Source organism: Ornithodoros turicata, chromosome 1, assembly GCF_037126465.1.
Source record: "Ornithodoros turicata isolate Travis chromosome 1, ASM3712646v1, whole genome shotgun sequence".
Classification (NCBI taxonomy): Eukaryota; Metazoa; Arthropoda; class Arachnida; order Ixodida; family Argasidae; genus Ornithodoros; species Ornithodoros turicata.
The window spans coordinates 231717097-231789185 of NC_088201.1; the positions used below are offsets into that span (position 1 = coordinate 231717097).

Consider the following 72089-nt stretch of genomic DNA (forward strand, 5'->3'; position numbering starts at 1 on the left):
ATTACCCATGCTTTTTGTTAATTATGTGGGATTCTGCACTGTGATGGGATACTGTGGGACTATTCCCATGTGTGCGGGTATTACTCATGCTTTTTGTGAAATATGTGGGATTCTGCACTGTGATGGGACACTGTGGGACTATTCCCATGTGTGCGGGTATTACCCATGGTTTTTGTGAAATATGTGGGATTCTGCACTGTGATGGGATACTGTGGGACTATTCCCATGTGTGCGGGTATTACCCACGCTTTTCGTTAAATATGTGAGACTCTGCACTGTCACGGGATACTGTGGGACTATTCCCAAGTACCGGGTATTACCCATGCTTTTTGTTAAATATGTGGGTTTCTGCACTGTCATGGGATACCGTGGGACTATTCCCAAGTACCGGGTATTACCCATGCTTTTTGTTAATTATGTGGGATTCTGCACTGTGATGGAATACTGTGGGACTATTCCCATGTGTGCGGGTATTACCCATGCTTTTTGTGAAATATGTGGGATTCTGCACTGTGATGGGACACTGTGGGACTATTCCCATGTGTGCGGGTATTACCCATGGTTTTTGTGAAATATGTGGGATTCTGCACTGTGATGGGATACTGTGGGACTATTCCCATGTGTGCGGGTATTACCCATGCTTTTTGTGAAATATGTGGGATTCTGCACTGTGATGGGATACTGTGGGACTATTCCCATGTGTGCGGGTATTACCCATGCTTTTTGTGAAATATGTGGGATTCTGCACTGTAACGGGATAATGTGGGACTATTCCCATGTGTCTGGGTATTACACATGCTTTTTGTTAAATATGTGGGATTCTGCACTGTGATGGGATACTGTGGGACTATTCCCATGTGTGCGGGTATTACCCATGCTTTTTGTCAAATATGTGGGATTCTGCACTGTAATTGGATACTGTGGAACTATTCCCATGTGTGCGGGTATTACCAATGCTTTTTGTTAAATATGCGGGATTCTGCACTGCAATGGGACACTGTGAGACTATTTCCATGTGTGCGGGTATTACCCATGCTTTTCGTTAAATATGTGGGATTCTGCACAGTAATCGGATACTGTGGGACTGGCAATCTTGATTACGATATCCTGGGACTGTAAGTGTGTCTATGGGTATTCCCCTGCTTTTCATTAAGAACGCGTGTTTTTGCACTAACGGGATACTGCGGGCTGTCAATCTTGATCACGGTATTTTGAAACAACTCCCATCTCTACGGGTATTGCACATGCTTTTCATTAATAATGTGGGTTTCCTCACCATAATGAGATACTGTGGGACGATCAACCTAGATTGCGGTATTGTGGGACTATTCCCATGTCTACGTTTACGATTAAAAATACGGGTTTCTGTACCGTAATAGGTTAGTGGGACCGTCAACCTTGCTTACGATATTGTGGGACTATTCACATGTGTGCGGGTATTACCCATGGTTTTTATTAGATATGCGGGTTTCTGCACCTTAATGGGATACTGTGGGACTGTCGATCTTCATTACGATATGCTGGGACTATGTGCATGTCTATGGGTATTCCACCAGCTTTCAGTTAAAAACGTGGTTATTTGCACTGTAATGGGATACTGTGGGTCAGTCAATCTGGAACATGATTTCGTTGGACTATTTCAGCGTCTATGGGTATTACCCACGCTTTTCATTCAAAATGCCGGTTTCTGCAGTATAAAGGGATACTGTGGGACTGTCTATCTGGTTTAGGATATTGTGAGATTACTCCCATGTGTGAGGGTACTACCCATGCTTTCCATTAATTATGCCAATTTCTGCACTGTAATGGGATACTGTGGTCCAGATAGACAGTCCCATAGTATCCCATTACAGTGCAGAAAACCCTCATTTTGAGTTAAAAGCGTGAGTGATACCCGTAGACATGGAAATAGTCCACAATATTGTGATCCCAATTGACAGACCCACAGAGTCCTATCACAGCGCAAAAACCCGCGTTTGTAATTAAAAGCACGGGGAATACCCGTAGACGTGGGAATAGCCCCACAGTATCGTAATCAGGATTGACAGTCCCAGATTATCACATTACAGTGCAGAAACCCACATTTTTAATTCGTAGACATGGGAATGGTCCCACAATACCGCTACCTATATTGACAGTCCCACAGTATCCCATAAGTGCAAAAACCTGCGTTTTTAATGAAAAGCAAGGGGAATACCCATAGACATGCTTATAGTCCCAGGATATCGTAATCAATATTGCCAGTCCCACAGTATCCCATTACGGTGTAGAAACGCACATATTTGATGAAAAGCATGGGTAACACCCACGCACATGGGAACAGTCCCACAATATCCCATTACAATGCAGAATCCCACATATTTAACAAAAAGCATGGGTAATACACGCATACATGGGAATAGTCCCACAGTATACCATGCAGAATCCCACGTATTAACAAAAAGCATGGGTAATACCCGCACACATGGGAATAGTCCCACGGTATCCCATTACAGTGCAGAATCCCACATATTTAACAAAAAGCATGGGTAATACCCGCACACATGGGAATAGTCCCACAGTCCCCCATTGCAGTGCAGAATCCCACATATTTAACAAAAAGCATGGGTAATACCCACACACATGGAAATAGTCCCACAGTATCCAATCACAGTGCAGGAATCCCACATATTTAATAAAAAGCATGAGTAATACCCACACACATGAGAATAGTCCCACAGTGTCCCATTACAGTGCAGAATCCCACATATTTAACAGAAAGCATGGGTAATACCCGCACGCATGGGAATTGTCCCACAGTATCCCATTACAGTGCAGAATCTCACATATTTAACAAAAAGCATGGGCAATCCCCGCACACATGGGAATAGTCCCACAGTATCCCATTACAGTGCAGAATCCCACATATTTAACAGAAAGCATGGGTAATACCCGCACACATGGGAATAGTCCCACAGTATCCCATCACAGAGCAGAATCCCACATATTTAACAGAAATCATGGGTAATACCCGCACACATGGGAATGGTCCCACAGTATCCCAATACAGTGCAGAATCCCACATATTTAACAAAAAGCATGGGTAATACCCGCACACATTGGAATAGTCCCACAGTATCCCACGACAGTGCAGAAACCCACATATTTACCGAAAGCGTGGGTAATAACCACACATATGCGAATAGTTCCACAATATCCTAACCAGAAAGACATTCCCACACTGTCCCGTTATACTCCAGGAACCTGCATTTGAATGAAAAGCATGGGTAATACCCATAGACATGGAAATTGTCCCACAATATCGTAATTAAGATTGACGGTCAAACAGTATCCCATTACAGTGCAAAAACGCGTTTCTATGGAACGCACTGGGAATAACCGTAGACTTGCTTATAGTCCCAGGATATTGTAATGACGATCGACAGTCTCACATTTTCCCATTACAGTGCAGAAACCGAATATCTAATCGAAAGCATGCGTAATTTCGTACCCATGGAAATAGTCCCACAATATCGTAATCCATATACAGTCCCAGAGTATCCCCATTACAATGCACAAAATTCACGTTTTTAATGAAAACGATGGGTAATACTCGTAGACATGGTTATAGTCCACAAACACCGTAATCCAGATTGACAGTCCCGCAGTATGCCATTATGGTGCAGAAACCCACAATATTAGTGAAAACCATGTGCAATCTGCGTACACATAGGAATTGTCCCAAAAGAGACACAAAAAAAGTCATGTAGCTTACACATAGTCACTTGGATTAAATTGCATGAAATACGGATTAAATTATGTGAAATGAGGATTAAAAATAATGAAAGGAGGATTAATTCGATGGCAGACAGGATTAAATGCCATGGCATAAGGATTAGAGATGACGAACAAGAGCATTAATAACGCCGGTAAAAGCTGTAGTTCCTCATACTGCGGACGATCCGATGGACCCCCCTGCGTAAACAATGGGACCGTCGGTCCGACGGACCCGATTGTTATACAGCGGAATCCGTCGGGCACTCCGCTTTCTTCACGTTATCTCGTGTTAGATCAAGTTGTTTTAAGAGTTAGTTAGTTTATTCTAGTCAGGTTAGTGCAAGCTAGCTTTGGACAACTCTAGGATAAGTTGGTTAGGTTAGGAAACAGGGGTCTAGTTCCTCATACCTGGACCATCCGACGGACCCCGCTGCATAAAGAATCGGGTTCCGTCCGACGGACCTCTAGACACAGCCAAAGCCAAAAGTATACAAACCCACTTCAATTTAATCGCCGGCCAAAATGTCTCCCTGAAGTCAATTCCTTCACCCTATGAGTAGCCTACAAGCAACCAACCTAGCTTTATACCTCTCTAGATCACTGTTTTTGTCGTACTTCTTCCGGAAGACCCATTTGCTTTTGATGACATGTCGATCGCTTGGCCGAGGAACTTACCTCCCATGTTTTGTTGTTCTTCAAATTCGTTAGTTCCTCTTGTATGGCTTTTCTCCACTCGGTTCCGTCAGACGCTGACAGTGCTTCTTCCACAGTTCTTGGATCAGGCACGAAATCACTTCTTTTTACTGCGAAGCACGAATAACCTGGCTTCGGCTTGGCAGCTAACCGCTCGGGACGCCTGGGCAGCGGCATCATAGTCGTCGATTCAGAACTTGGAGCAGTGGCGACGTCAACAGATAGGGAACGCACATTTGCATTCGCTGGCGGAGTATCCAAGGGGTCCACTGGCGCTTTCGTTGGGTTTTCGCGTCAAAGCTTTCAGAACCCAGTCGAAAATCATAGAACCATCGCTGAATCCGGGTTCACAAGGTGGGGTCAGTGTGTCGTTTATGCTCTTGCACGGAAAGCTACCTTCGTCAAAGGAAACGTCGCGGCTGACAAAGAAACTGTCGGTTTCTCTGTCCCACAACTTGTATCGTGTTACGCCTTCGGGGTACCCGACCAATGTACATTCTACTGCCTTGGGGGCAGTTTCGACCGTCGACGATGTTTCTTTATGGCCGAGGCTCTGCATCCATATACCCTTTTGTGGCCGATACGGACTTATATCCCAAACCACAGCGCCACTGGCACCTGCCCGCCCACCGAGCTTGAGGAACACTTATTTCGTAGGTAACCGGCAGTTACAAGTACGTCGGCCTTGGGGATACGAGACTCTAGCAGGAGACACCTTGTCATATCTAACAGAGTCTGATTCATCCTCTCGGCCACGCCAGTTTTCTGCCATTTCATCAGCGGTCCATACTTCGAAGCCTTGTGACTCCTCTGGCTACCCGCGAAGGGACCGCTGACATACTACCCCCCCACGCTCACCAACGCTCTGCCCTCAAGGCTTTGTTCACCTTGTAACGGGCCCCATTACTTCATTCCCCGCTTCAGCTCCCGCAGTGGGGTAGAGTATCCCCCCGGCGGTGAAAATCCCCACCCATCCTCCTGAAATAAAGTTGTTGTTGTTTCTGCCATTTGCTTGTACTGACGAAATTTTTCCAGCACTTCACCCTTCGTCTTCAATGGATAGACTACAACATAGCGTGCGTAGTCGTCAGTGAAAGTCACGAAATAATTTGATCCCACCTTTGACTGTTGGGTGTCACTTCCGACGTCTGAGTGCACCAGTTCCAATGGTGAAGTGGCCCGCGACGAACTCTGGCTATACGGAAAACATTTTCGTTTCAACTTCCCTAGAAAACAGATGGCACAGTTTCCTTCTTCCTTTGACTCGTTTCCTCCAAGGAAACGATGCACAGCTCCCGTGTGAAGGTGTCCTAGACGTCTGTGGAGCAAGGATGCGTCCAAGGTCTTCGATAGTTTCAATGATGGACGCAACTCTTCGACCGTGTACAACCGCCCAACTCGAGTAGCTGACAAAATTAAAGGTCCGTTCTTGTCTCGCACTTCTGCTCTCCCACCTCCAAAAACGACTCGGAGCCCTAGCTCTTCAATTATTCCGACAGATAGGAAAGTTTCCATCGAATTCTGGTACGTACAGGACCTCCTTCAAAATGAGTGTCGTCCCGCCGTCCTTCTCTGCGAGCTGGAATTCAACGTGACCTTTCCCAAGTATCTTCACGTCTTCTTTATGTGAAACGTGTCATACACGGCCAGCGACTTGAATCCAAAAGGCAACTTTATTGTCGTCATCCACGGCTTAAGTACTGCCGGCATCGTCGTCGTCGTTATCACACTATTACTCTGCTGACATCCCCCTTTTCTTCAAACAAGAAACCAAGTGAGAATAAACGTATAAAATGACACTAATAGAAATCAGTCCGGGTAGCGTTTCGGTTGTTTCTTCGCCCTTGTGCTTCTGCGTGGGGGTGCTGGCACTTCTCCAGCCGATGAGTCTTCCGCCTCCACATGATCCATGGGTGCTTGCATTCTGAGATGCTCCCTGGTCCTCGTCCTGGTAACTCCATCTTGGGTGGAAACGTCATATGATCTTGGGCTGGTTGCATGTCCTACGACGATGGCTGGAGACCACGTTTTCTTATTCGTGTCGTAGATGGTCACTCTAGACCCCTTTTCCACTTCAGGGAGCGGCCGTGTTCCTCGGTCGTAGAATTTCTTTTGCTGTTGACGTATCTCGCTGAGTCTTTCTCTCACGGTGTCCGGTGGAACCACAACAGGCTTGTAGTGCTCCGTAGCGCAGGGTACCAAGGTTCGGGTTTGGCGACTCATCAGCCGTTGTGCCGGAGACTTCAAGACACTGTCGCGTGGACTGTTACGCCACTCCAAGAGTGCGTAATAAAACTCCTCAGCCCTCGATGTCCTACGAAGAAGCTTCTTGGCCTCTTGCACGGCACGCTCCGCCATGCCGTTACTTCTCGGATGGTAGGGGCTAGCTGTAATATGACGAATCTGGAGGTGTTCCAAGAACTGCTTGAACTCATAGCTGCTGAACGGAGGACCATTGTCGCTCACCAAAGTTACCGGCAGCCCATGGGTGGCGAATACTTTCATGCAGAAGTTGTTGATTTGGCGGGCGTTTGTAGTTTGTAGTTCCTGAACCTCGAAGTAGAATGAATAAAAATCAACCATGACTATGTACATCTTGTGGCCGTGTGCGAACAGGTCCAGCCCAACACGCTCCCATGGCAACCTCGGGATCTCATGAGACAACATTGGCATTTTCTTGTTCCTCGGCTTGTTTGCTTGACACTCGGCGCAGTTGTCGCAGACCTTGTCGATGGCATCGTTCAACTTTGGCCAAAACACGGTGCATCTTGCTCTTCTTTTCATCTTTTCCTTACCGACGTGCGCGGCGTGCAGGTGCTTGAGAACAGACTTCCTCATCGAAAACGGAATGACGACCCTGTCCGAGCGCAGAACAATGCCTATCTTCCATGTGGATATCTTCTCTGTGAGGCCAAAATTCCACTGCCAGGCTGGGAACCTGCCCTCGATGTACAGGCCAACCAGAGTCTGCGTACTTGGAAAGAAGCTGCAGCTGTTCATCTGTTTTGTAGCTTCCCTTATGAGTTGCAGTCTCCTTTCTGCAATGGGAAGTTCCTGTAGGGTGTTTACTTGAAGCATCTCGTCCGTTTCGTCCATGACTTCTGTTGTTGGAAATCTTGACAGGCCGTCTGGCAGAAGCTGTTCTTTGCCAGGTCTGTACCTTACGTCCAATGAGTAGGCTTGCAAACAAAGTCTCATGCGCTGTAGGCGTTGAGGACACTCATGCAGAGATTTTGCGAAGATGGCCTGCAGCGGCTTATGATCAGTTTCTACCACGACTGTGTGTTGTCCGAATATGTAGTGGTGAAATTTCTTGCAGCCATGTACAATCGCAAGCATTTCTTTTCGATTTGTGCATATTTTTCTTGTGCCCCTGTGAAGGATCTTGATGAATAGGCTACGGTTTTCCTTCTTGCATCACAACGGCCCCCATGCCGTACTGGCTGGCGTCTACAGATAGAGTGATTTGCTTTCCAGGCTGGTAGTAAGCCAGAACTGGCGTCTTGGTGAGAGCTTCCTTTAAATGCTTGAAGGCAGTTTGGTGCACTTCAGTCCATACCCATGCATTGCCTTTTTTAAGGAGCTCTCGGAGCTCTGATGTGTGGTGAGAAAGTCTCGGAATGAAGCTTGAAACGTAGGTAATCATTCCTAAAAACGTTCGGAGCTCATGTACGTTCTTTGGCGGTGCGATGGCGCTGATGTCTTCAACCCGGTTTGGGTCGACTTTCAACCCTTCCGTCGTGAGTATGTGTCCGAGGTATTTAACTTCAGTTCTTGAAAACTGACATTTCTTCAGATTTAACTTCAGGTTGACTTCTCTGCATCTTTGGAGCAGACGTTGCAAGTTTTGGTCGTGGTCTTCCTTGTCGGTACCCCACACCAGGATATCATCCATCACGACTTGAACATGAGGGAGGCCTTCCAGTACATCATTCATGGCCTTCTGGAAGACTTCAGGCGCGGTACAAATCCCGAAAGGCATTCGTGTGAAACGGTACCGCCCATATGGTGTGCTCATGGTGCATATTCTCGAGCTGTCCTCATCGAGAGGAATCTGCCAGAATCCCGACGATGCGTCCAGCGTGGAGAAAATTTTTGCTCCCGCCAGCTTGGATGCCACCTCCTCCAGAGTTTTCATGGGATAGTGCTCCCGCCGTAGGGCTTTGTTAAGGTCGACCGGATCCATGCAGATCCTCAGCTTTCCTGGTTTGGAGACGACCACCATGTAGCTGGACCAGTCGGTGGGCTCGTTGACCCTCTCAATGACTCCATCAGCCTCCATCCTTTGGAGTTCAGCTTTCACTTTATCCTGAGTGCTAGCGGAACCTTTCTTGCCGGCCGTACTATGCCTTGTGATCCGGGTCGCAACTTCATCCGATACCTGACTCCCCTGAGTTTCCCCAGACCAATAAAGACATCTTCAAACCTTTTGGCCGGGTCAAACTGAGCAGCGTTATTCTGTGTCTGTGCGCCGAGGGATCCGACTCGGTTGAGAAGACCAAGCCTTTCGCAAAGGCTTCCACTAAGCGTTGTCTGTACGTCTTCATCCACAACGAAGAAATCTTCGAGAACCCTTTTGCGCGGTGTCGACACTTCAAGGACAACCTTTCCAACAGCTCGCTTACTGAACCCGAAGAAAGTCTTCAGTGCTGCACGGCTCTTCATGACGTGCTTCGTCGTGATCATCTTCACCAGCCTCAAAGGGATCACTGAGCAATTTGCTCCTGTGTCCATCTTGCAGCGTAACTTGTCCTGCTCGATGCTTATCTCCGTCGTCCAACGGTCATCTGCTTGGACACTGCCAACCGACACGTGACAGAGCAGGTAGTCTTCGTCGCTCTCACTCTGAGATGTCTCTACGCCACCACCGCTGCCACCATGTGAAACGTGTCATACACGGCCAGCGACTTGAATCCAAAAGGGAACTTTATTGTCGTCATCCACGGCTTCAATACTGCCGGCATCGTCGTCGTCGTTATCACACTATTACTCTGAGATGTCTCTACGCGAACCTCGTTCAGCTTCTTCCCTTTCCTGGGATTCCTCTTCTGTGGCCTCCGGGTCCTCCGTGGCGTTCCGCGGCAGACCTTGGCGAAGTGGTTTCGAAGTCCGGCACTTGCTGCATTGTTTTCCGAGTGCTGGGGCAGTTCCCTGAGCGATGCTCCTTGTAGCCACAATTCCCGCAGGATGTGCAAGTTGCTAAACCGTTTACTTCTGCCCCGTCAGGCACCTTCTCTTTGCGTATTTCCATAAAGCGCTCTTTTGACATCTCCTGGGTTCGACAGCACTCGAGGACCTTCGTGAAGCTTGGATTATCGCTTAGAGTTTTCTTTGTAGTTGTTGGTCTTTGACTCCCAGTATTATACGGCTTTTCAGCATCCTTTGTTCGAAGTCGCCGAACTCACAGTTCCGAGCCAGCGTCCTGAGTTCTGTGAGCCAGTCGTCGAACCTCTCGCCTTCCTTCTGGTCCCGTTTTCCAAAGACAAATTCATGGTAGGTCAGGTTGACTGTTGGCTTCATGTAGGCCTCAAACTTCGTTCGAACGACCTCAACGTTCTGCTTGTCGGCCTCATTTTCGAATACGAACGTATCAAAGATGCGCCGCCCTACGTCACCGATGCATACCAAAAATGTTGCTGCCTGTACCTTGCTAGGTTGTTGGGTGAGGTGGGTTGCAACGGCGAAGAGATCATACTCTGCTCTCCAAGTCTTCCATGCTTGCCACATGTCACCGGAAATATCCAACGGCTTGGGCGGTGAAGTAGACTCGTCATGACAGGAGCCACCGGCGCGGTGGACGTAGGAGTGGAGCTCGGTTCTTCAACCCGCGATGAACCTGATGCGTTCTCCATGACGTGTATGTTCGAAAGGCGCTGCCACCATGTGAAACGTGTCATACACGGCCCAGCGACTTGAATCCAAAAGGCAACTTTATTGTCGTCATCCACGGCTTAAGTACTGCCGGCATCGTCGTCGTCGTTATCACACTATTACTCTGCTGACAATAACGAAAGCACACATAAAAAAAATCAAATCGGCTAGGTAAAAAGGGATAAAAACCGGGCTGTTTGGTGGTACATTTAAAAGCGATAAAACCCCAGTGCAGGGGACACAAAGCGACAACACAGACGAAGCACTGACTGACAAACAACTTTAATGCAGGGACCCTACCTCTTAACCTCTAGCAGGGACCCTGCTCACTTAAGGAAATTTGTGTATCCCTGTCCTGTGACACAAATGCGTGTAATTTTTCGCGGTTCTTTTCTTCTGTCACTGCTTTTACTCAGAATGTAGGTGAGGGGGGAAAAAGTCAGCATCCAGGTAGAGCAGGAGAAAGCCGCTCGGCAGAGGAGAGTTCATGAGAATGGAATTTGTTTGTTTTTTGTTATATATCGTTGAGTGTCAGTATTCACTAGAGGTGTGCGAATATTCGAAATTTCGAATATTGTTGATATTCGAACCCTATTCGTATTCGAAAATTTGATAATCGAGAAATTCGAATATTCGAAAATTTCGAATAATGGAGCACAAGCGCCAGCATTCCCGCTAAAATGAACAGAATTCCAGGTATTGGGATTAATCTTGCGAAAATTCCACGTTTGGCACGTCCTTATGCGCGATTTCCAATTGGAATCGGACTTCATGTGCATCCAGCAAAACCGCAAGTTGGCTTCACAGCATGCTTCCGCGCGTTGCGTGCAGCCAACTTTAAGGCACAACGTCTGGTAGGCTACCTAGCCGATTTGATTTTTTTATGTGTGCTTTCGTTATTTTTTAAAAGATAATACAGACACGAAGAAGTGTTTGTTTGTTAGTATGTGTCTGTCACCTTCGTAGCGCTGTTCAGGCTTTATTTTCTTTGCAAAAATTCAGACTTCATGGTATTAAGCTGTTCGAGTAGAAGTGACTTTCCGTGCTCGCTTAAGATAGATTGTGTATCCCTGTCCTGTGCTTTCTTCACGCAGGGCCAATGCAAATGAGTATTTAGCATTATGCAATAATTATCTGATAGCAGAAAAGGGTGTCTTTGTCACAGTTTATTAGCGTGTGCGTCGTTCTTTTATTTATTTTTTTCTCTTATAGCTATGCGAGCAAAAGTGCGTGTAATATTTCGCTGCTCTTTTCTTATTTTCTCTACTTTTTATGTAGAAGAAAGCCTCCTGCGTAAAAGCTGAATAGTGTCCTACCAGTGGAAGTGGGGTTGTTTGTTTGATTTTGTTGGGTGTTCGATATCTTGACGAAGTAAGCAGAGCTTAATTTTGAAGGTTTTTGAGCAGAAATGCTGGTATCTGAGCACGGAGTACACATTTATATATTTCTCTGCTCCCTAAGAAAATTTGTACGTCGTTTTCCAAGTAGACCGCGTTTAGTTTACGCAAAATAGAAAAATGAGGTTGTGTATGCTCTATGATGATCCGCCGCAGGCTTAGGCCTTTTCCCCCGATCACCAGTGTTTTCGCATTCGATGTCGCATGTCTAGACTTGTTCAGTAGTGTTGCAATTTTTACCCTTCGCTAATATCTTGTTGCTGCCGTCTTGTGTTAGACGTTGAGCTTCGTAGCGATGTGCGGTAACGCTACGATTATTCCTGAGCGCTCCGTGTGTTTAATGCGTTGTCCTCTGTGCGTGCATGCGTGTGCTTTTCCCCTGATTTGTGACGTCATCGTGGCATGTCTGGACTTGTTTAGCAGTGTTGCAGTTCTTCCCGCCGCTAGTATGTTGTTGGTGTCATGTTGTGCTAGCCGCGTGGCGATGTGTGGTGACCTGAGGTCTTAAGCCTTTTCCCTGCTCACCTAAGGATATTTGTGTATCCCTGTCCTGTGCTTTCTTTACGCAAGGGCAATGCGTCTGTGTATGTGGCACTGTCAGATACCAGACATGAGTGTCTTTTTCTTGGTTTATTGGCATATGCTTCAGGTTTTTTAAGTCAAGCACAAGTGCGCGCAATTTTTTCGCTGCTCTCTTCCTCAGATCACCGATTTTACGAAGAAGACAGTCGCATGGTACAGCTGAGAAGAGGGTTTCTCTGATTGTTTGTTTGATTTTGTTGGGTGTTCGATATGTTGAGGAAGTCAGCTGTTAAAGGTATCCGTGAAGAAATGCTTGCATCTGAGCGCAGGATAGGAATTCCTGAAGCACGGCACCCTCAGTGTAATTAATTATTTTGGATGTGAGTCTGCTTCCCTGCATGACAAGGCTGAAATGGGAAGAGAGAAAAAATTGTAGCGCTTCATTAATAGCGATCCAAGTAATAGGGCAATTATAGTTTCCATAGAAAGTAGAATTTTAATGGACTCCTAAAATTATAGTTAGTTGTAGTTTTTCTAAACTGCAATGCAATAATCATTAATATACTATAGGAATGCCATCGTGTTCCCGTAAAGGCGTTCTGTCTTGTGCTTTCGCGCCTTTTTGCTCGCAGGTGTAGCCTCAGACAACGAATGTATGAGCATAGAAAGGGTCATGTATTACATAAGCCTGGAGGTGATGTTGAGTGGTCTCACTTATTATTTTAAAAGAGCAGTGGCAGTTTACTGTAATTCTAATGACCATGATGAGCCTTTGGGGTGACAATCGTTAATATGCGGGGTGCTTTTTCGTTGAATTTTAATGAGAGAATCAATGTCATTAAGAGTAGGACAAAGGGAATAATCTTGCGATTCAATAAATAATAGGAGTCTTTGCCGGTGTCTTCTTCAGACAGGATGTGATGACGTCACGCAGTCTGTAGCAATGCATTGACCGTTACTGGAAAAAAGTGTGGCAATAGAAAAATAGTGTGTATTGTCCTGGGCAGATTTATGATGAGCACTGTTTTTGAATAAGAGGAGTGCGTGTGCTTAGAAATAGTTTGATGCTGGTTTCCTTCTTTGTTTCTTTTCGCTTTTCCCCCCTTGTCTGACAAACATGTGCTGACATGCCTGGGCTTGTTCTGACATGCTTTCCTTCTACATGTAGTTTTTTTCTTTTTGTACAAGGAATATTCTTGACGATAGTGCTGCCTTGAATGGGAGTAGAGCTATTCTTAATAATTTTGCGATTCATTTAGTTCAGAGAGTAACCGCGAGGGGGACAGGTGTGTGGCTTTATGTCTTGCTGAACCATTTTTTTTTCCTGTACAGTAAGACTTTGGGAATGAAATGCTACAATCTCCTCTTGTCTAGGGTTTTTTTCTGCAATAGTTCCCTATGCAATCATTATAGTAGAATAAAGGAAATAATCTAGGGATAGTGATTCAATAAATAACAGGTGCCCTGTCTAGAGCGTACGCGTCCTTGAGCCACGCACCTGCATGATGACGTCATACCGAGAGACTATTGTTTCAGGTTGACCTTGTCTAGAGGAGCATTAGTGGAAAAAAACTGTGTAGCCCTGAGACAATAGGATGACGTCACGACCAATGAGAACGGCCTGCAGGGGGCGCAAGGATTCACTTCTCTCTTGGACACTGACGGGTCTCGACACGCAAATTCTGCTCCTGGTAATTGCGTTGGCCGTCAGTGGAAGAGCGTAGCTTCGGTGGGGTTCTGTCTGTCTGCCTCTGATGGGGTGCGGATGTGTGGTTCGTCACTGGTGAATGGTGTTCGACGATGCAGGTGGATTTTGTGACGAGCGGATTTACAATGAGGGAATGCTGTGAACGGGAAAAATGATGGTGAGTGCCTTTTTCACTCTGTTCAAGTGTTTGTTTTCCTCTGTTGCCCAGCAGTCGTACGATTTGTCCTGACATGCCCCGATATGCACGCTTTCCTTTGTTGACGCTTAGTATTTTTTTCTCTTTTGACGAGGAACATTGTTGTCTTGACGATAGTGCTGATCTAAGTTCTGTGCTCCTGGTTACCCGTACTCTGTGTTGATTTGTTGAGTGCCTAGTCCTCTTATTTGTCGTTGATGGAGTTACGTGTTAGATATTTTGTTCTTTTGCAAGTCTCATTTAGTAAGACTTTGGAATTCCTACGATCAGCTTTCATGCATGGTGCTCTTCTGCAATAGTTTGCTATTCAATCGTTATAGAAGAATAAAGGAAATAATCATGGGATAGTGATTCAATAAATAATAGGTCCCCTGTCTAGAGCGTACGCGTCCTTGAGCCACGCAGGTGCATGATGACGTCATACCGCAACAGTATTGTTTCAGGTTGACCTAGTCTAGAGGAGCATTAGTGGAAAAAAACAGGGTAGCCCTGAGACAATAGGATGACGTCACGACCAATGAGAACGGCCAGCAGGGGGCGAAGGATTGCTCTTCTCTCTTAGCCTCACGACCAATGAGAACGGCCAGCAGGGGGCACAGGAATGCTCTTCACTCTTAGCCTCTCGGAGGTGGTCGCCCCAGAGGGCGCTAGGAGCGCGTAGCAGCCGCGGAGCGGCGCCCCAGTCAGTTTCTCTCCGGCTGTCGCGGAAAGCAGACGAGCGCTCCCCGCGCTCGCTCAGTTTCTGGCTGGCTGTCATGGAGAGCAGTTGCATCGATCTGCGCTCCTGCTGTGGTGAGGTGATTTGTTGTGTAACTAATGCTTTCGCGAACTTTCTTCCCGCTTTGTTTGCGATTTTCGTGCCAGTGCACGTCGGGTGCTGGTTGCTGTTGTCCGGGCATCCCCGCCATTTTCTATCTTCTTCTGCCTTGGGAACGGCAGTAGCGCTGGCGTGATTCTTAATAATTTTGTTGTGAGATTAGTTGAGAAAGTAACCGCTGGGGGGTGCAGCTGCGGGGCTTTATACAGGACAAAAAAGCATTACGAGTCAGTTTCTGCCTGCCTCTCGGATGGAGCAGTCGCATGGTTCTGCGTTCCTGTTCTGGTGGGCTCATTTGTTGTGTAACTAATTCTTTTTGTTGTTAGCTATTGATGGTTTGCATACTCTTGCTTTCCCAGCCTCTGTATTACGAGTGAGAGCGTACGCGTCCTTGAGCCACGCAGGTGCATGATGACGTCATACTGTGGCTTCATTGTAGATTGACCAAAGGAGCATTAGTGGAAAAAAACAGGGTAGCCCTGAGACAATAGGATGACGTCACGACCAATGAGAACGGCCAGCAGGGGGCGCAGGAATGCTCTTCACTCTTAGCCTCTCGGAGGTGGTCGCCCCAGAGGGCGCTAGGAGCGCGTATGCGTAGCGGCCGCGGAGCGGCGCCCCAGTCAGTTTCTCTCCGGCTGTCGCGGAAAGCAGACGTGCGCTCCCCGCGCTCGCTCAGTTTCTGGCTGGTTTTCACGGAGAGCAGTCGCATCGGTCTGCGCTCCTGCTGTGGTGAGGTGATTTGTTGTGTAACTTATGCTTTCGCCAACTTTGTTCCCGCTTTGTTTGCGATTTTCGTGCCTGTGCACGTCGGGTGCTGGTTGCTGTTGTCCGGGAATTCCCGCCATTTTCTATCATCTTCTGCCTTGGGACCGGGAGTAGCGCTGGCATGATTCTTAATAATTTTGTGGTGAGATTAGTTGAGAAGGTAACCGCTAGGGGGTGCAGCTGTGGGGCTATATACAGGAGAAAAAAACCATTACGAGTCAGTTCTCTGCCTGCCTCTCGGATGGAGCAGTCGCATCGTTCTGCGCTCCTGTTCTGGTGGGCTCATTTGTTGTGTAACTAATTGTTTTTTCTTGTTAGCTATTGATGGCTTGCATACTCTTGCTTTCCCAGCCTCTGTATTACGAGTGTTTTTCTCCTTGCATGTCCAGAGCTGTCCTAACTTGCCCAGACATGCTATGATGACGTCACAGCTGACGTCACAGGATGTCCGGAACTGGTGGTCATAGCTGCGACCTGCGATAGTTTGCAACCTGTCTCCGTGCTCCGTCGCCCAGCGACAGTCAGCGGCCGTTCCGGACGGCTTCCTTCAGCTTCCCCCAAGATGGCGTCGCTGATCTTCAACGAAACTCCTTCTCTCCACTCTATCTCTACCTATTTTTTTATTTTTATCAGCTCAACTAGCCCACAACTCACACAGTGGTCTGGACACGTCCTAGATGCTCCCCAATTAGTGTAATGACTCCCTGAATTATCATGATTAATGTGGGGGTCCCAATTAGCTCTAATTGCTAATTAATGGCGTCCAGGCCACTGTGTGAGTTGTGGGCCAGTTGAGCTGATCATATACTACTCAGTGATGTATTCGTTGTTGGATATACAGAACGTAAAGAGTACGTAACAGGACGTCTCGAAGGGCATACGCTACGAGGCTTGTGGGATAAGCCTGCGCTGAGCAGCACTCTGACTGCATGGATGACCCTCGAAAGCTTGATGGAACGTCTACGCGTCAGACTGAAGGGGCTTAGATCAAAAGGGAATTTGCAGACCATCTCAATGTCGGTGAACTGGAGGCCGAATATCAAATGACTGTCAAATATACAGATTACTGCATAAAGGGAATGTCAGTTTTAGATTCTTCGCAAGATCTATGCTTGATGGCAACGGCTACCACTCAAGTGCCAGCTTCAAGGAAGCGTGTACTAGACGGGCGTGTGTCTGCGGTTTAAGCGTCGTCAACTCATAGTAGTCCCGCTGGGATGCGGCTGCACAAGCTTCAATATATGCGTTGCCAAGGCGACAGACATATCAGTATACTTTTGGAAAGGAGCCATACATTACACAATGGGATAAGTTAATCTACTTGAGATCGTTACTGGACGAAACAGCTACAGAAGCCATATCAGTTTTATCAGCTTCGGAAGCGTGCTGGATGCACTCCATTGAAGTCATGTTGGAAAGAGTTGGAGACGAGCGTCCATTGAACGACAGTACCTGACAAGCTGATGACACTGCCTCGAGGGGAAAATGCCAAGGAGGTTCGGGGGCTGAGGAGCAAAATCAAATGTTTCAGGTGTCAAAGCATTGTCTATGGAAACGGACTCCATTGCTGTAATGCTTACAGCTACCATCCTTTCCACGTTGCCCACTGAGGTGGCCGTGAATTATTACCATCAGAAGTCAACCGCTTGGCTCAGTCAGTTTGAAGGGCAACGGAGACCGGACAAGTGTAGAGTTGAGACCACTGGGTGAGAGTTGGTTGGAGGTTTGGAATTAGACGGGGGAATTCGAAAGTTTATCCTACTTGAAGTCGATACATTGGAACGCCTCAGGTTCACTGAATGAACCCATGAGGACAACGAGACGGGAGGGGTCAAAGGCAGGGCGCTCGAGCGTCGAAGAGTTGAACTGAGAGAGAAGAGTCGAACAGTGGATTCAAGGCACTACGGGCAGAGTCCCTTCTCTGCACCGGTGCTCATGAAATGGCGAATGAACGCTCATTCTGCTACGCATCACAAACTCATCACGGGTCTATGCGACGCGGTGATCCTTCTGGCAGAAAAGAAAACCATTCTAGCGGCTCAAGAGCAATATTTCTGCTGTAGGAAAGGGGGTCATCGTGCAAGAATGTGCGGGGAGAAAATTTCCTGGTGTGCATGCAGGGAAGGTGTGCAAAGGTATATTCTTTTTTTATTCTGTGTTAGTGCCGCGAAGCAACTGTGGCTATGAGCGGCGTAGAGACGTGGACAGATGGAGAGAGGGCAGCAGGAAGGAGTGAGGGGACAGGGGGGTTGGTATGCGTCCTTTCTGAAACTGTGCCGACACTCGTTTGGAAGGTTTTCGGAAAACCCCGGAAAACCTCAGACAGCGCAGCCGGCGACAGGGTTCGAACCCGTGTCACCTCCCAGTCTCGGCGTGGAAAGCGATCACCTAACCACTAGGCCACTGCAGCTGGTAAAGCTCTGTGCGTGAACCTTTGTGGAAACGAAATCGAAAGAAAAAAGACGGAAGAAGTCTACAGTACTAGTACGCACATGAGTGGGAGTAACTAAGACATCAAGGTAGATCCTGTCTTATTGCTTCAGACGTTCACAGCAGTGATGGCCACCGTCTATACTTCAGGGAACCATTGACGGAGGAAGGCAAAGAAGCCACAAAAGTGAACCTTGCTTCCGCAGGGGCAACAAATGTCACGACAAATACGTCGGCGCTTTGTTCAACTGCGCACCGGAAAGGAAGAAAACGTTTTGGAATCAACTGAGACACCGTTCATTTGTGAGGATCTTGTGACATGACCACTGGGTAACAACTACATGCGACAACTACTACTATTCTTCTAAGGGAAGATAATCTAGCTAAGGAATATCGCTTCCCAGGTGCAGAGAGTGAAGGTGGAATGGGCGTGCTTTTAGTCGCTGACCAAATGTGGAAGATCATGCCAAGTAAGTACGACAAAATAATGCTCAAAATAATCTAGTTGACATCAACACTTCCCTGGAGAGAAAACACACGACTCTACTCTTTGTGCCTAGCAGTGTTGTCACGCAAAAGGCATCATTCAGAAGCAATGCGCAATGATGAAGATGAAGGTAAAGTTATTTTTCAATACGTCGAAAAGGGGAAAAAATGTGAAACACTGTCAAGGAGCCCGCGAAGAGGGAATCACACACGTAACATGAAAAACGGTTAGGAGCAACTAAGATTTATTTGAACAAGAACTTTCGTGCAAGAGACTGCACTTCTTCAGGTTACACAACTAAGTACGACACAAGTATATCATATTCGATACATATACTTGTGTCGTACTTAGTTGTGTAACCTGAAGAAGTGCAGTCTCTTGCACGAAAGTTCTTGTTCAAATAAATCTTAGTTGCTCCTAACCGTTTTTCATGTTACGTGTGTTATTTTTCAATGTAAGAAAACTGCCACAATATAATGCCGTCATATTCATAGGTAGGGTATTCATTCAATGTCAATAGACAGAATACACTCTGGCCTCTCCGATTCCTCTACGTTTTGGAGGGAGGCACAGGTGAGCTTCATGGACCGTAAGCGAACGTAGTAGCATACGAACCAATTTTTTTTAATGAAATTTAACTAGAGCCTGTGTAAACATATTTCTGTGAACTTAACTGTGCCGGTAAATATTTAGCTACACCTGCACCTAGCTGCAGGAGTATGTAGCTGTACAAACCACAAGCGTCCAATGGGCGTCTCAAAATGGACGTCCCCGTCCGTCACTGACGCCTTCAAGACATCAGTATGTTGTCTCCGAAAAGAAGTCTTAGTGGTGACGTCTATCCGACATTCCCGTGTCATTGGACAAAAGATGTCCTTGCGCTGACGTCCATCCAATATGCCTTCAAGTGCAAGTTTGGATGTATGTCATATGGTAATTATGTCATTAAAAGCAATATGAATTTATTACAAGCGTCATACTAACATCTACTGTGCTCTTCCAAACCGCATTCAATACACAATATCTTTTAATTGTGCTAATTGTGGTGCCATCGTTTTAATAAAAAATCATGTATCCGAATATATACAGGTTGTATTTTTTCTTCGATACAGGTTTTTCATAAAAAAACTATAATGGCTATGGACATCCTGTCTTTCTGCATCATCTCTAGACTGCCGGATGTTCTTGGCCATCTGCTGCTCAGCCGTCGAATGACAAATTACCTAAAAATAGTTAACTTTTCAATGATAAAACTTACGAAGTTGTCCGAATGAGAACATCTGTTCCTTTCGGTCATGTGATACCGTAGCCGTTTTCAGAACAAAAATGCGTCCGATAGATCGTACGCAAAAAAAATTGTGAAGTAACAAATTTTTTCTTTATTTCATTCATTGCGCATCTTCAGAGAGGCGTCTTTCCATTACCCCCCCCCCCCCCCCAATGTGAGAGGGTCAACCTCTCCACCTCCATAGCTCACCTCCACCTCTGTAGCTAACCTCAATAGGTCAGCGATGAGCTTCACGAATTTTTTGCGGACGGTCTATCGAACGCGTTTTGGTTCTGAAAATGGCTACGATATCGGGTGACCGAAAGGAACAGATGTTCTCACTGGGGCAACTTCATAGCTTTTACAATTAAAAAGTTAATGATTTTTAGGTAATTAGTTATTGAACAGCTGAGCAACAGACGGCCAAGAACGTCCGCTGCTACAGAGATGATGAAAGTGACAACGGGATGTCAATAACCCTTAGTTTTTTTTTTAATGGAAAAACTGTATCGAAGGAAAAAGCACATCCTGTATGTGGACGTGCTGTACGTGGAGTAACGTGCGCTCTGAATATGACACTTTTTTCCTTTAAATAAGACAGCTCCTTTTCGTGCAATTACAGCTTTTGTAGAAACTCGCCATACTTACACGATTTTAATAACCTCACGCAAGTAGCAAACACGTTCCAGTACACATCCAGTCACATTCCAGTAGCAAAGAAGCTCGCGTTAGCAAGTCAGCCGCACCGGCATCGACACCTTTCACCTTTCATGGTCATGAATTGCCGCCTCGCGTTTTTCTTTTTTTTCGGTGCTTTTCTGGTTTCTCCGAGCTACAGCTGCGTGCATTTGAGGAATGTAAGTATCATTTTGCGTGTGTTTGTTTTTGGGATAGCACGATAGAATATATCTGCGTTTCGATACTTACTTGCTGCGCTTCTGGCTGCACGATCGGTGGTTGGCGTCTCGCTCCAGTGTATCTGATCTATAATGTGTGTACTGCGGGTTCGTACGTTCCTTCCCGCGAGAAGACTGGAAATTTCAAAAGTAAGGGACAAGCGCCGCATTATTACAACAGCACACCAACGCAGCGAGCATTGGCTCATATTTTTGAGAAGCATATCTACGGAACTGCATCTACGAGCGGAGCTCGTGTTGACACTCCAGCTGGAACAGAGGACAGCAGTGTTTCAGTTTCTGAAGAGCAGTACTCTGTCTTCGAGCGGTACTGATTCTTCAGTGCCATCTCCGCTCCAGGTGGTGGCCGCGCACAGCGAACCTACTTCAGAGGGATGCGTGTACGATAGGTCAGCTACATTTGAGCAACCTGAAAGTCGGCTGCAGCTGAACCCCACTAGCACTACCGATATAGCTTTTTAAACCCAGCTAAGCTACTCTCTGTGATGCTAGTATAGCACCAAGAGGTTCAAGAAGAACATTAAAACTGTCTATTTGAGCAGAAGAACTGATGCGAACTGAATCACTGTACATGAGTGGTATTCAGCTATTCTTCAAAGCAGCTATCAAAATCATTTCGATTTTTTGTGAGTTTAATGTAGGGAGCATTATCTTTGGTGTACCTGTACAACTTGTATGATTGGTATGCCACTCCTTGGCTGTTATTCAGGCAGATTATTTTTGGAAGCTCAGTATTATGGCTGTTGTCCTACTCGAATGCAGATTGAGGAACTCTGTCGTCTGGGTGGGATTGATTTTGGCCAGGTAACACGCAACACCCTCTACTACATCTTGACAGACGGAATACGGAAAATAAAGTTTGCTCTGATGAAGTTTCTCAGCATGATTTTCAGTAACAAAGACGGTTAAGAGCATCAACTATTTACTATATACATTAAAAAATTGATTCTGGATCGCCGGAAACTTGTACATTGTTTTTCTTCACGCTCGATGATTTTCAGTACACGTTTTTCCATTGTTTTGTTCGTTTATATTATGAGGAAGCCATCATAACTTACTACAGTACCTTTGTCATACTCTCACACATCCGTGGAAGAGACATAGTTTGATACTGTTCAGCATGACTCAAGAGAATATGATTCTGGGGAAATACTGTTCTGTAGAATGTAGCGTGCATACTGCTACGTATGACTAAGTCAGTTCAAGGGGCTGTACTATGATACTGTAATATACATGTGTTATCCATTGCTTCATCCACCAAATAACTCCTGCAGGTATTAGTGAGTCTCGTAGAAAACTTTTCTAGAAGAAGTTTTCTAGAAAAAAAAAATATTTAAGTTAAGGAATTGGATTATTGATAATGACTTTTCTGAACTTTATTTACTTTATTTTATTTTTGTTCAGGTGCCCAAAAACAACCACTAGGGTCTTCTTATTGGTGCACGACAAAGGTTATGTAGGAAAAACAAAGACATTCAAATATACAATAAGGCAACAAGGTTAACAGAGAAACACGAAGTTAAACAGAAACAATGGCACTAATACTTGTAAGAAAGAAACTCATGAGAATGATCGAAAATGTCAGGAGTGATAATGTTGTGACGCGGAGTTCAGGATTAGTTGTAAACGTTTGCTTGGATGAAGCTTTGCAAAAGAGTGAGGATAAAAAACAAGATGAGACCTCAGAGAACGTGAGGGCACTCGGAAGTTGATGCTCTGTAGTAATTTGGGGCAATCAATGACAGAATGTAGGACCTTATATAAGAAATGACAGTCACGAACCGTTCTGCGATGAGACAATGTGGGGATAGCAAGTTTGTTCAGAATATGGTAGTAGTTGTAGTATGTGCTGCAACCAAGATGACGAAGATGAAAAACAGAGATGAAGCGTCGCTGAGATGAGTTATATTTAGGCAGTTCCAGGCGACTGATGCAAATTCAAGAAGAGGGAGTACAGTCGAGAAGAATAAGCGAAAGAAACAAGATGGACCTCGAAAGTTTTTAGTGATCCGCGAGATAAAGCCAAGTTTACGCATCGCAGAGAACGGAAAGAACAGAATTACCAGAATTGTAAATAATACCTCCCCTTGTTATTTTACCAACCACCAACCAACCAACCAACTTCTCAAACTTGTTCCAAAGCACAAATCACCAAGCAAGAAAATGCTTTAAATTAACAACGCCCCAGATTCTACGAAAATGATGCTGAAACTACGTCTGAAATAGCTCCGACGAAGTTCAGGTATGTCACGTATAATCTGTTGCATTCAACTGATGCTGCAATACTGCGATTAGCCTGGTCTGTGTACCTGCCGTGTGGACCTGCATTGCTTCAGATCTTGTTCATCTATGGCTTTGGTCCAATTTGCAGGAAATTTGGCAGAATTATTTCATGGCACATGCGTCGTTCGAAAGCTATCGTTAACGAAATGGCTATATAAAAAGTTCTTAATTAGTTCTCCTTGTTCAGTTTTGCAGCAAAACCCTAATTTATATTCACTTGAGTTCAAATGAGTAATAATAATAATTCAATTCAATTCAATTCAATTCAATGTTTATTTACACTTGTGGCAAGTTACAGGGAATAATAACAGTCCTGCCTAAGCCCGAGGGAGCTTGTGAGCAGGGACTGGAGTCAGCAGCGGTACGCGTCAATACCCACAAGATAACGGGAAAAGGTGCTAAACGGAAGTCATGGAGAAGAAAAATACAGAGGGAAAAGGCACAGTAAATTACAACTGGTAATAGACGCTTTAACAGACGCTTTAGCTGTGATTTTGTACTTACTGTTACAATCTCTGGAGGTAGGTGATTAAAAATATAGGGGACGTAATAGCATCGACAAAATGTTCCATAACGAGTGAAGCTCGACGGTACTATGTATGGACTCTTTAGATGCCTAAGTTCGCGCCGTGCAATATTGGCCTGCTTATACACATTAGACCAGAAATATTTCAACACTACCGTGTACATGAAGATATTGTCGAAACGAGGAAGTTTAGTGGTACGAAAAAGGTCTATCAGTGGAAATTGCTGAGCTATAGTTTACGCTCTTTAAACAGCTATTCAGAATGGAGTTAATGGAGTTAATTCACTGCAATGACTGAAGGCAGTAATACCGTATCGTAGTACACTGTAGCCCAAGCTTTCGAGGATAGTTCTCTTGACCTTCACTGGGACAATACAGCGTAGGCGAAACAAAATACAAGATACTTTTCTGACCCTTGCGCAAATGTAAGACAGGTGATCGTTCCAGGACATATCATTAGTGAATATGATTCCCAGGTATTTAACAGAGGTACTGTACTCAATGGGATTACAAACACAGTTGTTACATGTGGATGAATGCAGAACTACTGGGAGACAGGAGGTCACACGTTTAAGTGGATTATGAAAAGAGATCAGTTGTGTCTTTCTTTGATTAATGTAAATTTGATTTTCGTGAAACCAATCATAAACGGAAAAGGCATCCGTCTGCAAGATTCTGATGGATTCCGCGTCATTAACATGAACAGAGGCAATGAGAGTATCATCTGCGTATTGAAATAATTGGCAGTTAGAAATCACACCGTTGAGGTCATTAATATATAAATTAAATAGCAAAGGAGCCAAGACAGAACCCTGAGGCACCCCAGATTGAATCTCAACAGACGGGCTATGTTGACCACACACAGACACATGCTGGGTCCTCCTATGAAGGAAGTTGCACAACCATTTATAAATTGGACCGCGAAAACCGTATGCATATAATTTCTGAAGTAGTATTGAGTGGGAAACAGTGTCAAATGCCTTGGATAGATCAAGAAATAAGCAGGTAACAAATATGTTTGTGTCGAACGAGTGGTAGATCAAGTCTACAAAGTCCTCAAGAAGCTGCTGAGTCCCTCTGCCTTGTGTGAAGCCGTATTGTGTTAACCTTATGATGTTGTTTTTTTCCAAGAAATGAGACATGACTGTGTGAACATATTTTTCCATAATGACGGTCAGAATTGAGAGCAACGATATTGTTCGGTAGTTCTCAACCTTGTTTTTCTGCCCATTCTTAAAGATTGGCCTCACTGTAGCCATTTTGAGTGCGTCAGGTATAACACCGGATGCAAATATTCCGTTAAGAATACGTAGTAAGCTGTTACATATGAGACAATAGTTGCGCTTGATATCGCCCGCCTGTATTTGATCATCAATAATAATAATAATAATAATAATAATAATAATAATAATAATAATAATAATAATAATAATGATAATAATGTTTTATTGGTGCCCAAGAACGAAATATCCGAACCAATTTGTTTGCCAGGAGGTAACTCGTGTTTAAAAAGTACGCGTTGGTTACCATTACAATGAATGAACACTGACACTGACATGTGCTCCAAAATGCGTACTAGTGATACCTATTGAACAATAAATGAGTCTGACAGAGAACCCTGTCATTAATGCATAAGACCTGTTGGGTAGTTGGTACAAACCCATAATGAAGGTAGGAGAAATACAAATAACCAAACTACTTACCACAGACATCCGCAGCTTTCACCCCTTTTACTGGGACATCACATGAAGCGATGCAGCTTTGAGTGTATCCAGTCACGTGATGTCCTAGTAAAGGGGTTGAAAGTTGCTGCTGTCTGCGGTGTGTTCTTTGTTTTTGTTTCCGTCGCCTTCATTACGAGATTCCTGTCATAATTCCTGCCGTTATTGAGGCCCTATACCACCACAGCTAAAACGTCCAGTGACTTTCCAAAGAAGACGTCCATGAAGATATCTTGTGGACGCGGCATGAAAACATCGAGTAACACATTCCCTACGACAACACGTGGATCATAATGGACGTCCAAAGGATGACATCAATGTCCCAGCAACGATGTCTTTAAAACACCCTGAGGAGATCTATGGTTTACGTGGTTGTAGCTCCCGAACCTCACTCACAATGTACTGACAACGCGGTACGGTGCCATATGTACGAAATACCAAAAGTAATTATGTTCGCAATATGTGTTATTACAGTTCCCAATATTTTTTTTACAAAGAGTGTTAGTATGTTCTGATTTGTTAGTACGTATACAGCTTTCGCCTGAATATTGCGTGCAATGTGTATCTTCTGGGAACCGCGGCCCACAAACCCTGGGTGGTTCCGTATTCAACACGCCGTAACACCGAAGAACACGAACAGAGCAATTGAACAGAAGATGAGTTATTTCCTTACATTTTCCAAAGCAGTGCAGCAACGTTCCGCCTCTCGACCCAGAGAAGGAAAAAATGCCCCCAACTGCCTTCTGCCGTTGCTTAAATAACGTATCGGAAATAGGAGAGTCTCCTCCTATCACACAAACCTTGCACATGCGTCCGTTAATCCGAGGCGGATGCCCACAATCTAAACAGGTAGCGTAAATCCCATGGGCCCCTGAGTCTCCAGTATGATGCTTCGATAGAGACCGTCAGCGCCATCCATCCGTTGCGCGCACTACTTGGATTGTAAATAAATGACGTCAGAGGTGAATCTTTGGTGGGGGACTTCCATAACGGAATATTTGGCTGTCTTAGATGTTGTCATTTCGTCAGCATTTGTGAGGGTCTGGTATTCCAAGGAAAGAGGAAATAGAGGGGCGAAATCATTCCCGTGCTCGTTATTTGCACAGAACACCACCCCCGCATTATAGTTCGAGCAGTAGTCGATCAGGAAGGATCTTGCTCAGCATCATTGCATATGCCCCCTCCAGTTCGTCGTCCTTGAGAGGAATTCAGAATGTATCCCTCTGACGCTCTCGATGCTAACGCGTAGACGCTCCAACAGGCCTCTGAAGGTCGAACGGGTCACACGAGCGCTGCTCAGTGGTGTCCCATAGTCTCCTACAAGCATCGCGGCTTGTCTACAAAGAGATAAGCCGCGATGCTTGTATCTCGTTGTTCGCAGGGTTGTTCATTGTTCACACTTACAGGGTGCTCACAGGGTGTATAGTCATGAGTATATCACTGTATGCAAAGAATCCTTTAATCTATTACCTTTCCCGCCCTGCCTTTGCCGCAGCGATGTGTTTCCCAGATCTTGGAGCCACGTCGTTAGACCACGTGCGTTTCCCGAACGTCAGTCATGTATATTTTCGATAACAATGATCGTTAGACATTGCACATCCCCCTCCCCTAAAAAAAAAAAAGAAGATAAATAATGGGAAGAAGTTCCCAACACCCCATGAGTGAGAAGGAAGGCATTGCCGCATAGCACCTATTTATTGCCTGTCGTTGTGCCTCGATGCTTAACTATTGAAAATATCAAGAAAATAAAACTGATAATGATCATTTATAATGGTAAGTTAACCCTGCAGATATCATAACCGGCCGTAAAAGCCGCTTGTTCCCACCGACATCACAAAGATGAATGTTGACGAAGTCCATATGGGATGTATTATATGGCCAGTGCTCTTGCTCTTGTAGAAATCACAGTGCCCCATCGACGTTCCACACATTACCGCCATCAGCTTCTTCCTCTGTGCAATGAAAGACGCAGCAATCTCATCACTGCATCCTTTCCTTTTTAGCACTTCGGGAACACAGTGCTTGCTGTATTCCATGGAACTGGAAAAGATGACATTCAAATGCATGCAGACTCTGACATAGCCTTTGATCCGATGTAACGGGAAAATCAGCGTCAGTTGTGCGTGTGGCGAAATGAGGCCGGATTAAGGTGTGTAGAAAAATGTGGGACCAGTTTGCAGTTACATCATTGGCCCAATATTTGCAAGATTGGTTTCCACTACTGGTGTGATGTTTGAGAGCATAGATTGAGAAGTTACCCGTCAAAAAAAAAAAGAAGGCTCGTTCCAAGTTAAGTCAATAACGAAGTTCTTCAGCCGGAAGCGTAACTAGCGTAACCGTAAGCTACTGAGCTACGTAAAAAAAATAACGAGTTACTTCGCATTACGCACGTGCAGCGCGCATGAGCAGCTGAGTTAAACCGCGAGTTGCTTGCGGAGGAGTGCAACCCGTGGAACCCAACCCTCTCCTTCCGATTTGTTTCGGTTCTAGTTTGTCCACCAATATCATGATGACGTTTCTCTGGACATTTTGCATCTTACTCCCTGTAACCGCAGAATGGTCCAGCTTCATTTCAATGGCAGCCGTTATTACTTCCTGAACAGAATACTATCATTGATTGAATGTCACGTTTCATGGCAAACAATGCCATGAAGGAACCGGAGAGGAAGCAAAAAAAGTATCTGGACGTGAGTGAAAAGCGAGTTAAAAGTAACTTGGAACTTAACTTAGCCTACTGTGGCAAGGTTACCTGAAAAAGCAACGAGTTCCTCTGAAAGTTACCACTGCGCAAAAGTACCGAGTTCAATTACAAGTTACCAAAAAAAAAGGAACTTAGTTACAGTAAATGTATGCCAAGATGCCATTAGATGCATTCCATTCCTCAAATCAAAGGAGTTACTTGTAACTCGTTACCTGGAACTCTGAGAGTAATTGGTCCACTTCCTTTATCATGACTGCCGGACTGCACAAGTAGAAAACCACATACCAGCACTGTTGCTTGCGCATCTCGTTGCTCTTGTCTTCATTGGGTTTTAGAGTACTAGCGTCGTGCTCCTGCGTGTATTTTGTGCCGCACTCAGTGTCGGCGTCGGTCACTGTTTTCTCGTTGCACTTCGGTGCAGTCCCACCTGAAACAGAACATACGAATATATGTATAGTATGTATAGTATGTATGTATGTATAGTATGTATGTATGTATGTATATAGTTTAGAGGAGAATTTAGCATGACAATATGCTGTGGGGCATTAACGACATGTCTGCTAAGTGTCTCATACGATGTTGTGCTTTTCGTTTTAAATTCTGATCGGGGCGGCAGCACTAATCGCGGCGCCCATTCCTTAAATCGCGTTTTTGTGAATATATGGTGGGAATGTGGGGAAGGAAGTGTGTCCAGCTACAGTACCAGTCAAAGCTGCGATCGTTGAACGATCTTAAAAAACTTGCAGACACAAAGGGCGCACTTTGTTTGTCTTGTTTTCCAGCGACGAATACGAGAAGAGCCGCGTCATGTTGCACTACATTGTGAGCAGCGCGAAACCTGTTTATCGCCTCACGTGAGCCAGCGGCACTCTTTGTGACACCGATACGTACATACGATAAGATAAGCAAGGGCTATGAGACACGATCGCATTCTCGTTATGATGATTATGAGCGTCTTGCTTTATATCCTTTGTTTGCACCTTTGTTTCATGCCTCAAGCCAACAGAACACAATGAATAGCTGTCAAAGAGGAGCATCCCTCGAATTTTTCGTAACGAATGAGAGCACTTTTAACGTTCGACGTCACAGTCAATGAGGTGTGCCTCGTGAGACGAGCGCGCTAAGCCTCCGCCACGGGAGCGATTCTATCAATTGAATTGTGCTGTAACAATATATTGTTCGGCAAGAATATTTTTCGAGAATGATTTTTACATATGTGCTTGACAAATTAAAACCAACTTTTTCATATAGTGAAATTTCTTTTCCATGCTCCTTTAACACTGGTGTTACCAACCGGGCTGTGGCCAATGAAGCAATGAAGTGCGCATTATGCCACGATATTCTTCTCACTGTTGTACTTACAGTTCCACTTGGAAGTTCCACATTCATCGCGTACTTGCTCGAGGAAGATCTCAATAAAATCTGGATCGCTGCATCCGTCAAGTTTGAGAATTCGTGGAACACAAACCTTGTTGTATTCCATTTGACTGAAAAAAAGGTTGAAAATGAGGTAGACAACGTAAATAGACTGGCAAATAGGAGGTAAATTAGAAACGCTTGACATACTGAGGTTTAATAAATTGTCACGTGGTCGTTCTTAGAATAGAGCCCGTGGCAATTCAGGGAGAGTGCGCGTACCGTGGCAGTATTCGACTCGTGTGATTTCAGTGGAACAATGTTCTGTGTGTATGACACTGGAGTAGGCATCTCTCAAAGATTATCGTGCCAGAAAGGAGTCGAAGGGCGGTGTCTAGCTGCTGCATGATTGCGAGAGGGCAATACCGCAGACAGGTAGTGGACATAGTCTTTTCTGAAACGCAGCAAAGTTGAATAGACGGCCAACTCATATCTATTCAAATACCTCCGAAGCGGCTGAAGATGAATAAGAGAAGGATTGCATTACCGCGTGAACAGTTTACTTGAGGGGTCCCCGCAAGTGGCCCTTTCTTTGCACGAAATAAGAGTTCACGAATATGTGTGTATAATGCCTCACTATCTTACAGCTGTGTTCATTACTTTGGTTCACGTCAGTCAAACCGGCGTATGAGAAAGCTTTCAGGAGGTTATAGCAAGCACTCTGTGGTCAAAACATTTGCATATAATAATGGATGCGATGTCGTAAACACCGTAGCAAAGCTGCCCGTTAATCTCGGTCTAAACCCAAGAACACACTGTCATCCCAATGATGTTCTAAGAGAACCATGTATGAACAGGTGTGGCACACGCAAGAAAGTCAAATCTGATCCTCAATTCATGCGTCCTCATCGTCACTGTGGGGCACTATATGGTGCACTCAGGATGTCCTCAGAACTCGATTAAGGACAACTTTAGGACAGTGTGATGATGCATTAGAGACGTAATCTAGTTTCGTTTAATTGCACGTTATTTGCTTCTTCCTTTCCTTTACGAAAAATGGTAACTGATACGAAACTACACGAGCTGTCCCGATGTGTTCTGTTTTACTGATTCCACTCATTTTGGTAAACAGGCGCAATTTACCTGTCCATTTCCTGTACATCCTATGACGGGCAACGAGCCCGGCGGTTTCGAAAGAAAGCATAGAGAAATATAAATTGTCAAATACGGAGAAAAATGTTATGAGGAGCACTAAGTTCGAGAACCCCACTTCCAAAGGTATATTAGAATTCCGTTCTGAAGATAAAACACATATATACTACAGGTACTGTTACTAAATTTTTTTTGCTTGTTACGCAGCCTTTCGTAAATTCGAGAGTCCTGCTCGCCTCCGACACAAAGCGAAGTGTGCGCTGTCGAAGTTTATTTCAATTACGCAAACGATCGAACAATACACAAGCGAGGAATTGCTTGAAGCATTAACTACCCTTCGATGCAAAGTCTGTTTCTTAGTGACACTGGCTCGATACAGTCGGGTAAGACATTTGAAAGTCAGCAGAACAGTCAGCAGTGTGACAGGATCGTTTCTCTCACGTTTCTAACTTTTTCCGTGATAAATTCTCAATGTATCATAGAACGTTTTTAGGCAGATAAATTCTACCCAGGGCACTCGCCCCTAGGATTGCCGTAGAAAACGAAATAAATGTGTTACTCAATGTTTCGGGTTTTTTAGCAGGTAAACTGAAGAAACAATATTTCTCATCCTGCTAGCTCCCCGGGGAACAGCCGCAGGACGTACCTGATGACTCTTCACGAACAATCCGCGAGTGTCATCCTCAGGATGTTCTGGGATGCATATCGAAGGACAAGAACACGATGATACTGTGAGGGATCGATTGACCCTGTGCGTTTGTGGGGAAATGATTGAATGGTCGTTTTTATTCCCCCATGGCTATGGACCTACAACACGCATGAACCTTTCGCGTCGTCCGTAGTCCCTTAAATATCGTGTCAATTATGAGGACGCTGACAAGTAGGACAGTCCCTCTTCGACATATCAGCACATGACTATGTGAGGCATCATCCTTCATGCTTCCATTCCGGTTCGCTTCAGTTTCTATCCTTCTACATTTGGACATGAATATTGTGTTCTCCAATCTCCAATGTGTTCTCCAATGAGCAAACTCCATAGGTTTTCTTCACTTTTTCAAACTGCAAATCAGCGCGACACGCTTGTCTCCTGTAACCAAGGCGTTGTCTATTGTAATCCGTTTGAGCGTGGCTTGTGTTATATGGGCTAGAAGGGACGGTATCTTAATGACCGTATTCGTAATCAGCAGCTTAACACCGACAGAAGCCTAGTGAACTTGTCCTGCATCTCAGTGAATGCAACAATTCTAAACCTCTTTTCTGTGAAACCCGTATTTTCTACAAAGAGAGGGCCTCTTGGCGGACAATCCTCAGGGATACTATGGCAATAACCATACGTAGTAATTGCGTAAGCAGTCCTTCTACTTGTTTGTCACGTATTAAACCTTGACATGTTTGAGAAAAGTGCCTGCGTGTTTGTGTGTCGCCTGCGTCTCTCATGCACAATTGGGAAAAGCTCAGTCCAATTCATGCCTCCCATGGTCTTCTCAAGTTTCTCGGTTACCAGTCGTTCATTCAAATACGAGGTGTAGTGCAACGCGCTCTCGCAGTGAGTGGAACGGGGTGAGAACAGCTTTGATCCCCATATTCATTATCACAACGCGGCTGCGCAACCTTAACGTCCGCTTGCACGTGGAACAGCGCTTACCAGCATTGTAGTCTGTGCACCTCAGCAGGGCTCAGATCCCTAGGTTTTAGGGCTGCACGACGTTTTGGAGCTATGGTTCCGTGCTCATCCGCATATTTGTAATCGCAAATTTTCCTCGCGTTGGATAGTTGTTCGTCATCGCACTGTGGTGCAGGGACGCCTGAAAACGAAATATGTGGTATAAGCAGAGTGTCCCAACAAACACGCGTCAGGAATGTAAAAAACAGTCTGTTCTTCCTAGACCGTTCTCTGTCCCAAACATCAGTGGCCCTCTTCCTCGCAGGATTTTCTAAAATTCTTTGTGGATCCCTCAAAAACGTTTTAGTCAACCTTACGTCAACTGGGGGCTGGTGAAAGGGAAGCTTCCGTAGATCTGGGACCAATAGGAGGAGACATCGTCCCCCCGTTCACTTCCCTGTTCTCTCAAGTATATTGGCATTCGTTCTCAATCTTGGAACGTCAGGCGTCGATTGGAATTGGCGAAGAGCGTGTATCTTATGCCAGTGGGGCATCGCCATGTAAAAGTGCTAACACCGAGGACAACAATACAAGCAGCAGAGACAGCTAGCGAACCTAACAACTTTTTTTTTTACACGGGAGCGACACGCTAACAAGACCTCGGAAACTACAGGGTGTTACCCTATAAAAGTCTACCCGCGCCGGCACTTGACGCTTGGCAAATACACAATGCAGACTCAACATTGTACTGCCTGCATGTAAAGCTCTTAGGGACAATCAACCATGCTAAATTTCCTCGCGATTGAGCCCCGCTATGAGAAGTTATTACGCGAAATGTGCGATTCCCGTAGTCAAAACAACCAAGATGGCGGTGTTGTGAAGAGCACTTCGGATGTTGCTAACGCTGCTCCCCAGACGGCGACGAGTCGCACAACATCACGCAGCGACCCATTTGGAACTGCGGTTCCCCATAACCTGCGTGTTTCGATTTCGCTTCCGTGTTTGGAAAGCATTATGTGCAAGTTAACCTTTTTGCCTTCAACTTTGCCTTGAACAAATGGCCGGCGTAATTAGCAGACGACAACCAAAACAGTTGTCTGCTTACTGAAAGACAGCGAAATAACGTAAAAGCTGCCCTCGCCAACAATACAGATTTACAGAAAGTTTTAAAAACTAACGTGCCGCGAACATAGCGTAATTTTCTACCTGTTAGTTAATCCTTCCAGATCAAATATTTGTAATGGATTCCGCGGTAAAGTTTGCTTGGCTTGCAGTACGGAGGACACGCCTCTGCCAAAGCGACTCGTCGCCGTCTGGGGAGCAGCATCTTAACTGCCCTATGACAAACCGTCATCTTGGTTGTTTTGACTACGGGAATCACACGTTTCGCGTAATAACTTCTCATAGCGGGGCTCAATCACGTGGAAATTTAGCATGGTTCATTGTCCCTAAGAGCTTTACATGCAGGCCGTACAATGTTGCGTCTGCATTGTGTATTTGCAAAGCATGGAGTGCCGGCGCGGGTAGACTTTTATAGGGTAACACCCTGTACATCCCTCTGCTCCAAACTCCAAAGGCCGAAGCGCGTGGGCCTTTTCTTCCCGCACCAAAACGCCGCACAGTCGTGGGCCCTTGACGACGTCATGGTCATGACCGTGGCGTTTGCGACTGCCCGAAACGCATGGGATGTCTATAGAGCAAGAGATCCGGCGTGCAACGGGTACCAGGTCTTTTTTTAATACTGTCTACGTTTATAATTTTATATTACGTGCCCCAGCAAGAACGGATGTCGCCTAGACAACTCGAGAATTAATATTTCTTTGCCTCCAGCGGCCGACTTCGTCATGAGCAATCACTGGTCGGAATGGGGCAAAAGTGTGCAGAGAGAAGTCTCGCCTGGGTGTGCCTGGTCCAGCAGCCTAAGATGCCTTCTGTGACCTAACTGTCCTACATTCGCTTGTCCTGGTTCCTTCCTGTCTTAGGTTGGTCATTTTAATTCCTTTTCCTCCTCTTTTTCTTACCAGTCACCCTGATAGGCACGTGAGTTGTCTCGTGAAAATTAAACTTCTGCTGGTTTGAGTCCCTCTAGTTGTGTTCAGTCTCGCACTTTTTTGATATTACGCACAGAAAATTTTCTGTGAAATTTTCGCTGACTCCTGACTGCTTGCTGCAGAACAAGAGATGCAAAATTTTCGGACATTTTGAAGCGCTCAAGGAAAAAAGAAAGCATTTTTCTGTTTTTTTTTTCAGAAAAATTTGAGAATATGGAAACAAACGCGGTTACTGCTGAGTCGAAGCATTGCCGTCCAAAGCACAGCATACAATGAGCTACTGCTCATCCTCTAGGCATAAATGCTGAGCAGATCATCCCATGGGACAGCGATAGGTAATTAGAACATCGTGTCGACTCCGACTAGAATTCCGACATTATGCGATCGCGATGGCGATCGCTCGAAGCGGCCAGACGGAGCACTAAGTTGGTGGTTGTTGGCGGATTAGAGGTGCCTAAGGCATTGTTGGCGGCTAGGAACCCATCAGAGGGACGAACATTCACGTTTTTCAATTTTGTCGCCGGGAAATTCTGGGCTATTTTTCCGGAGACTAGGAAAATAAAAAAAACGGTTTATTCCTCAAAATTTCCGTTTTTCCCGGGGCTTCGCATCTCTATGCAGAACGTCACTTTCAATAACACCCACCTGTACAGTCCAACTTGGATGTTCCACACTCAGTTCGTATTTGCTCGAAGAACATCTCAAGAAAATCTGGATCACTACATACGAACTCTTCTTGGAGTATTTTCGGAACACAATCCTTGTTGTATTGCATTAGACTGGAAAGAGTTACATGCAAAGACGTGGTAAATTGCAGATATTCGTAACGTACTGAGGGCTAAGAAATTGTCACATGGCCATTGATTGGGCCTCTTAGAATAAGCAAGAAGGCGCGCTGCGCGGAAGAGGTGAAAAAAATCGTCTCTCTCCGCATTGACTACGTTAAACGTAAAACCTGATAATTCACGGTAATGTCAGTGTGTGTGGCGCCAGGTTTCCACCCCCTACTCATGGGATTTCCGGTTAGCGATATTACGTTAGTACCACATAAGAGTGGCTTTCTCATAAATTATTGTGCCTGAAAGAAGTAGCAGGGCGGTGACTATCTGGTGCACGACAGCGACAGGACTCTCTGAGATATGGAGTAGACATAGACACACAGAAAAGTTCTCTCTTACACAGCAAAAAGGTAAATTGACGACGAACTCGTACACATTGAAAAACCTCCGAAGCGGGGGAACACGAATAAGAGGGGGACTGCTTACGGAGTTGTCACGTGTTTTTCTTTTTTCTTTTGAGGGGTCACTCTCGAGCGGCCCTGTGTTTGCACAAAAGAGATGTTCATGAATATCTGTCTATAACGCATGAATATCCACGTGTTGTATTAATTACGTTGGTTGTAGTCTGTCATGTCATGTAGTCTGTCAAACCAGTGTATGAGTTTTTGTTTCAGTAGGCTCTAGCGAGGATCTTACGATCTAAGTATGTGGACATCACAGTGGAGGTAATCCCCCCTCGCCCCACGCTGGCCCATTGACCTCGCTCGTAAAAGACTGAATGGACATTTTCTTCCCCCGTGCCCTCAATCCGGATGAACCTTTAACACGTCAACCATAACCCTTTGAATATCATGCCAATGTACGATTCCCAGAAAAACAGTCTCTGAACTCTTCCTGAGGAACTTTCTTTACTTCCTTGCCGGTAGATTGAATTTTCAGTCATTCTATATTTGGACTTCAAGATTGTGTTCTCGAGTGTTTTAAAGTTGAGCAAACTGTTTTCTTCAGTTTTACATGTCTCTACTGTAAATTAGCGCAAACCGCTTGTCTTATGTAACCATTTTCGTTGATTATGGTATCCCGTTTGTGCGTGGTTTGTGTTATTTAGGCTAGAAGGGACGGTGTCCGAATGACCATCTCCGTAAACACCAGCTTAACACTGAAAGAAGCCATGTTCTCAGCGAGCTTGTCCGGCATGAAACGTGAAGGATGAAAGTCACTGAAAAGCTTAGCCAGCTGTAGGACTCGAACCCACACCTTCTGCATCTCTGTGACTGAAGCAACCGTAAATCCCTTTTCTGAGAAACCCGTATTTTGTGCAAACAAAGGGCGCTTGTCGAACAACCTTCAAGAAGACTATTGAAACAACCATACGTGGTAAACGCGCAGAAATTCCTCGATTATTCCCCCGCTTTTGAAGTTTATGAATATACAGGGTGTTTCTTTTTAGCTCCAATGCATTTTCTTAACAGGGGAAGCTAGCTTAGGAATCATTTAGTTTTTTCATTGGATTACTCGGCAGGGGTGCTACTAGGAAACCGTATTTTTTCCCAAATTAGGGGACTAATTAACAATGACTCGAACATTGACAGTAACTTGAAGGAGCACATTGCAATTGCTATATTAAAGCCTGATCTCCTCGTGATCCGCTCAAACCGCTGATGAAGCACAAAAGTAATCTCAGCGTGTGCCACAGACCTAACTATTTCAGCTCTGCCGTCTGCTGAGGAGGGCTTCGCTCTGTTTGAGAAAACTTTTATTGCTGCGTGTTTATGTGTTCTCCGTTTCTCCGGTGTCGTACGTCTTGTTACAGTGCCTCCGGAAACGCTGAGGCCGGAAACTCAGTCACAGACAAGCCCCCTCATTGTCGCTCGTGCTTCTTTGTTACTCGTCCATTCAAACATCAGCTATAGCGCAACGCACAGGAAGTACTCTAGGAAGACTTACTCTAGCAGTGAGTGGAACGGGATGAGAGCAGCTTTCATCCACATATTCAATGTCATAATGCGGCTGCGCAACTTGAACGGGAAAGAGCTTACCAGCAACGTTTTTTGTACACCTTGTTGCGGCCCTGATCTCTCGGTTGCAGGTCTGCACGACGCTTTGGAGCTGTGGTTCCATGTTCATTTTTATATCTGTACTCGCAAATTAATTTGGCGTCGGGTAAGCTTCGCTTGCACTGTGGTGGAGGGACGCCTGAAAACGAAGTACATGGTATAAGCAGAGTGCCCCAACAAACATTCGTCAGGAATTTAAGAAGAGACTGTTCTTCCTGGACTGTTCTCTGCCCCAAATACCAGTGGCCCTCTTAGTCTTCCAACTGCTTCGGTATCTAAATTTCTTTGAGGATTCTACAAAATTTACTTAGTAGTGTATAGAACGAAGTACTCTGCGTCAGGTGGGAGCTGGTCAAAAAGAAACTTCCGTGAATCAGGGGCCAACGCGAGGATATTTCGTGTCTGAAAATAACACTGCGTGGGGTCGCTCGTCCAGTACCTCCCCGCCCATATAGTCCCTTTCTGGTCCCTGTTCTCTCAAGCACATGCACATTCCTTCTCAGTCTTGGTACGTCAGACGTCAAGTATATTGGTAGGCGAGGAGTATATATATCGTCTCTTGCTGGTACATCGCAAACTAAAAGTGCTAAAACCGAAGACAATACAAACAGCATAGACAAGAAGCGAGTGCTACACACGAATGACACGCTTAGAATACCTGAAAAATTACATCTCTCTGCTCAAAGGTCCAAAGGGCGAAACTCGTGAGAACTTTTCTTCCCGCATGAAAACGCTACGTGCACATTGCGTCCAAGTCAACCCCATAGCGCACACAAAACGCATTGGACATCTCTAGGACGAGCGATCTGGAGTGGGATGCGCAGCTGGTTCTTATATTCTTTACAACGCATGTCCCACTCATCACGGATGGCTCACGGGCACGTCAAGAATTAGTATTTCCTCCTTGCCTTGTGTGACTGATGCAATCATAACAGAAATCAATGATCGCAATGGGGAAACAACACTCTCGTTTCGGTGCCCCTATTCTCCCAGCCTAAGATACCTTTTGAGATCTAACTGCATTACTTTCGCTTGACCTGGTTGCCTTCGTCTCAGGTTGGCCGGTGTTTTTCTTCCCAGTTAGGGTAATGTGAGGCAAGATAATACACCGGGCAATGTGCAACATTTTTTGCACGACGCCGCCTCTCTCAGAGACGCGTTGCCACATGCGCTTCAAACTTTCCTCATAGGTGGCTCTGCATGTCCGCTTTATCGCACGCGAGAATTGTCTGGATTGGTATTTGCGTTGAAGAGAAAACAAAATCGTTTACTTTTGCCTGGAATGTAAAGACCGAGAAAAAAGGTGCGATTTTCTGTAGTCCCTTTGCTTGTCGTCTGCGCATCAGCGTATCGCAAGTTTATTCTGTCAATGTAAGTCCAAATCCTATTACTTTATTCATTCAACTATATATATGCAAAATATGGGTACTCTCGGTCATCCGGTGTTTAACTGAAATATTAAAGCATCCGGTGGTGTCCACGGGGTAAGACATGACAACTCAACGTAATTTAGACGTAACGCAATTTTAATTTACTGTTAGGTGGCCTTATGCTGGTTACTCAGACATTCCTCTTTTGCATACTGACTATAATTTTGCTTGACTATGCTTGAATTAGATCTAATTTGTATAGTTCATTACAACGGCGTGTCTTATCTTGCCCCACGCTTTGTGTTTTTAAATTTCTTATTCTGTGTTTATTTTAGAACCTATTACGTCCGTTCTGATTTCTAGATCACAAGCTCAGTACATGTCAGAATGTGCCTATGAGTGTTTTTAAAGAAAATACACGAAACAAAAAAATCTATATTCAGTTCCTAATTTCTGACTCATCTTGCAGCACTACCTTAGTCCAATTTTTCTTGCCAGTCATGTTTAATTGTATGTGCAACTTTGAGTCACGTGGTCGTCTCTCTAGTTATGCCTAGGCCAGGGTTTATTTTCTTTATTTTTTACATTATTCAGAGAACACTTCCTGTGATCCCTGCACTAGGTTCCCTCTTCAGTCCATTATTGGACCCGTATGGAAAACCAGGATTACCAATACATGTCCAGTATGGGAGTGCAACCAGGCTTGATGTTGGACCAATATGGTCTCCCTATATTGGCAAGCCCATTTTGCCCCAATATTTCCAATAATGTCAAAGGGGAGCCCGTGTAATAAGAAAACATTCTCCGGTACAATGCCCACCACTGCTATTACTTCTCTCTTGTTTATGTTTTTTTTTTTCATTTCTTCGGATCTTATTGATCCACGTTGTATAGCATTACAAAAACAACACTGCATCGCCATAAAAACGAAGAACAGGTGCTATGCCCAACTTGCTGAAGGACCCAGGCAGTCCCACGGAACTGCCATTGCCAAACATCCCTCAGCAGTCTCCTTTGGAATCCCAACAGTGTATGGACCAAAAATTTCTAACTCCCTCCTAGAGTACAAAGGAGCGGAACACTTTCGTGATGGTGACAGACATACACATCAGAGACTCACACTGCCTGCAGTAACTTGAAAGCACCTAGCGTTATTGAAGAGACATCCCTTCCTATCAAACATTGTGTTTTCTACTTACCTGCCGCAATTCCGTTAACATTAGAGCGACAGCGACATTTTAGCCCGAATCAAACGTCGGAACCGAGTCTGTGTTGCGCATGCGCATTAGTTGTAGGACGCGTGATTTCGCTCAAACGCCCACGCTGTCAGTCGGTTCGACGGATTGGCATTGGTATCACGAAGAAAAATGGTGGCTGTTTGCAGCAAGTGGAAAGTTTAGTTGTTGAGTTTCAGTGCATCTTACAGTGGCATTGCCACATATATGGACTCTCTCGAAAGATGTGTATGCTCTGCGGGAAGTTGTTGGATGTAAGGACGTACTGAATTGGGCATTTCACGTGCTTCAACGTCCAATCTTGCCGTGCTGCTTGGGCGTTTGGGACAACACAGGTACGTACCATTTTCTGCATTTTCAGTCAATGGGCAATACGGGGTCCATATTGTCAGGATTTTCCCTATATTGGCCCAAAACTTTGCAAAATCGGCCCATATTGACAGGGCTAAGGCAGTATGAGGAAAATCCTGGTGAAACTGGTCCCATATTGTACCTGCATTGCCAATGACTAGCCAACATGGGGGCCCAATATTGTGTCGTGCGTGGGCATAATCGCTAAAACACTCCATGCAAAACCCTGTAAAGGACATAACTGCAACAAATAAGGCTGAAAAGTTCCCCTGTATCGAAAGTTCTAGCTGTCGTAAGAAATGAGCATCGCTGTAGCCGACTTTCTTACAGTATTCAATATGGCAGCTCCCATTATCCTGACAGGCCGATAGACCACTGACAGTCAAGCTACTAATGTTTTATGCCATCTGATTCGCTGCACTCGAAATATTGTAATATTGCTTCAGGATTCACTTAAATATGGTTCGGGACGATACGTCAAACCCATAAAACTTCCCTAAAACTGATCAGCGCCCAGAGGCTCAAGGTGTGAACGCCCTAGCGTGTAAAGACGATTCAGCATTGCGTGAAGTGCTATGCGCCAGTACCTAGGCATCCATAAACGACTGGGAGCTTCACAGGTGGACGCCCCTTTCTGTATATCTGCCCGATATCGCGTGTCGGCAGTTTCAAAATTTTTGCTAGTCCTGACGGAATTCTCTAATGGCATGGAGTGTTGCGATAGAGAAAAGAACCCGGGATTGCACTGCGGAAGTTCAATTTTCGATGGACCTACAGGATGTCTCAACCAAAGCAGTAAGAAACACATATGTTGTGTTAGTCTTGAGTTAATACCCCAAGCCATTCCTCACTTCAATGTTGCTTGTGTGAGAAAATAAAGTAAATTTAGACATCTCACATCTTATTTTTAATCGCGACAGCAAACAACACTCGCATTCTCCAAATCACGGAATACAATGTATAGTGTTTGTGCTACCTGCATTCACTTCCACTTTGATGCCCATGCATCGACGGAGGTGGACACTGCCACCCTAAGTAAGCTTTTGCGCCTTCAGTTCTGGAGAGCGCTTTTCTTTCTTTAGATTTCTGTTTCTGGCCTATTGGTCTAATGGTTCCGTTAGGACTGGCCCTGATGGATTTTTCGATCGGGAATGGACTCGATGGCTTCAGGACGCCTTTCAACTGGACGAGGCAGATTTTAGTAGTTTCGCCCGCCAAAAAGCGCTGTTCACAATGTTTGTGAGGTCTTATGACAGTAATTCGCACCGTCTTGGTAGCTACGGGCGTTCTAATGAACATCTAAGGCGATGCCTATATTATTAGATTCCTATAGTAGTTTTTGAATTCTTTCTTCTTAGAGTATGTTGCTGCATAGTGTCGATGTTGTTTTGAATGTGAAGAGCGAAGCACTCGCCACATTTCTTGAGGTAGGTTATCTTGAATTGTTAACATTCGCCTGCAATATTGTTCAAGCTGACTACAAAAACGTTTTACCATACTGCAAATTTATTTTAAGTGCGCAGTTTGTGAAGCCTGAGAGTAACGGCTGCGTGTTGTACTTCGATGCTTGAAACAGAAACGTACGTAGAAGTAATCAAATAAGTGTTAATGCTGAGGAGAAAGGGCAGCCTACTCCTCCGTCTAATACTACTGATGCCACTACATCTTCCCTTTCTGGCCTCGGACTCCCATATGCCCTACAACTGAGCAAACACTACTTCTCGTGTCATACTTAAGGCCATTCTCACCCGACACAATCGCCAGGGCATGAATATGATTTAAAAGTTTTGCTTATTGGTCGACGTTTGTACTTTCACTGATATACGTTCTTGTTCATTATTTTTACACGACTAGCGAGCTATACAGCGGTATACAGCGGTATGAGCGAGCATGAGAACGGGCATTGGAATGGAATGGGCACATATGAGTATACGGGAATGCGAGCTATCGAAACAAATAGAACAATCCTATCGGTCGGAGAAAATGCGGCCTTGTCGGCAGCCTGCTCAGGGCGATGTCGTCTCAACACATGAGTTTCCCGAGGAGTACAGATTGTGATCACAGAAAACCATGCATAAAGCTCGTTTCGTTAGCCTGAACGACTCGTTCACGAGCCTCGCGCAAGAGCTGGTGTCAAGTCAGGGGCAGAAGTGATGCATATAACGCGCGTTATGAGAGAACGACAAGTTGAAGATCGGACCCCAGCTTTCACTCTCGTTACGCTGAATGTGCGCCACCAGGACTGAATACCGGAGAAGGAACTTTATCAGATTTCACGTTTATATAACAAAAGCAATGTGGTGCAAGAGGCTACAAAGTATATACAGGGTGTTCAAAATTAAGCTTTCACTAGCACTTTATAAATAGGCGAACAAAGGAAAACTGGTGCTATTTTCTCTGTTCCTTGAGTAAGAAACAGGTGCTACATAATCAGCAGCACCTGTTTCTTACACAAGTAGCGTAAAGTTATCATCCAGTTTCCCGTCATCGCTGTGTTTGCGCAGCGCTCGTGAAAGCTTAATTTTGAACACCCTGTATAGGGGTCCAGTAGATCCCTATCGCAGGTTTCAAATATTTCGTGTCACGGGCCTACTTGGCTGCTCTGACGGTACATTTTTTCGAATTTAATCCGTAGTGAGTACATGTTGAAAATGAAAATTGAGGCCCGGGAGTTCATGCAAAGTGCACATTACAAGAATGTTTACAAAGCGATATCGTTGCCCTCCAGAGGGCGGTGCCCACATACCTCAATAATTTGATTTCCTTTATTTTTTTCTAAAGCAGCTCTTCAAGTCACCGAGTCTTTGTCGCACGTTCCGCTTTCAGAAGTTGTGCTGGGTGCTAGCGGTGCTTTGCCAATTCACTGATTGCGTACCTCGAAATAGGCCAGAAGCACCGCTTATGTAATTCGACCGCAAGTTTTACCACCATGACCTCCGTTTCGAAATTACGCGAGCGGAGGCGAAGATACTGGGATCGATAAATGTTAAAAATGGTTCAAGTGGTGCCGAAATATGACATGAGACACGACCAAAAATAGCCGATATATGGCAAAATCTTTTATACAGAGTGTTCACAGCGATGACAGGAAACCGGATGATAACTTTACGCTACTTTTGTAAGAAACAGGTGGTGCTAATTATGTAGCACCTGTTTCTTACTCAAGGAACAGAAAAGATAGCACCAGTTTTCTATTGTTCGCCTATTTATAAAGTGCTAGTGAAAGCTCAATTTTGAACAACCTGTATAACGATCAATGTGAACGATCAATGTGAAATATGCCGAAACATAAAATATATATCAGACACGAAACATTGGAGAATTGCGTGGTTTTGGTCCAAGTGTCTTTGCGTCACGAGTCTACTATGATCATGAGCGAACGCCTCAGTGGTCGGTGTGCGGAATAAGTTTGCCCACCTGAGGGTTCTGTAACGTGCGTTCGTCGCGCTTTAAGATATGAGCGCACGACGCAGTGTCTTTAACGTGCTTCGCTTAATGCAGCCTCTCGGAACAACTTGTAAACTGTCACGAAATTGCTGCCGGCGTTCTGTGTCGGATTTGTAGCCGAAACCTTGGTATGAGGTAACTACGGACCACGCTACCACTTGAGTCAGCGAGGGCGGTAAAATGGTAACGTTTTGCGGTCAGAGGACGCCATTGGGATGCATTATGCGGTCAGAACTCTTTCCGCTGTTATACTCACATATCGGGTTGGGTGTTGGACAACTTTCCAATCTTGTCTCTATCTCCGTCGCAGATTGTAGAGCAGCAGCGGGGTGGCATCCTTTGTCTTCTAGGAGTTTCGGAACGCAATACTTGTTGTATTTTAACATACTGGAAAAGATGGCATAGAAAAACTTGTTAAATGACAGGGAGCATCTGATGGAAATTGCAGCCTGACATGGCATTCAGTCGGGTGTACTTAAATTGATGAACTCTGGACAGATGAAGCACGAAACAGGATATGGTTCCCGTCTTGGGGTGCTACATTTGCATTAGCGCGACGTTTCCCTTATTGTGACGCAACATTAGCACGGCATTCATTCATTTATTCTGACGCTGCACTAGCGTTGCCTCTTATTCAGTTACGCAGTTCAGTACTTGTGACGCAAGGTCGTAGAAATATCAGATTTCCATTACTAAGGCCGTTTCTACAGATGTGGATTGGGGTGTGGGTGTGTGAAGAGGTGCTTTTTTTCTGATGACACCGCCGTGCAACCACTTCGTGCACGCGAAAAACCACTCACCAACAGAGTAATCTTATATTCCCAGTTGGCTCAATTGGATCATTTGGTTTTCGGGGAATGCCGCCGTGTTCCTTTTCAAATCTTTTGTAGCAGTCAATGTTGGCCTCGGATATTGTTGTGGAGTCACACGTTGCTGCAAAAGGGCCTGCAAACGAATGATATGATATGCGGACACACGTAATGCAAATCACACGCTATTTGGATTCTGCATGCACTTCTTAAATATGAGCTTCACCACATAGCACGCTCCTAGCTAACCATCATCGCGAACGACGGCCTTGTTGCCCCTGATTGTAAACAAGAGGGGGAGCGTATTTTGATCCCATTGATGCGTACTATAAGCTCAGAATAGGGTCCGCCTCCAGTTTTCAACATAGCACGATTAAGAACGTTGTCATCCGGGATGATGCTGTCCCAGGCAACACACCAACATTGGCCGAATAAGGGATCAATGTGGGCTGCCAGGTTGGCCAATACTGGTCCCAGGTGGGCATGAAAAGTGCAACCAGGCTCCCTATTGAACCAATATTGACTGTCTATATCGGCAAACCCCTATTTTCCATATTGCGCCATCTGTGATAACGTCAAGGATGAGCCCGGGTAACGGTAGTAATATTGATGTCACTTTTTTTTACGTTTTCCTGTAGATTGCAGAGCCAATATGGGTTCGACTTATGTGCTGCCTGGGGGTAGTGTAGTTCATTCTAATAGTGTAGAGTTACCAGTGGTAATTCAATAATACTCCATAAAACTAGGAAGTTCACTGCATCTCGATTTCTATGGATGAGGACGCATCATACAGGGCTTTTTTTTTTATCATTTTTACAAAATTTTTATGGGGACTAACCAGGTACGTTTTTTGCTGCCAGGCGGACGTCCTGTTTGATAGCCTGTTCGGTTCTAACAGATTGTGGAGGACGGGATAAATAGAGCAGACACAAGATGCTATGAATAGATGAAGCCGCGAGTTTTTTTATGAACGCGAATATCCCACTGTTTCTTACACCGCTTGCCGAAACGTCAGCACTCGCATATAGCTTGAGCGCTCCTGGAGGGAGAAGGAGAAAGGGAAAGACGGGGGCAGAGATACGGGCAGGGATTGCTGTGTTCGTCGCTGAAGATAAAGAAAAAGAACAAGATAAGAAATCGACCGACGGGAAAATGTACTGGCGTCATGGTTTCGTTTTCCTGAGTTGCTTGACCTGGTTGATTCTAGTGGCTGTAGGCCTAGGTGCTTGTGTCGTCCTTGTTTGTAGCCAGCCTTGACTTATATCTTGTCTAAGTCGTGAAAACAAAATAAGGTGGCGTAACCCCTTGCTTAAGACTGCTGTGTTCCTACAGTACTCCCCTTCCGGGAAGGGAAGGAGCGAAAGGTTATCAAGACCAGGCGCTGTGGCCATCGTGCAAGTCTGTGTGGGCCGATCATGTATGAACGTTGCATCACCAACTGTAGGATGGGCATCTGTGCTGTATCTGTCGGCTGTGTAGGAGAGCCGTTAAGAACAGCATATGATTTTATAACTTGAAAGCCGAAGGTCTCGGTTCCGCCCGCGCGTTTAGTGTCAACACTGAATTTCCTGTCACCCGGTGACGGTTGTCGTGAAGCGCTTAGCGCCACGCGTTAGAATGCGTTGCAGGCCATCGTTGAGGGAATGCAGTGCTCTCCTTTCCGCGTCCAGGTGGAGGTACACACGTGAGCAAACTTTTTGGTGCCAAGATATGCGGGGGTGATATTGGGTGAATAGGGGCGGGTCGCGCGCTATGTCATAGCTTCGCAAGTAAGCATTGCTTACTTCCTCCGCCTTCTCTTGCTAAAAGTGGGCGGCAGTTAAATGGTCAGGGTGCATGCCCACAACCACGTCGTAGATTCAAAAAATTGTGTTGCCTGCTCTCATCTCCACTACAAGCGAGCCACATAGTCTGTGCTAAGCAAAACCGCTAAAGAGTCATTCTCTGCCAGATCCTCCGCGTATAGCCGTTACCCTTGGGGGAGAAGTGTGAACGACGAAAACTAGTTCGTGTGCTAATTCGCTTCTTGTTGGAAATTGTGTTCGGCTTTTGTCTTTGTGGACCATTCCAGGATCAGTTTTCTGTGTGTGTCTGTGTTTGTTACACAAATGAATCTGCCTTCATAATAAACGGAGCACGGGAATGGCGGCCATCCGGGCTGTTTAATTTTAATGCGATTCCATACTGGTATACGCAATCGCATTAAAATTAAACAGCTCACCTTTTACTTTGGCTCACAGGCAAACGGTACCCTAGAATTGGTGGAAGTTCGCGAGACAAGCAATATACAGTGTATGTTGTTATTTTCGAAAGGTATGCCACTGCCTTTCTAAGTTCATGGTTCTGAGACCTGTTTTTTTTTTTTTTGCTTTTAAAGCTTTACGCGCAATGTCTCTAACAGAAATACAAGGTAGAAACAAAGTAGCTAATGCGCCACAAAAATCCAAATCAAATCAGGTAGAAACAAAGAGGACCAGGTGAGAAAGAAAGATGCAGTGGCAGAAGCTGAACCAAAATGGCATAAAAAACGCCACTAGGAGTCTGTCCACTTACAAGGCAGCTCATTAAACAGTATCAATACTAATGAGAAAATACAGGGCCCTGAGCACGTACGCAAGCGATCCCGTTCAACTTCTCCGGCATCTCCGTGTAACTGCCTGTGAGGGCAAAGCGCGTACGCGGTGGAGGGCCCAAAAAGGGAGCCTGCGTCTTATATGGTGAAAGGCGAAAGCGCATTTATTAACACGCGGTCTGCATTCGTCTCGGATTAGGGCCTCTGGGCTGCCATTTACCACACTACAATACGCTTATGGTGCCAAAAACCTAGCCATAATGTAGCCTTGAAATAAAACATTGTTGCATATCTTATGAGAATGTGTGGCACCCCGCTGCATAGCATATAGCACATTTCTGAAAGAACACATTTATAACAATATGTGCAGATTTGAGAACATCCTGTGAATATCCAAATATCACGAAGTTGACCTCCGTGGAATGTGGAAAAAGTGGGACAAGCCATAGTCGCCAGGACGTACATGCGACGTCTACGGGCTCTCTGCAATGATCCATGGGATATCCTAACATCCAATTTGGGATATCAGGTGGACACCTCCTCTATGGTGGACGTGTATGGTTTACAGGGGACACTGCGGCTGGCTGTGTCGCTTGTTGATGTCAGTTGCGCTGGCGCTGACAAGGTCAGTGCGAATTTCCGTCATACGACCCATTTCGAATACTTGGATTAACCGCGAAGGGGTCACGTGATGCTCGCATTCCGCGGACGATCGAGAGATCTCTGGTGTGCCTGCTATCAACAGTTGGCGCTGTAAAAGTCTCAAAGGCGAACAGGTACATGACAGGCTCGATCCTCGAAGCGTTCGCAAAATACAATGACAAATGTCCGGATAAGAGCCTCAGCTACAGCAAATAGGAGAGGATCAGATTGTTCATAGAAGAGCGTACGTGTTCGTATTGTGAAAGTTTCGAGTTGACGACAGCCATTGCAACAAACAAAAGCGAAGGCGAGCGGTCAGAGCACGGCATCGTAAAGCATGTGTGTCTGTGATGGAAGACTAGATGCGTGTCTTACTGGATTGTGCAACTGTCCCGGTACCGAGCGCCTTAGAACGGAAACTCTAGGATTACTAAACGACGAAGAGATCCAGGTTGCCAGATGGTAGTCTGGTGAGGCAGTGAAGCTCGTGGCGCCGTTAAGCGGCCTCGTCTACGTCTCTTAGGAATTAGATTGGATGAGTATGACATTCTCGACTATGGCAGAAAGCTTCAGGGGGAAGTTATGCTACTAATAAAGGTGCAGTGAAACCCAGCAACCTGTGTCTTCTTTTGACTTTTCTGGAAACTAGAAAGCCATAGTACCGACGAAGGCGCACAGGTACCACTGGCACAATACCCACGTTTCAGTATTTACGTTTGTCGTGGCTACCTCGATGGGAACAAAGACTTACGCCGTTCTATGGGATGGTACGCTACACCGCAGCGACTAACGAAGAGCAAGGAACCGTCAAACTGTGTAATTTTTTTTTACTATTCATTACAGGAGCTATGAACTCTACGAAGCTGACCCGCTGGCATGATGGCTGTGACACGTTTTGTATAGATAATTCCTATAGGTCTGTATACAACCAATGCGATCGCGGTTACCTCGGCCCGGTTCCAAGATCGTTCTGTCCACCAAGGTTTTTCAACGCGAACACTTCTTATCTTCGTATTTTAGGGTTTATCACAAAAAAGAAAGAAAGGTGCCCGCGTGCTTTGAGGACGAAATGCCTACGCTGCGTGCTGTCCACGTCGCCGTCAGAGGCAGAAAGAAAGTGAATTGCACCACATCATAGAAAACAAGGCGCGTCAAACGAATGACGTGCAGAAGTATATTGCACGGTCCCAGGTTTCCTGTCCAGCATTTTAGGCCATATTACCAACCCGCGTAAGTTTGTCACTCTTTCTTGCTGCTTCTACACTGCTCTCCGACAGACTAGAGCAGACGACGTTGTGTGTACCTCCGCGTTTGCGTCTGATTGGGTGCTACAATTCTTCAAATACGTAGCAAGGGATAGAGGTATCGTGATGGCGGTACGTCTAGTCGCCTCTGTCAGAAAAAATAACGTTTTTGTATTAACGCTGCACCCGTTATGAAGGAGAAGTATTGAACAAGAACTTGTATATAGAATTACGATGTGTAGAAGAACACTATTACACTTAGTACACCCGTAACTAAATAGCTGCAGATAGGAATTCGTACCTCCTTTAAGGCTTATCGATTTTTTCTCTATCCAATCGCAGATCCTAAGGTCCCTTGTTCAAAATTCAGTTGAATATATTTCTTTTCTTTTTTCTCATGAAGTAGAGTGCTGGTGTTAAGTGACACTGATTCTAAAATTTGGATATCTTCATCGCCGACATCATGAAGGCGGTATATGAAGGTCACATTATGCGCCCAGCAATCTGGCTACCGATGTACTCACAGTTGAAGTTCAATGATGCACATTCCGCCACTATTTGCTTGCTCCTTATTTCCTTAAAATGTGTGAAGATCTGTTGATCGCATTGTTTTTCTCTGAGTCGTAAGGGAACGCAGTCCTTGCCGTACTCCAACATGCTGGAAAAGATAGTATAAAAACGAATTCAGTTATTTGCTGACGGTTGTAGTGCCGCGGAGCCATAAATCTTGCGGGTAAGAAATACACAGTACGCATACAACACAACTGCAACGTGTTTCACCAATGCACCTAAATGCAAACATATGTAAAACCCCAGTACTTAGTCACACTGCACATCGGTACAATGAAAGGTAATGAAGATATACCAACCAAATACATTATGCCGACCTGATTTAACATCAGTATTTTAACACTGTTAAATGGACAAGACCCAGCAAACCACAGACTGCACACAGACGTGCATAAGACGTCGCAACATGGATATTTGGATATCCAGTGGATTTTCGTGAGGGTCCAACTTACATCCACTGGATATCCATGGGAGCTGGACTTTACCCCTGTTTTCTGATCCTAGGAATATCCAGACAATACCTTTCATGGACAGGTGGATATTGTACGGTGCCAGTATAAAAACCCTGTAATTCAGTAGTTCTGATACTGTTTGTCGTTTGACCAGTAAGTATATTATAGTATCATAGCCGAAGGTTATTATTTAAGGTGTTATTGTTAAAAATGCTCCCACCCCCAAAAAATGCAAAAAAAAAAAAAACAGCAGGCTCCCTTTCTGTCCCCTCCACAGCGAGCGCGGATTTCAAGGGAGACCAGATCATTCGCAGTGTCCTCTCTTGGCGAAATGACCGGAGGCCGAAGCATATGCTGAAGTACAAGTTGTTGGGGCACGTTCATTCTAAGTGTATTGGGCGTAAAACGTTTGTTACGGTGAAAGGGGCTGTTTTTGCAAGTAGCTCACGTATCTGCAGAGTCAAGGTATAACCAATAACGTGAATCACATTCCTTCCTGCCAAATACTGTGTTTTTAATTCAAGCTATCGTTTATAATGTGATTAGCTGCTTAGTGGAGCTGTAAGTGATCGAATTCCACTGTTGCTTGACGAGCGTTACGCATAGGTAAATACTTTCACGGCTTGCAGCACGTGAACGATAAAAATATATAACGATTTTAGTTGTTCCTCCATATCCAGTTAGCGTTTGCAGAAGTTTTTGCTTGCTTTCAGCACAACAAAAATGTGGCAGTCGGAACAAGATGTCATAAACCTCATATTTATCCGTATATCTCCCTGCAAAGTCCTGGCGACGTCCTTGTGACGTTCAACCAGTGCCCAAAATGTTGTGTACAGGTTCTTAGATGGACATCCCAGGGATCTCCAGGCTGCTTCCTCCAGTCAAATATTCAAAACGCGATATCCTGCATATGTACCTAGGACATCTGTTGTTTACTGGGTAATACCGAAACGCGAATGTCGTTCTGAGACATCCAGTAGATATCGCATGGTTATCCAGACATTCAGGATGTTCGCGACCTTATGGGGATATCCTATGGATATGAATGGTTTACTGGGGAGGCCTAACATGGGGCATCGCGCTGTACAGCTTCTTGTGGTATATTAAAAAAAAAAGGGGGATAAAGAACAACGATCAGAAGACGACGATTGTTCTAGAAACGCCACTGATGTCGATTGTAAAAGGCTGGATCGCGGATAGGGATCGCGAGCGTGAAGAAACCGGCCGCCATCTTACTGTACCCACAACAGCCGCCGCAGCGATCATGGCAACTTGTTGCAATTACGGTCGTACCAACCGTACTGGCAAGGATACAGGGCCTAAATTTATACAAGTGAGTCATTATTATCAAGGAATAAATAGGTGTCCATTTTGTATATTGAGTTGACAATTATGAAGTTTTTTTTGCCCAAAACGAGCAATGGACGCAGGTTGTTTGATCGCTCTTCCGGGGTTTTATCGAACACACTTGTATTTTACCCGGCGGCAAATATATTTTGAGTTCATAATACGCTTGAGAGAACGTGAGACACTACACTGGTAGTGTTGCCATCAATATATGTGCGAACACTCGAGCGCTCTTCTGCATGCATTGCTATCATGGTACACGGTGCTCTCTACGGAAGCAAGTGCACGTTCATTTCTTTGAATTACCTTCGCGCACAGATTCGGTATTACGTTATAATGAGACCAAGATTGTCACCCTTTTTCATGTCCCAGCAAACCATTAATATCCATGGGACATCCCTACAAGATCGCGAACGTCCTGAATATCTCAACATCCATAGGATATCTATGGGATATCGCACAATTTCATTGCGTTTTGGGCTTACTCCAGTAAACAACAGATGTCCCTGGTATGTTGGAAGGATATCGCGCTCTGGATGTTTGAATGCCCCATGACAAGCAGCCTGCAGATCCTAGGGATGTCTATGGGAGATCCAGGAAATATTTGTTTGTCCTTATAGAGATGGTAACTTGAATTAAAAACACAGTAGTTGATAGGAAGGGATGTCAGAAATGTTGTTGGGTATACTGTGGGTTGATGCAGGAACACAGGAATTGCGAAGATACATCCTCGTCACCGTTACAAATGCTTTACGCCAGGCTACCCCTAACGAACATGTGTGTAACGATTTGTATTTCAGTATATGTTCCAACCAGCTCGCAAATAGAGGTTTCTGCGGGTTTTCCCAAGTGGTCCATGTGAGGTGGGCAGGGTTCGGCACTTATGCTGGCGTGTCCCACGGTGTTGCTGTACTGTGATGTTAGGCTTAGGTAATGTTTTCGTTCCCAATAGTATCAAATGGGTTAAAACACACAATAAATATTACTTGCTGGAACACAGTTGCAGTGGTCTCTACGCACTCTACAAACACTAAATATCTGATGCACAAAATTGTTAATAGCAAAATATGTACGATATTCGTAATCTCCCGTATATATCCAAATATCCGTCACAGACGTCGCAGGGACTTTCAGTGGATCTACAAACATGGCAGAAATGCTAGTCGCTGGGATATCGTATGGATGTAAAACGGATCTGTGGCAAACTCCACTGGATATCCAAACGTCCCGGGCGAGAGATCTTACGGATATTTGCTGGATGTATCTGGTTTGCTGGGGTATTGGTATTGTTTTGTGCCTTGGTTTGATTTGTGACAAAGAATCCTACGTAACGGTGGTGTGGCACGACTTGAATACCGCCTTTGTGTCTGAGCTATATCGTCTGGTTGTTGCGATAATAATAATTTGTAGCGTGTCGTGCTATTTGTAGCAGTTTTTAAGGCAAAAGTGGTCTCTCAATGCAGATTTCCTCATGGGGCTACCCAGAGGATCGTCTATGAAGTGTAATGCGACTGAGTGTACAGGTAAGTATTATGTTCCTTATCCACGGGTTTCTATTTTTACAGGAAGGAACCACCTCAGTGCACGCACTGTGATTTGCCTCTCACAATTTTGTACATTTTCTTATCACGTCAGAAATGTTCACGTCAGAAACACACCTTATACACCTTAGGCTCCTTCACCCAGCAATATCATAATTATAATCCTTTTTAGAAGACTTGCCCATATTCTTATTAGAATGGTTTTTAATATTTTCAATTTTTAGAAGATACAGGGATTGTAAACCCTGTTTGAAACTGATGTTTTAACATTTCTCCAATGCATTTCTTAAACAACATATTCATTTTTAACTAGTTGCATCCAAACCAATGTTCTGATGTATTATGACCTTAGTTGCCGGTGCACCATAAAAATTGTAATAATCATCATCAATACAGGTTGCTTCACAGCTGCCTCGACATGCTGAAGAAATGGGTGCAGAACCTGCGTAGTGCCCACGAACTTTGATTACCACAGCACCTCCAAAAGTAAAAACATGTGTCACATGGGATTTTTAAATGTATTCACAGTATATAATACCTTGTATTAACTGTTGTAGATCTAAGCCGCCTCTACAGTACTCTCAGAAATTAAAACGTGTCAGGGAACGGTGATAATTGTTTCAGTTAATAGGCATGCACATATATGCTATCAGAAGAAAATTATTTCTTGAGAATTTCATAATTCATTCATTTATCACATATTATACTCTTATATATTATTATTATTATATATATTATTATATTATCACATATTTGATAACATTAAATTTAAAATTCAGCATATATGAGAAAATATCAGGAGGGAAGTTGCTATTAATTGCTCATTCCAATCTAAAATTGATTGCTACAAATTTAGTGAGTGTACCTGTCCAATGACATTCCTAAAATATATATTGTGATTGTAGCAAGGTCACAAAACAATAAATGTAGTCTTTTGCGACCTCCCCGCACGTTCATTGTATCTTGAAATACAAGTGCAAGAAATACATGTTGAATAAACTTGATGTTGTATAAACTTGATATAAAATGTTGAATAATATAATGAATGTTATAAAATGTTGAATAAACTTGAACTTGTATACTCTTTACTCATCATCAGTGATCATTACAAAACCATATCGTGGACTCTTTTGTTTACGTTTCGCAGACGGGGTACAGGGGGCCAAAATGACAAAATCACAACTGTTTCAAGCTCCATATAGTCCTGTTGCAATTTGCAGACCATAGGTGTTTAGTGCAAGAGGGCCCTTGCACATCAAAATGTAAGATGGGAGTCACAGTTAATGCAAAGTGGTTCCTATGAGAGGCTTCGATGCTGAACAAAATTGTGCAAACTGCGGAAGGTGCCATAGAAGATATTCAGAAAGTGTGTCTGGTCTCACAACGGTGCTACGACGCTCCCTTTTAGCTGACGATGATACTGATTGGGGTTTCAGATGTGCAGCTGCATTTTTTCGAACGTGCTCCACATAAAAAGCATGACATAGTCAGCACTGGATAACAGGCCCCCGTCCCTAAGCAGCTTTGCTCAATCTGCAGTGGTATTCAACAAAAGCATGTGAGTACTCGAGAAGGACATTCAGTTTGGCACAACCGCGCCTGCAAATAATCAGAACAAATGAAGGAAGAAACAAACAAACATAGAAGGGCTGTGCCTCAAAAAGACATAAGTCCTGTGTCTCATGGAGGTGTTACCACTTTTAAGTAACTTAAATGATTAAGCTTACATCACTACCTGATTAACTGTCCTAACGAGCGTGATCTAATTGGGTGAAGTAATTATTTGGGCTACTTCGGTGTGTTCATATTTGCGAGGCAAAGCACCGCTGTCGTTCACTAGAAGACACTTTCTGCGGCGATGCTTGATATAAACCATACTAAACCCATCCACGGCTAAAACAACGGCTGTGATCCTACAGAGCGATCTCTTTCTGCCATGCGAGTATATCTTTTCCCGGACCGTTCTTTGTGGTACAATTTTTGTCCAGAACGCAGCACTTGATATTACATACATGGTTGTTGTTAACCTCACATCGTTTTCTTGTTGAAATATTGGCTGGTAAACGAGCTGTAGTACAATCCCCAGCGCTGCACTGCAGTGACGGTCTAGTTTCAGAATGCAAAACATAACCTAATTAAGAATCGAATGGCAGGACACCCGTGAAACACTGGTAGGATAAATCAGTATACTGGCACCTTACAAAATTGTGCGATGACAAACAACGATCAACGCCTGCAGCGCAATAAATATTCACAATCTCCGTTGCCTCCCGTTGTTTTCTATGGGCACACACTGCGCTTTAGGGCCTCCCAACATGGCGGCCCGAATGCACGCCTCTCCCCCCCCCCCCCTCCCGGAGCACCTCTCCCATGCGCGATCCAGCCTTTATACAAAGCACACTGAGAAAAGCATTATTTTAGAGACGCGGGACAGCTGCTTGATGTGCTAATTCAATTCAAATTATTCTAACTGATCCACTTTGCATTACGTTACAAAAATAATGATGCATGAAATTGGGAGAGGGAAAACCTGATCCCAGCGGAAGCAGGACGCGATAAGCCATGTATTTGTCATCTCTTTCTGCGATGCCCGAGTGGGTTGGATTTGGAACCTCCTTTCGTCGGACTGACAGCGATTGCGCTCAAGAAGTCGTAGCGTGTTATGGTCAGGTGCTTCGTTTTTTTTTCTTCACTTTTTCGAAGGGATAGTTATGAATATCGCTGTCAATTATCACAAATTTGAGTGAATTCGGCACGTTCTTGATATTGGTGGGGTAAGACAGTGACCTTTACTTGGCAATATTCCGAGTTCTGTTCGCAAATGTTTACATAATTAGACTTATGATGCATGATATTCACATTAGGAAGGTGGCTAAACCAAGTAAGAACAAGTGCCGTTCACCGTATGATTCTAGGTGACGTAGTTTTTTCATTATAATCCAATGATACCTTGTATTTGCTTCCGTACGTGGACGGTGGAACAAAATTTTCGCCCAGGTTTGAAGCCGATTTAAAGGGTACTATGCATATAACATGAATATGCATAAAAGCGCGTGCTTTGGGCGTGACGGCACATTTTATATGAAAATGCACGAATAGTGAATACTTTTCGATAATTCGATATAGCCAGGCGCCAGAGCACCAGCTTATCCAAAGCCTTGCTCTGTTGTCACATTGTCGCGGAATGTTTCGCTTTCAGTCTTTTATGTCGCTCGGAATCTAATATTTTAGTTATCTCAGTATTGTTCACAAGAAAAGAATGCGCTACCGCCACAACGAGTGAACCCGAAGCCTGCGTTTCTTGCGTCTGGGATGTTGATTTCGCAAATGCTCAGATGTAGGAACGGAAACGTTCACTACAAACAATAGCTCGACTTCGCTGTCGTTCGCCAGCTTGTCGACGGTCTCAGAAGCGTAAGCTCTCGCTGTGGAGAGCCGCGAGCGGAAGCAGTATAGATGGGACGGAATGCAAACTCGCGGCAAGCGGCAGGCGGTTGCGCACACCTCTACCGCATGTGGGTACTCACGACGATGTGGGTACTCGACGCTGACGACGCTGTCAACGTACTGCAGACTGCGTGGGTGGCCGAAAGAAAACAGCGTAGTACAATCTCTGTTGACCACCTGACTAGGCGATGATGCGCGGCATGCCGCTAGAAACCACGTGGTCGAGGAAAAGCGGGACGCGGAGGCGGCTTCTTCCGCACTGCGGCAAGAATTTCCCACTCCGCATACGCGCTACCGTGTGCTTTTGGCGCATGTGGGTACGTGGCCGTATTGCAACAGTGCCTGCGGGGACTTGCTTGTATTGCTCTTCGCCGCGGCCAAGCCGTTTCGCCCTCATCCGTTTCACGGTCGTTTTGCGCACTGCAGAGCGGATCAAGCGATTAGCAGTATAGCTCTGAAAAATAACAGCTCCCACCGTAAAACGCACGAGGCTGCTTCGGAGCCCTTGCTTCAATGGGAGATAACACTTACCAGCATATTGTCGTAGCGGGAACCAAATCTGTAGTGAGTCCGTATTGCTGTCTGTATCTTGCATTACATTCAGCGTCAGCTTCAGAAAATATCTGCGCCATGTTTTCTTTCTCGCACTGTGGCGCAATGAAGTCTGGAAATATTGTAACCGGGTATATTCGTACGCTTCGAAATAGAAAGTAGCACTCTGCATCTGCCTACAATTTCTTCTTTTTTTTTTTGCTTCTCGTGTTGCGCACACTCATCAGCAGTAGAGATGCAGTGCCATGCCCAGAATGCTTTAATTGTCTAAGGTTCGTTTACCTTTCATATTGTGGAAAAGTAGGAAGTCCACTGTATTGCCCTCTAGTACATTTTGAACAATCACGATTCAATGGTATTGACTTCTTAAATCAGATTGGATTAGTTTAACGCACTTTTGGAACCGTTGCGTTCATGTTACGGAAAGAGTGATATGTGAATGGGCTGTAAATCTAAACGACCTGAAATCTATAAACGACCTTCGCGCTAGACCTATAAACAATTGCAAAGAACGATAAGAGAAGGAAGTCACTGAAAAGGTTAGCCAGCTGTAGGACTCGAACCCGAATTCCTTTTCAGTGATTTCCTTCTTTCATCATTGATTTCTTAGGCACTTGATGCTTTGCGCGTATTTGTCCTTTCTATGTGTTCCAGCCTCATAACATCAATTCCCATCATGTTCATTAAAAATAACATTGCGTTTTTTTGTTGTGTGGTAGTGCTTCCATGCCGAATTTTGTGCTGAATTTTGTGACACGGACCGTGCGCATATATCCCAGACATACAGAATGCAGATTGTGGCTCTGACTCAGACTCTGAATGAGACGCATAACAGCTTCATGTAGTTGCTTATGAGGCGATTCATGTACAATGAAAACGCAGAAGCTGTCCATCCGTTGTCTCATTCTGCACGGGCTTGGCCCACCCGCCGGCCAATCAGGCTTTCGGTGGACTCCGGAGGTGAGAAATTTAACAAACAAACAAACGCTGTTTGTGAACTCAAAAGACTCGATTCGCAGTTTTGGGCACTCAAGGACTTGGGACTCAAGGATTCGCTTGTCCCATCTCTAGAAATTACTATTAAAACCCTAAGACACACATTCACACACCATGTGCGGGTTTAATCCTGAAGCGCAAAACAGCTTTGGAATCACGTGGGTGAGAAACCCCGCTCTCCTCGGCTGCATCGTCGGCAACGTTATGTGCCTCGCCAATGCTGAGGGGGCGCCTTCTTTTTTCTGTCTTTACTTTTTTAGTTCGCCCCACCCGTTCACGGTCTCTAATAGTCGATCTCCGAAGCAGATGATACATGGCTGCACGTGAGGTACGTGTTTACAATTCAAGCTGGAATGGTAGCACGCTTGATTTGTAAACATAAACGGATAAAGGTTTCATGAGCTTTTGGTTTGAGACATTCAGGAGGTCTGCAAGCACAGCCTGAAATTATTCAGTAACTTAGTTCTAAATTTTCTCAAACGTTGAGAATGTGTTTAATGTAGATTGCACAATCGACGTAAATATTTGCTACTTATTGATTGACTAGAAACAGTTGAAACAACGTTGATCCAGTGTTATAATTATACATTCAAGTTTGATCAACATTAGGCAACGTAGATTCTACCTTCAGCCAACACTTGGTGGGCAAGGAGACGTATACTTTGAAGTGAAAGAAGACGAAATAACAATGGAGATGAGGACTCAATGAACGTCCACTGTGGGCTTATTGGGGCTTTCTTCAAGACGATCTGCAAATCTTACTCAGGAGGTAACGACGATCGGGCGCACGAACTGATGCCAAAACCGCCTAGCGCCCCCGCCCGATGAAATTCACGAACCTGGCCTAGTCGTACCCACTAACGCTTTTATACCTTTAACAGGGTGGTAGCTTCAACATCCATTAGGCTTAGCAAGGCTGTCTCAAGTGAATCATATGGTACTACACGGACGTACGTGAAACGGTTCTATACTAACAATCTACTAGGATTCACTTTGCCCGGATGCTCTTGGTACACGCTAAGAATTCACACAACACAGCTGGAGGGTTTCTCTACAGTAGCGCCAGTTGGTACATGGAATGCAGACTTAATCATCAGGAAGTAAACGCGTTATTTTCATCTCATGAGGGGGCAAACTCACACAGGAGGAACCCTTCTATGTAAGAGGAACATTTCGCGACTGCAGATGTAGGTGAAGATGCAACACCAGTACATTAAAAAATTATGAACATTGAAAAGCTTTCATAGAACTCACCGAAGAAGCAGAGCGATACGAGAGCGAGGATGACTTGCTTCATTTTAAAAGAACTGCCTTTGTCGAGCGCCCACGTAACAGGTGTACTGTACTATTCAGTCAGCGTATGCAATGTTCCACACGCGCGCGTGCCGACAATCATAATAATAATGATAATTATGATTGGATTTCTATGGCACATGAGCAACTAAGACTATAGTGTGCCAACTATTTAGTGTTATTCATAGGCATTTTATTGACAATGCACCACAATCATAATATCTGCTACGGAATTTTGCAGAGGAAAAGTTGCACGATCTGAAACAACGCCTTCGGAAAACACCGTACAGTGTCCTATCCCTTCAGACAGTATCCTAACCTCCCACATCCTATGCGATACCTGGTTTTGTGAGTTACACCTGTCGTTCTATACCTCGCTTCAAGCACATGGCTTCGTTGTTTTACTTGTGGAGGACACTTCCCTAAACACGACGTCTCCATCCGAGCTGTGCTCTATACGGCCTCCGAGCTCGCAGCTGTAAGAGTGTAACACGGCAAAGACACACTGAAAAGTCGTGCGCGCTTAATACAGAACTGAGAGATCAGGTAGGATTTTCCTTCCAAGGTTTTCGAAGAAGGCCAGAGAAATACTTCTGGGTCCCCTTCTCATCTGATGTGAGCTCATGGCCCATCTCCACCTGTGCCGATGGGGCAAGAAGGACAATCAACTCGCTTGTGACGTTTCGTATGCCGGTGACCTTCTCGTTGCAAACATGGGCGAACATACATAATAGAAGCTGTCACAGAGAAGTCTTAATTTGAGACACACTTGAATAGGGTGACTAGATGTCTCTTTTCTTGTAAAAAAAATTTTTTTTTGCTCTATTTCTTCCTGATCCCGACTGTGTTCCTTCTGGTATGGCGACGAGGAAAAATGGGCTGGCCTATCCCTTAAGGAAAAAAAAAATGTCGTTCAATACACTTTCTATAAAAAAGGCGCATGCAGGATATAGACGAGAAGTGGAGCTCGTATTGACTCCATTTAGACGACAATTTTTGTTTCTTTTTCTTCCGTTTAGCTATTTGGTGCAGGTTGGCTATAGACAAAGAAAGTAGGAAGTCACTGAAAGGTTACACAGCTGCGGGGCCAGCTGGCATCTTCGGTGTTCCGGCCTCAGAAAACCAATTTCCATCGTGATTGTCTATAGACGTCCATATGTTCAATAGAAGGGATATACACCATTTGTCTTTAGGGAGTTTATATGCAAAGGATGAAGCATCAAAATGTAATGTTCAAACTTTTAATTTGTAACTTTAAAAAGCATTAAAAGCATTAAGATTTAAAAGCTTGTAATACTCAATTTTTGGCAAATTCTGCCATTCTGCTAAAAATTTTGCCATCTTCAGTTGGACTGTGTATGATGGCAATTGATATTCTGAGGCTGGAACACATAGAAGGGGCAAATACATACAAAGCCTCAAGTGCCTAAGAAATTCAGGATGAAAGAAGGAAGTCACTGAAAAGGATGGCAAGCTGTAGGATTCGAACACACAGTTTCTGGATTACCAGTCAGTGCATTCTTTTCTTTTTGCTGCGCAGGAGTCTTTATGCAACAATCCCGTATTATTTATTTTTGATTGGATGATTCTCTATGTGGCTGATTCCAGGCACAAAAGGGGGGGGGGGGGGGCTTCCGAGAGGGAGTTCGCGAATCATGCCACTCGAAGTTTGAACAATGTGTTGGGAGCAGTCTTCTTGAACTTGGAAAAAAGTCACATCCGATATGAGCACAAGGAGATTCAGCGTTTACCCGCCGAAAGAACTGCCCTCTTTCAGACATGCGTACAGAAGAAGAAACGACTGAAGCTGTTCAATGACGTCAGAGCCACGAAGAACAGACCCCAGGCAGCACTCCAATATTGGCCTAATATTGGACCAACGTGGACTGCCAAGTTGGCCAATACAGGTCCCATATGACCTGCCAATATTGGTACAACATGAAAAGTGCAACCAGGCCCCCTATTGGACCAATATTGGCTGCCTATATTGGCCAAGCCCATATGCGTGAGTTTTCCGTGATAATGCCAAAGATGAGTAGTAATAAGAACGCATTTTCCGATGTAATATCCACCACTAACTGTAATAAAATGCTATCTGCTAGCAAATGCTAGCAAAAGATAGCGCCTTCTGAGAAAAGCTTCCCGAATGGTTGTTCCCAAACGAATGAGATGATCGGTTGTTGGGCATCCCATTCGAAACCCACACTGGAATTGCGACAAGCAGTTGTTCTCCTCCAGATAGTGCACAAGACGGTTGTTAACAATTCGTTCAAATGTCTTTCCAATGCAGCTCGTGAGGGCGATCGGCCTGTAACTACTTGGCGTTGAGGAATCCTTTCCAGGTTTCAGGATTGGGATAATGGTAGCAGTCTTCCAAGCAGATGGCATTGTGCTCCAGGACCAAACTTTGTTAAAGAACTCGAGCAGAGAAATTTTAGACTGTTCTGATAAGTGTTGTAGCATTGAGTAGGTGACCCTGTCTGGTCCTGGTGATGTGACATTTCGAAATGATAAAGATCGGAGAAGCTCCACCATTGTAAAGGGCTGGTTATACAAAAGCTCTTCGCCACCATTCATTGGAATTACTCGTTTTTCTGCGTTGGATTTTATTGTTCTGAATTCCCTGGAATAGTGTGATGAGCTTGAGACATTTTCAAATTGTTCTCCAAGAGCATTGACCTGTTCTTCTAGGCTGTTGTTTGATTGGCCATTAATACGTTAAAGGGGGATGCAGTGACCGATATGCTGTCCCTTAACCTTCCGGATCCTATCCCAAACAATTTTGGATGGGGTAGGACCGGCTAAAGATGACACGAAACCACGCCAAGATGTCCGCTTTGCTTGTTTGCGTGTCCATCTTGCTTTGGCCCTCGCTGTTTTAAAAAGCAAGAGGTTATTTGCGGTTGGATATCTTCGGAATACCCCCCCCCCCCCCCCAAGCACGGTTCTGAAGTTTGCGCGTCTCCTCACATTCGGCCGTCCACCAAGGCTTTGGGCGATTGGGCAGGCGGCCAGAAGACTGTGGGATGCTTTCAGTTGCTGCTTCTCTGATAACATTTGTGATGAGGTCGTTAGCATTCTCAAATGCTACATGATTCAATGGGATCAGACTGATGTCGCACTTCTCACTAAAACAACTCCAGTCAGCGGCCTGGGGTCTCCATCTCGGAGGACGTGTTGTGAGTGTATTAGCTACTGGAAGACATTTCAAGATCACTGGAAAGTGGTCGCTTCCAAAGGGGTTTGCCTCAACTGTCCATTCTACATCCTGGAAAAGTGATGGGCTGCAGAAGGACAGGTCTAAAGCAGAGAAAGTCTGAGTTGGAGTATGTAAATAAGTTGGTGATCCTGTGTTTAAGATGCAAATCATATATGATGAAGGACTCATTCCAGCATCTGTCCCCTGCAGTCAACCCTTATGCTGCCCCAAAGAGGATTATGGGCATCAAACTCACCCAAAAGTAGAAAAGGCTGTGGCAACCGACTATATAAACTTTCTATGTCTATTTGTGTGACAGTTGCTGCTGGTGGGAAGTAAACTGAGCAGACTGTCACAACTTTATCGAGACAGATCTGCACAGCCACAGCCTCCAACTCTGTCACTAATTGTACTTGCTTGCTTGGAAAGGATCCTCATGTGACAATCGCTACGCCGCCAGATGCACGTGCTGCGTCTGTTCGATCTTTTCTGAAGACGATATGTCTGCGAAGTGGATTCAAAGTGTTCGTGTTTAGATAAGTCTCCTGCAGACAGAAACATGCCGCATTGTATCGATCGAAAAGATCATTGACGTCATCCAGATTTGACAGCATTCCACGGCAGTTCCATTGAATGAAACTTCCCATCATAATAAATGAAATAAAGATGACGAGCGCAGTACAAAGAAATATAAAGACATTAAAACCTCTACTGTGTAGCTTGGGAACCGAGAATTGCATTTAGGGGGCTTGAACTCTCCGCAGTTGTTGTTTCTGCTATTCATTTGCTTTCGCGCCCCTGCCTCTACCCCTTGTCCTGTCACGTTTCTCTTTCGCTTAGGAGAAAGTGCTTGGACGACTCGATGACGACTTCTGCGATCGCGGTCGTCATCATCGACCTCCATGTTTAGTGTTTTTGTCTGGGAGGGGTCCTTGGTAACCCCATCCAAGTGAAAGAGAGCCACCAGCCTCTGAAGGGTTGTGGCTGCATTATGAGGGCTGGCTTTTAGGCCAACTGAAGCATCCAGAGAGGACACTTGTGTCTCTCTCTGTTCTGGTTGGGGAGTGTGTGTAACTGAAAGCGAGTATTACGTGCTTTGTTTGGACTTCCTTACCATCCCTTCTCATCACAATGCGCTTTGCACATACGACACCTTGATCCTTCAATCCTTCCTCGATCTCTGCTTCAGAACAAGAAAGGAGTTCATCCTCGGAGATACTCTGAGTGGTGCCACTCCCCTACGCACCACCTCAGAAAACATTCCTTTCTTTTGAAAGTCCAGCTGTGCTTTGGCTGCCTTATATGTCAGTTTTTGTTCGGTCCTGATTCTAAGTATATCTTTTTCGTCTTTCCGGCGTGGGCATGACCTCCAATATGTTGGATGGCCGCCTTGACAATTTACACAGTGAAATTCTTTGCTACATGACTCCGGTGGGTGGTCATTACCGGCACACTTTGGGCAAACTTGTTGTCCACGACACATCTGGGAGCTATGGCCGAAACGTTGGCATTTAAAGCATCGTCTGGGGTTTGGAATGAATGGTCGTACATGACAGTTAATGTAGCAGGCCTTGATCTCTGACGGGAGTGTGTGTAACTGAAAGGAGAGTATTACGTGCTTTGTTTGGGCTTCCTTACCATTCCTTCTCATCACAATACGCTTTGCACATACGACCCCTTGGTCCTTCAATCCTTCCACGATCTCTGCTTCAGAACAAGAAAGGAGTTCATCCTCGGAGATCACGCCTTTCACTATGTTTAAGGTGCGGTGTGTTGTGACCGTAACTTTGATGTCACCAACCTGTTTCACTGCTTGGAGTGCGGTACTCTGTTGTTTTGTGTGGACTTCAACCTGAAGATGCCCAGTGTTTAGCTTTTTAGCATTGTAAGACTTGCCTGGAAGTTTCTCTAATTCCTTTGCTACTAGAAATGGTGATACTTTCGCAAGGGGTTTGGATTCATTGTCAGATCTTATCACAGGTACTTTAGGGAACCAGGGTTCCGGGTTTAAACCTACGACATCAAGTCTAACTCTGTCGGTGCGACCCCTTTTCAAGGGTCGATCATGATTTTTTGTGCTGGCTGAATCCATAAAGATATGTATGTAATTCAGTGCAGTGGGGTGCCGCCCACCACCGAGCGCAACTAGGGGAACGTACGGTCTGCACGTTAACACTTCCCCTGCACTATACCCTAGTGCAGCTCTGGAAAGTGAAAGACTTCCCAAGGTTGACCCTTGCCGCCAAAGAAGGTGAAAAGAGGAAAAGGAGAGAAGGAAGGAGACCAAGGAAGAGAAAGTAATGAAAAGGGAGATGGCGACTAGCTGAATAATCCTGGCCTGGCCTTCCAGGACCACCCAACTATGGGAAGCAGGGGCCAAAGCGGTGTATTGCTTTCCCGGAGGGGCCCCGAAGTGTCCGAAACAACCTCCGGGTCCACTCAACCGCCAGGATCCCCTTTTCCCAAGACGCGGGAAAGCCACGCACAGGTATACGTGGGGGTCTCCCTCCTGCGGCGACCCAACCGTTGGTGCAGGAGGGGGCTACTGCGGCTGCTGCCGGGCGATGGGGGAGCCAAGTTCCCGATGCCGGGTCTGTGTACGCAATTATTCCGTAAGTTATGGGCACAAACACTGCAGTATGATCCCATTCTTTGGAAATACGCGCTCGTTCGCTGTTTCACATCGAGAAAGCGGGATGAATTCGTCTTCGAAATAGCATCTCTACCGAACACAACCAAAGCAAGCGGGCGTCATGTTTGGCTTCCCGACGGACGCCATTGGGTGTATAAGCCTAGGTGGCGTTGGCGCAAGGATGTATAAGCGGCGCGTGACCCCAAAAGAAAAAAAAAGAGAAAAGGCAAAAAAATATTTTACATGGTGACTCCTTGTGGACAGTCCACACAGATGAAGCAGGGTTCCGAGTCATGGTAAATCCCACTTCCATGCTCCTTTAATGTGGGCGGTGAAAAAAGTGAGCTGCACATATCGGAAGCATGTGTGGTGTCCTCTCTCGAAGAAAGCTGCCCAGGAAATCCCTCCATCAAGGCTTAGTTGCACCGGGAAAGCGTTGCACACATTGCCATTTCATCAAAGGTCAGTCCGTAGCTCACGTACTTTCTGAACACAATCCGTCATTGTTCATTAAACCGTCGGCTGACAGGAGCTCTGCTCGTCAGAAAGAAGATATCTTGGTTTGCAACAATCGCTCGTTAATTTTCGTGATGGGATTGTCTTGGAAGTACTCTTTCGCATAAACTCTGTCTGGTTAACGCACACCGTACATTCCTTTCGGAGTCGCGGGTACAAGAGCATGATTCGCTTCACGATCATCGTCGTCATTCTCACGTGTTCGCAGCTATGTGAGTAAAAGCCTCCATTACCGTAGATTGCTCCTGCTTAACCTCGCGCCTGCATCTTCGCACCTCTATAATATAGTGCGTGACGTTTCGGAGCCGTTAAGAGGACGGTTGCATTCGTTTCCCGCCGACTTCGAAAAGCACAGTGACATTTCGTGCCTCGCGGGCAAATGGCCACGCTATCGGAAGTCGCACGCGAAATCATGGCGTAGCTTAGCTTTTGTTTGATGGAGCAAATGGGAAGAGCAGACGCTGATAAGAGCGGCCGTGGGGAGTACGCCGAAAATCTCTTTCTAAAAAAGAAAGAAAGAAAACATTAGGCACTAGGAACCTAGCAGTGCGCGACATCCAGAATAGGAATGTCGCGATGGTGTGAGCGTCTCACGTACTAGTTACGTGGGGTGCCGACGGCGCCTTCCCTCCTCTGACCGCTGCGGTTCCTTCACTCCTCCGATTAGAGAGTGGGGTGATGCCGCCGGAGCTCATGAGGCCGCAGCTGCAGCGCTAATGTTTGTGATTAGTTTAGTGTAGTATTCTCGTGCTTTATCCGCATTTTTTTGGTGATAGAGCTAGCCAGGTAGATCGCTGTCCGAGCACACTAGTATCGGTTTGAAAGATGTGCTTTCGGATACGACAGTCCCTTTAAAGCAACACCCGTTTCTTCCTCAGTAAGGGTCACATGGGACACGTCGAAAATAAGATTGACCTGATCGAGACAAACGCGAAAATTGGCCAATGAAGAAATGTGCAGTCATCTCGAGATATCTGAGGTAAAGGCAAGCAGCGCTGGTACGGACGCATCGGAATCGTCACTGACGATATTAGTACAAAGTCTTAAAAACAGTGCGGTTCCAGATTACCTGAAGGGTTGACGCAGCGATCCCTCTGTGTTCGTGTGCGACCTCAGTTAGCTACATTTCTGATTGTACGCGAAATTCTTTCTTTCTCCCTTTATTTCTTTTCACGTAGACCGTGATGGGGGCTGGGGCAAAAAGCTAAGAGTGCTTAGCTTGGCAAGGCTCCAGACCCCTTAAATACAGTGTAGATTGCTGACACAAAGCAAATACAACCGAAATTTGAGATAAGAAAAACATGTATGGAACACAGCGCGCACACGCACGCAAGGAACACGAGAAGCTATGTATACCACCAAGCATACAAGAAAAACGCAAGAAAAACGATACTGTCCACCGTAAACATCAAAAGTACATCATAAAGGATGAGTCAATAAATTACACTACTAAATAAACGACAGCTTTATATTACGCATTGTTTTAACATTTTTGTGTTTGGTATTTCACGACCAGGGAAAACGAAATTAGGGTTTAATATCCGCGGTAAAATACAGACATACTTTGGTCACCATACCCACTACGCTTGAATGGTATTAACCATGCGACGTCGCTCCTCGTAGGGTATGTCTTCGTTTCCGGTGCGAGGTTCGCCATAGACAAGAAATCCTTGTTTCCATTTTTTAGTACTGTTCTATATGTCTGAAGGCATCTATACTCAAGGAGATTTACAACTGGTACGATGCTGAACTGCTTGAAAATCCCTTCGACAGAGCAATGACGAGAGCATTTTGCAATCGCCCGCACAAAACGCTTTTGTATGTTGTACAACGATGATATGTTTGCTACAGTTGTAGTACCCCATACCAAGTATGAATAGCCCTCAGTGCCTCCAACCTGACTTCGAGTTTAGCACGAAACCACGGATACGGAGTAGCTCTCGAGCAGGCCATATGCAGGGCGTTTTGTTTTTATTCGTTTTATTCGGATTTTTTTATGGAAGAAGAGAAGAGCAAAATAGATGTCATTCTAACAGGTGGGTTATACGACCAACGAACATCCTGTAAGGCACCATATACGACTACTGGACAACTAATTAGCTAGAATTTATTAATGAACTTGTTAACATGATGCTTTCTGAGAAATGTTTATGTGAAATAGCAGTATTGCAGCCACTCTTTATTCAGTTCCGAAGCCAATTGTCAAGAAAAAAAAAAACTACGATAAAACCTGAGACACGGAACAGAAGCAGACGACACGACACGTTCTCAAGCACACCAACCCATTTAGGGTGCGTTTTCTTATTCCACTGGAGTAGCCAGGGAGTTGGGTAATGACTTCAGGGACTTTATCATCATGTCACTCCAGAGTAGCCACCTCTGACCGTAATTTTCGAACAGCTAGAGTTACTCTGCGCTCAAAATGGCGGACTAGCTTGACGGGCGAGACGATGTGGAAGTGCTGGCAAACACTCTGTTTAACAACTTAACGCAGGTGCGTGCGCTCTAGCAGATTTAGAAAATGCTCGACAGTTTTTAACCAGTCCTACATTTCGAAATTGAACACCACCCATATTGTCTGTCAACAGGACGACTGCTTCAACAGGACGACTGGTAGCAGACGGCGCATCGTCGTCTGCTAGCTTATGTGTGACGTCAGAATAACGGCTACTCCTTTTCAGAGCAGAGTAGAGAAGAGTTTCTATTCCCTGGCTACTCTGGCGTATTTTCGCCGGCTGAGAGCAACTCGCAGTTGCCAGAGTTGAGTTAGAAAGCACACCCTTAATGAGGGCCTACACTCCCAATAACCTCGTGATGGTTATGGATGGAAATGGGGAATTAGAGGGAACACTAATTGCCTGGTGACTTAATCTCTTTGTGCTCAGCTAAGAGTCGTCCAAACGGTCACATTTTTGCAATGTAACAGGTCGCCTGCACCCTTGAACTTCTATCAAGAAAAAAAAAATAATAATCTTCTCGCTCAACTTATTTTCCTGTTCCACTGGGCCGAAACGAGAACTCCGCGCTTTTCGACCACATTGTTGTGACTGATACGACAAACTGGTCTGGACACGAAATCGCCTTGAACATGACCGAATGGTGTTGAGGTCAGAGCCGAACTAATTACTATCACGCCACAGGCGCGTAGCCTGAAGGATGCCGTGGGACCAGAATTGGCAATGGGGCTGCCACATCGTTCCCCCTCCCTATGAAAAAAAGAACAACAAACAAAGAAACAAAAACCTCAGAAGCCAGGGCGGTTAAAACGGCGTAAGGTGGGGCTCCAAGATACCGTTTTGGGAGGAACGAGTGCAGGTATAGTAGCCGCTGCGACGGCTGGCGGTTGGAGGGAGTACCGGGGTCCAGGTCACCTGACAGGGTGAAGGTGACCAGTGGCGACCAGGGTGAACGGGGCCCTGGATGGACAAACGGTGCCACTTGAGGGTGTTGTTCTAAGCCGAGATAGTGGCCCTCGTAGTGCGATTGCAACTGGACAGAGCCGCGCCGAACGAAAACGTGCGCGTATGTCGCAAAGTCCGGTGCAACGAACGTATTGCTTCGAAGATGACGGTGGATCGGTGTCACAGCTGCCGTAAGCCTAGCTGTAGGGACGAGTAGGGGTGTAGTAGGGACGTAGCTGAAGGGCAAGGGGGCAGTTCCCCTGCCTGACCCCAGGCTCCCTGACTCATCTAACATGGTCATTTGAACACAATCACGCCCTCTTTTTTTTTCTTTTTTTACGTGGTTAGCTTGGTGCGGTGCGTAACGAACCTTCTGTTCCTCTTTAATTTAATAATTGGCTTTTCATGTGAACAGTTACAGGGGAGTGGCATGGCCTGCTGTACATTACGCTGACTAAGGATATTTATCTTCTATTATATAATCGCTGACGGAAAGGGCAGCAGGACTGGCGACAGCAAACGTAGTATGAAACAAAAAAAATCAGGAGCGAGCCTTGGCACGGACAAGTGATTGCGTTGCCAAGAAACGGCAAAATGTAAGAGTTCCGAAGCATGGTTACTGAGCCACAACTCAGCCAAAACAATATAGTTGCGGGCGCATTCGACACTCAGAGCTAAATGAATATCCCATGCCTTGAGCAGCAGCCCGGACACCTCGGCTCCCTCCCTGCACTGGCGGCACACATACGCCCCCCCCGGGCCGAGGTTGGTTTGCCCCCCCCTCCCACACTGGAGGAAATCCTAGCGGCACCCATGGACAAGACCCACGCTGAACGCCGACCTCGTACATGTACTGCTGGTGTTGCGCTGCAGCACCATTGTCTTCATCGCGAATATAAGGAAGGCGTACCTAGAAATCAGTATTCGATCGGATGATAGAAATCTAGATAGAAATCTAGATAGAAAGAAGGAACAACGGACCTTGCGACCCAAGTGGAAACAAAAGCGGGCACCGTGACGGTGGAATCTGGCATGGGCACAGCCTGAGGCCAACTGGTGCATCGGTCGGTACAAGCCAGCAGATACCGGTGATTGTTCAAGGGCGGCAGGGGGCCGACAATATCGATGTGAATCTGCGTGAACCGAGCGCTCAACAAGGGAAACAATGGGCGACGTTAATGGAGGAGCGCTCCAAAGCAGACACGCGACTTAACGCCTCAGCTGGAACATTGTCGCTTCCTTTTGTGTGTTTGATCTCGGCATTGAATTTCGGTAAGTACGCGAGATGCCGTACTTCCCTGGAGGAACGCCGAGAGCTACCTGAACGAAAACAGAAAAGCTTGCGGCGAAAACAGAGAGCTTGTGATCTGTGAAGATGGTGAATGACCTGTCCTCGAGGTAGTATCGAAAATGCTTGAGGGCCGTGAAGGCAGCGAGGAGTTCAAGTCCAAATGTACAGCGGCGCTCTTCTCTGGGGAAGAACTTTTTCGAGAAAACGCGACAGGCTCCCACTGGCACTCAGTGGGTTGCTCCAAGAGTGCACCGATGGCGTGGTTAGAGGCATCCACCATTAGAGATGTAGCTGCGTTCATGACAGTGTGAATCAAGGTAGTTGCCTACGCCAGTGCTTGTCTGGTGTCCTGTCTTGCTCGGACCGCAGCCAGTTCCAAAACACATTATTGATGAAGATGACACTCGTCCTTTACATATGCGCCACAGTGGCGACATCACATCTGGCTTCCTGAAAGACTTGTAAGATATCGGAGGTCCAGGAAAACGTCGTGGCTCCAGACCTGGTCTGCCTCAGGAGGGCCTCAAGGGGTCGTAGTGTACCGGCGCAGCCTGGAATAAAACGCCCGTAAAAATCGATCATTCCCAAGAAACGTCGGAAATGGGTGATGGACGACGGCAGTAAACAGGAGTTCTGGAGCCGTTTACTGCTGTGAGATGCATTATGGGCGTTCTGGTTCTGTCGGATGGTGAGGCTGGAAGGACGCTGACCTCCTATCTGTTGTCGACAAGAAAATTGTGCTTGTCGCAACAATTCTTGATGAAGAAAAAGCGAAAAAGCCGTATGCGGTGTGGGGTTCCGGTCGCCGAGCTAGTAACGCCCGGCGTAGATTCCCTCCGATGCACAAGGGGATTCGAATCGCCGTGCTTTGCGACCGAAACGGCTGTGGAGCCAACAAAGGTGGCGTCAGCGCGTTGACGGCGAAGGGGGAGGAGTCGGGGAACGCGCTGTACGGCGACGTTGAGTAGAATGGTCGGGGCCTGAGGAAGTGTGGTGCTGAAGGAGCACTTGGTGAAGGTGAAAAGCCATGCGTGCCTTCGAGCGATAACAGCAAAGACCAGCTGCACGAGTCGGAGCACAGCTCCATTGCCTGTCCCCTCGGGTAGCCAGTGCCGCAATATTGGTCTCTTCCGGAACAGACTGTGCCTGCTGAACGGCAAGAGGAAGTTTTGAGAGCAAGCGCCCACGAAAGATCTTGTCGTCAAAGGGATCCGTTCCAAGGATTTGTTTCATGTGTCTGACGAGCTGTGACGGCATGCGGTCCCCCAAGGGCTCCTTCGAGAAGAGCTCGTACAGCCGCCGACGAGCCGAAGGAAGAACTCCGCTGATGATAGCACGCTTAAGGGTGTCGTAGGGACCTTGTAATATAAGGGAGCTGATGACGTCGCTGGCCTCGAGTGGCACGTCCTCGCAAAGGACGGAAAAGACGGTACATGATGGTACCTAGTCAATTGGGTAGTAATGCCGCCTAAGGCGAATTGTGATTCCGCCTGTTGAAACCATAGGTCGGGTCGGGTCCGAATAAATGGTGGCAGACGGATAGCGAAATGCTCAACGTTGGCCGCGATAGGTGAACCTTCCATGTTAAAGTTCGAATCACTGCCAGTTCACCACTTTCGAGACAGAGAGCCTGTAAGGTTCGGTGAAGCGTCAGCGAAGAACTGAGCTCATGATTTATTGAGCGAGCGGTTACACTTATTAAGGCCACGCTCCAAAGGATTACCTAGAGCCAGTTGCCTCCACTATCCCCACGCCCAACATTTAAGAAAACAGGGGGAGTTACCTGACAAAGGGGCCAGAATGTCTCATTTGACTCGAATAAGCTGATGTCACCCAGAATGGTCCCTTCGTTTGAGCTGACACAGATTCTAGCCACATCACCGTAGATAGCCTAATATGCAAAGGTGAAGCTGACATCTTAAGTAGCTGCGGCTTTTGCTCTTATGCATGATCGAAAGAGAGAGAGGAGGAGGCTCTGACAAGTAAAACCGAGACGGGGGGGGGGTGCACTCAAGTGAGATCACCGACCGCTTTCGGGTATCGGTTACGTAGATCGCTATGTGGACCCCACCGCGCAGTTTCAGAATATTTGGCGAAGTGTGGCGGTAACGCGCCGAAGTAACC

At 45.5% G+C, this 72089-nt stretch overlaps 2 protein-coding genes across 4 annotated transcripts; both read right to left on the minus strand.

Annotated features, from left to right (window-relative positions):
- Nucleotides 1–6258: 6258 nt before the first annotated feature.
- Nucleotides 6259–7788, minus strand: LOC135396004 (uncharacterized protein K02A2.6-like). Its single transcript, XM_064627079.1, has one exon. The coding sequence runs from the start codon at nt 7786–7788 to the stop codon at nt 6259–6261; it is 1530 nt and encodes a 509-aa protein (XP_064483149.1).
- Nucleotides 7789–27105: 19317 nt separating this feature from the next.
- LOC135377155 (uncharacterized) lies at nt 27106–59017 on the minus strand. Of its 3 annotated transcripts, none has more exons than XM_064609451.1 (11): nt 58888–59017; nt 56617–56749; nt 49253–49386; nt 44262–44406; nt 43718–43848; nt 37041–37197; nt 34868–35001; nt 32214–32373; nt 29423–29547; nt 28346–28487; nt 27106–27399 (listed from the first exon to the last, which is right to left on the minus strand). In XM_064609451.1, the coding sequence occupies exons 1-11, from the start codon at nt 58928–58930 to the stop codon at nt 27153–27155; spliced, it is 1551 nt and encodes a 516-aa protein (XP_064465521.1). In that variant the 5' UTR covers nt 58931–59017; the 3' UTR covers nt 27106–27152. The 3 variants fall into 3 exon arrangements, with proteins under 3 accessions (XP_064465521.1, XP_064465523.1, XP_064465522.1); XM_064609452.1 differs by having other exon boundaries at nt 27260–27399; nt 28273–28487; XM_064609453.1 differs by lacking the exons at nt 49253–49386; nt 56617–56749.
- Nucleotides 59018–72089: the final 13072 nt, after the last annotated feature.

Bases quoted from the DNA above. Each gene is read 5' to 3' on its own strand.
- LOC135377155 (XM_064609451.1), bottom strand. From the start codon at position 58,930: ATGAAGCAAGTCATCCTCGCTCTCGTATCGCTCTGCTTCTTCG. The intron at 29,548-32,213 runs GTAAGCGCTGTT...CCTTTTTTTCAG, and splicing joins GTGCACAGACTACAATGCTG to TCAAATGGAATACAACAAGG. The intron at 27,400-28,345 runs GTATGTGGTTTT...CATCTTTTCCAG, and splicing joins ATGCGCAAGCAACAGTGCTG to TTCCATGGAATACAGCAAGC.
- LOC135396004 (XM_064627079.1), bottom strand. From the start codon at position 7,788: ATGCTTGCGATTGTACATGGCTGCAAGAAATTTCACCACTACATATTC.